The sequence below is a fragment of the Lithobates pipiens genome, unplaced genomic scaffold (genome assembly GCF_037356315.1).
Source record: "Lithobates pipiens isolate NorthernLeopardFrog02 unplaced genomic scaffold, aLitPip1_a1.2 Scaffold_22, whole genome shotgun sequence".
NCBI classification, from domain to species: Eukaryota; Metazoa; Chordata; class Amphibia; order Anura; family Ranidae; genus Lithobates; species Lithobates pipiens.
Genome location: NW_027507784.1, coordinates 274,715,927 through 274,788,015, shown reverse-complemented (window position 1 = coordinate 274,788,015; position 72,089 = coordinate 274,715,927).

Here is a 72,089-nt window from a genome sequence, read left to right as displayed (position 1 = left end):
GAGGGAAGGGCCCTGGATGGGGTTCAGGGGGGCCCTTCATGGTTTCTTGCATCGGGGCCTTGAAGGTTCTAGTTACGCCACTGTGTATGTGCTTAGTTCAAAGTTCATGATTGGGATTTACAATGACTTTAACACTGGTCCCCTAGTGCATTCTCTCCTAGTTGTGACTGTGGAAACACCCTAAGCCCTAAAGAAGGGAACAATATTTTCTCCCCAAAGATGTGTTGGCTGTATTTGAAGTCATTAAAAGCTTCAAAAAATAACTTTTGTACCAGCTGCTTCTCAGTACACATTCAACGGATTCCCCTACCTTCTTATTCTGGTAAAAACGCTAACATTTTGGATTTCCCATCACTTTCTATCTCAGTGACAACAATGATAAGCAGCACTACCAATTGGGGGGGAGTAAAACAACAATAAATTCTGATGGATTGAAAAGAATCCCAAATCTATAAAAAAAAGCCTTTACATACTGTATACTTTCATATACAATTCATATACACACCTCATCCTATGCAAGTTACAAGTCACAAGTGTGCTGTCATATATTCCTCTATACTGGAAGTTCTGAGAATTATCTCAAGCTCCAGGTGCTGAACAGAGAGGTGGAGGAGAAAATGTAAGGTAAGTATATGCTGGGGAAGGATGGAGAATTAAATAAAACGTGTTGCTTTGCCCTAAATTACATTTAAATTTATTGCAGTAATTCTAGTAACAAGAAGGATCACTAGTAAAGTTCCTAATGTCAGGTAGTGTGCCGTAATTTATGTGTGCTTCAGAATGAGCAGCAACAGACCGAAGGCTTGAAGGATAAGTTCACCTTTCTGAACATGTTACACCAATATTTAGGGTGTAACATGTAACATGTTCCCCTCTAACCCTAGCCCCCCCTTGTGACAGCGAGACGGGGATCTTCTCCCTGCACACACTGTCACAATTCAAAGAGAGCGCATCTATATGGGGCTCCGCCCACACAGACTCGCCATTGATTAACAGATTCCTGTGAATCAATGAACTACAAGTGCTGACAGCCTTTGCAGCTGTCAGCTTATAGTTCTCAATTAACTGCCAACGTGCTGCTGAGCACTCTAGGTAGTTAATTGAGCTTCCTGTCATTCAGTAACTGCCTGTCCATATTAGTATGGGCAGACAGCTACACAGACAGTCTTCAGGACCGTGGCATTACACCCACGATCTGCCGATCGTGGGTTCAATGCTTTACAATTTTCTAACAAAAAATAAAACATTTCCTGCTAAAAAAATTAGCATTTTCTTGTAAAGGTTATCCTTATCCTCTAACTTTATTGCTACCATAGGAGGCTTATTAGACTATTTATGATAGAATTGTGCAAATGACAGGTTCCCTTTAAGGAGACATCGGGGTCTATTAAACCCTAATGTTACTTTACACTCCATTGAAGCTGATTGAACACAGACTGTACTTAAAGTGATTATAAAGATTAATAAAAAAAAAAACTGTTATGCGTACCCGCTTTGTGTAATGGTTTTGCACAGAGCAACCCCGATCCGTCTTCTTTTTGGGTCCCCAGCTGGTAGTCCTGGCTCCTACCCCCTGCCGAGTGCCCCCAATAGCAAGCCTCTTGCTATCAGAGCACTTGAGCAGGCTTGCTCCCAAGCCGTGTTCCCGTGAATGGACATTGTCAATTCACACACAGAGTGTGGCTTGACCCTGCCCCCCACTCTCTCCTCGTTGGCTCACTGGCTGTGATTGACAGCAGTGGGAGTCATTGGCTTCTGCTGCTGTGTGAGCGATTGAGGAGAGAGAGAGAGTCCCTGGAGAGCTGGAGAGCCTCTGCTCTCATGAACATCACTGGATCGAGATGGGGCTTAGGTAAGTGTGGGCTGGGGGGGGGGGGGGGGCTGCACCCAGAAGAATGTATTAAAGTAAAAAACCTTCTGCCACTTTAATAATTTTTTTCACCACCATAGCTGCTTGTGTTTGGCATTTCTGAACCTGGAAGTTCTCAGAGCTGAAAGCTTCTGGATTCATACTACCCAGGGGAGAGCAGCAAATGGTAGGAGGATGTGGCACCTTCTTCAGCATATAGAAGTGATCAAATGGCTGTAAAACAAGAAAGCCAGCAGTAGAAAGAAAAAATGTAAATGGTTTACTGCGTGTAATAGCTAAGTTGGTGGCAGCAAAAGGTTTACTTTTTGACCCCAGATCTCATATTTAAGAGGCCTGTCAGGCTTTTTTCTATTACAAGGGGTGTTTACATTCCTTGTAAATAAATAAAAGTGAATTTTTTTTTTTTTTGAAACAGTGTAAATATAAAAAAATAAAAGGTAAAATAAATAAGAAAAACAAACATTATTTTTTAACGTGCCCCATTCCGACGAGCTTGTGTGCAGAAGTGAACGCATACGTGAGTAGCGCCGGCATATGAAAACGGTGAGGTTTTCACCACGGTTGGTAGAGCAAGAGCAATAATTCTAGCCATAGACCTCCTCTGTAACTCAAAATATGCAATCTGTAAAAAAAATTTAAACATCGCCTATGGTGATTTTTAAGGGTTAAAGTTTGTCGCCATTCCACGAGCGGTCACAATTTTGAAGCATCACATGTTAAGTATCAATTTACTCGGTGTAACATTATCTTTCACAATATAAAAAAAATTGGGCTAACTTTGCTGTTGTCTTATTTTTTATGTTTTCCCAAAAAAGTGCTCTTGTAACACCGCTGCTCAAATACGGTGTGACAGAAAGTATTGCAACAATTTTATTTATTCTCTAGGGTGTTTTTTTTTTTTTTTATAATGTTTGGGAGTTCTAAGTAATTTTCTAGCAAAAAAAAACTTGTAAACAACAAATCTCAGAAAGAGGATCGGTCCTTAAGTGGTTAAGTAATCTTCAGGACCAAAATGTGCACTTTTGCATGTGGGCAGAAAATGAAAAAATGTCCCAGGCAGTGAAAAGTTTAAAGCTCATTGTGCATTTTGTACAATCTCATTTAAATCTACCAACATCTATTAAGTTTAAGGGCCTGCCTAATGGGATACAAATCAATCCGACAGTTCAGGCAGGTTCCCACGTTGCATAGTTTTGGTAAGTCACAAGAAGATTGTACAAAGATTGTATAATTAAATTGTAGCATGTGTGATGAGCTGAAAAAATTGTATGCGGCTAAGACACCACTGATTATACAAAATTTGAATTGGATGAATGTTGCAGAAACCCTTTCCCAAATGAAAAAGAATAATCCTGCAACATGTCTGGGTCACACAAAGAAATTTAGATCGGAAGAAATTTAGACCCCCCCGCCCCAGAATAGCAACTGATCTCATTAAATCTCCACTAATAATACTAAAACCTCATAAAATGTTAATCCCATAATATGATTTCAATAAGGTAATAGGTAAACCAATTGGCATTTACAGAAATGAATATATCATCACATTCTCAAAAAACATATTTGATACTCATGGACATTATAAAATATCTTATCTTTAACTGCCCAGACTGTCCATGGTCAAAGGAAAAGAAACGAGAAATGCTTATCCTCCTTTTCACACCAAGAAAATTTCCAAACGGTCTCTTATCTGTAAATACATAAGTGAAATGCAGAACATCAACGACATATTTGTCATCTGGATTCAAAGGAGGAACATCTACTGTAAATGTGTCTTTTTTTTTTGTCACTTTCTTAAAGTGACATAGTCGTTTTTGGAAGTCTGAATGAATAAAGTTGTTACATGTCACAATATATATCCACAGTCCATTTCTGTCTATCTTAATGTCATCAGATTGCTGCAGGAATTTTTAAAGTCTTTTCTTCCCTAGAAATCAGGCTACAGCTGCAGCAGCAGACTGAATTGTGTCCGACATTTGTGAACACAGCTAATAACTGAACAGAAATCAGAGATTGAATGACCATGTCATCTCTGGGATAGTATCACAATTCAAGAGGTAGATGATTGATTACCAAGAATAATGCTTAACCTCTTTCTGCCAGTGCCAATGTAATGCATTTATGTGGTGGCAAAGATGGTAGGCTTTAACACCCACACATTGCACATATGCATCCATGGGCAGCCAAAGTTTCTGTGATGAGAACGTGCTCACTTAGTCTTCCAGCACAGTGACTGAGCTGCCATGGACAGCTAATGGGCTCTAGTAATGATCGGGAGCCAGTGGGACCAGCTCCCAATCATGTGACCACTGTGACAGTCACTTGATCAGGCAGTCATTCCCACACCCTGGGCATAAAGACCTTGTAAAAGGGAAGCTGGGGCTGGGTAGGAAGGTGTCTCTATCCTTATAAAAAGCAAAGCAAATGAAAGCCTTGTCATGGAGAGGTAATAAGTGTTACTCTTACATATGCGCTTAAAGTGGAACTAAACCCAGGGCTGTCTTAATGCATGGGCACCCCTGGGCACTTCCCAGGGGCTCAAGGTGCATGGGGGCCCCATGAAAATATTGCATTACATCATACTTGCAAACTGTCCCGGATTTGATGGGACAGTCACACTTTTTATTAAGCTGTCCTGGGGTGGCAATGTTCTGTACAGCTTCCTGGAACCTGTACTGTGTCCTCCTGATATCAGTATTGTGCCCTTCTGCCTTCCCCCTGTACCGTGCCCTTTGTGTTGATTAGTCTTTCACTGATGGCAAGTTTAATTGTCTAAAATCGATTTTATTGAACGTACTAATAAATATATGTTTAATTCTATCTACTATTTATACTTTTTCTTGAAAGTATGTGCATAAATTGGGGCAGGATGGTAAGGCCCTATCTGCATTACTTTACCCAGGAGCCCATGAAGCTATTAAGATGGCCCTGGCTAAACCCATCGATTTTATGGTTTTAAAAAACAGGTACATGCAAGGCATGCTGGGAATGTTTAACATTACAAAAATATTCAGATGCTAGGTTTCATTTTCCTAACATTTTTTCCTAAAATTGCACTCTTAATGGATATCTAGATCCTAAGAACAAAAATGGAATACATTGCAGCTTACCAGTCCTTAGGTAGCTACATTAGCTAATCCTCTCACCCTCCATGTAATGGAAATGAAAAAAGAAAGACATATTTGAACTCTAGCCCGAGTAACAACTAGAGATGAGCTTCGAGTTTGGACCAAAGGTAAATTCAGTGTAAATTGCCTATTTGGCTAACTAAATGTAGTGTCTGCTCTCCGAGCTGAACCTATGAAATTAGAGTGGAGTAAAACATTTATCAGTGGTAATACTAATGCTTCTAAATGTGGGGGATGGTTAATACTTCTGTAAGGTTTATTTTTTTTTGTCACATCTGGGAGAGTTACATTTACTTCCTGTCCCAGAAACATAATAGAAAGTAAGAGGAGATATCACCTAAGGAGAAGGCTATCCCCTCTTAAGACAGCTGTCTCCAGAATAAGTCCCCCCACTTGTAGATCCTGTGACTCCAAATTTTTGTATTTCTCTTCACATGTTGTATTGATACAATAATCACCAGGGCCAATAATGAGATTCTCCCCAGTGGGGACTCAGACAGCAGTTAAAAACAAACACACCTACCAATATAACCTTTCCCAATTCTATCCAAAATGAAAAAAAAAAAAAATGTTTTGGATTAACATATACTTTGCATCAAAATTTTGAAATTCTTCCTACTTACATATCAGAAAATAATTCAGTGGTAGACCTTTTTGAGCATTAAGCTTTAGTGCCTCCTGTCCCTTACACCCATTACTTAGTCCTATTATTCAGCTACAATATTATACCATATGGTTATGTTTCTTTATAGCTCACCATTGCATTCATCCCTGAAGAGTTGGTATACCCCAATAAAACGCATCAAACTTACATAGATGCATGATATCCATACAGATGATTTTATTTATTTATTTATTTTTGTTCACTAAATGTTTATTAAAATTGTCAGATATACATTAAATCACAGTTATCAGGTATACATTGAAACAGAAGCTGTGAATACAATCAATAAGTCGTACAATAAACATGTATAGCAGAGATATAATAACAAGTTCAGAACACGGCCAACTGAGCCTCTTACTAGGTCACTTCTGCAATGGTGGTGCAGGTGAAGTTCCAACCCAGTAAAGTCTGCCTCTGCTAAAGCGGGAATACAATAATTAACAATTAACAATTAATGATCCTATTAACTGAGGATCATTAAGCATCTCAGAGGGAGAAGGGGTGGGGGTAGGGGTCCAATCGGGGTAATGTTATGTACCGATCAAAGCCACCCTTGAATCCATTCACCCCTAAAGGGTTCTAACTGTGAATGGGTGGGGGCCATGTGTAGTAGTGAATGTGGTTTAACCTATTTGGTACCCATATGATTGAGAGGAAGCTCTGTAGTAGTAATATATGTTATCTATCAGTGGGGGGGGTAAGGAATCCAGAAATTGTTAGGGTGTGTGCTCCTGCCCTCAACACTGAAGTAGGTATGTTGGTATCATGTTGAGAGGGTGTGGAGACCGCCTAAGTAGGATCGGAGAGGATAAATTGGGTAAGAGGAAGGGTATGGACGGAGGGAGGGCACGATAAGCCAGACACTATGACGCTTCAGAGACAGATCAATATCTATCATGGCTGAGAGGTTGGGTAGAATGATCCGCATCGAGGAGACTCTAAAGTGCAACCACCAAGCCCATGTTGTACTAAATTTTGTCGGATTGCCTTTTACATCTCGGCCGCTCTATCGACTCTTTTGAACCATTCAGCCACTGTGGGTGGTGTAGAGCTCCTCCAGTGAACCGGAACACAGAGATTGGCTGCATTGATAAGGTGTAGGGTAAGGGATTTTTTGTAGGAAGAGAGGGGCATGGAGGTGTGATGGAGCATATATTGGGCCGGAGTGAAGTCTGGGGCATAAGAGGTAATTTGGGTGATAAGGCGGTGAATTTCCATCCAGTACGGTAGGATAAGAGGACACTCCCACCAGATATGACTGAGGGTGCCATGCGCCGCATTGCAACGCCAGCATGTCAGGGGGGCTGAGGGGTGCATTTTGTGGATCTTATCAGGTGTCCTATACCAGTTGGTGAATATTTTGTGAATATTTTGTATCTGTTTTCCTGGGTGGATACATTAATGGAGCCTTTATGGATATGGTTGTGTATATGTTCCCATTCAGTGGTGGTTAAATCTATGGACAAATCTGATTCCCAACGTCGGATAAGCTTATCGTCTTTAACTTTGCGAGTGGAAAGTATTGAATAGACAGTTGAGATCACGTGATGCTGGGGTTCTGTACTATCACATAGCAATTCAAAGAGTGTGCGCTCTCTGTACCATAGAGAGATAGATTTGGTGTCAGAGAAAAAGTGTCTTATTTGTAGGTACTTGAAAAGGAGGATGTTGTAATCAGTGAGTTTGGCTGCCATGGCTTGGTGGGGGAGGAGTTCACCATTTTGGAAGAAGTGGTGTGCCCTGATGGGGGCTATGCGTGATTCCCTGTGCAGGTCTCTTAAGGCAAGACCCGGCAGGAAATCAGGATTATGGACCAAATGGGTCAACGGTCCTGGGTGAGGTGTGAAATCAAGTGCTTTGCCGGCTAATTTAAGGTGGGACAAAGTGGCTCCAATAAAGGGATGTGTCACCAAATCTCTAGGAATGGAGTTGTGATTAATCCAGGGTAGACGTGACAACAGGGATTTAGTGAAAGAGCCCTCAAGTCTGATCCAGGCTTTATTGGAACGATGCAGATGGCAATCTACAATCCTAGTTAAATGACATGCCCAGTGGTACTTTTGAATGTCAGGGAGGCCACGGCCCCCTAGTAGTTTGGGGAGTACCAGTCTATCCCAGCTTAGTCTGGGGGTCTTGGATGCCCAGATAAAAGTCCTACACATTCGCTTGTATGATGTAAAAAAGGAGATGGGTAGCGTTATGGGAATTGCCTGGAAAAGGTAAAGAAGTCTGGGCAATACATTCATTTTTAGTATGGCTGTCCTACCCAACCAGGAGAATGTGCCGAAATGTAATTTATTTAAATCAGCTTGTATGTTTTGAAGCACAGGTTGGAAGTTTCTCATGTAGAGATCCTGTAATTTAGTGCATATTTTGATGCCCAGGTATGTAATATCCTGTGATTCCCATGCAAAGGGGAAGTTCTGCTTGCATTGGGTGACCAGTGTGGCTGGTAGGGTGATGTTCAGTGCTTTCGATCTTGTGAAGTTAATTTGAAGGTTTGACAAGGTTTTGAATAATGAGAAATCTTTAAGAAGATTGGGGATAGTGACGATAGGGTACGTGAGGAAGAGCAAAACGTTGTCCGCATAGGCTGCTAATTTATAGTGATTATCACCAATCCTTTGACGTCCGGGTTGTCTCTTAATCTGCGGAGCATTAGTTCCATAGTAAGGATTAATATGAGCGGGGATAGGGGGCATCCCTGACGGTTTCCATTTGAGACAGAAAAGGCGCTCGACAGGTGACCATTGATCCTAAGTTTAGCTGTAGGTGCAGAGTACAGCGCCAGGATCATTTGGAGCAGATGCGATGGGAAACCCATTCGTTTTAAAGTCGCTTCCATATAGTCCCAAGCAACCCTGTCAAACGCCTTCTCTGCATCCAAAGACAGGAAAAAACCTTGTGTGGATGTTTTGGAGAGCCAGTGATGGATATTTAGTGCCTTGGTAGTATTGTCCCTGGCCTCCCTGCCAGAGACAAAACCTACTTGATCAAGAGAGATCAATTTGGGTAACAGAGGGAGAATGTGGTTTGCCAACACTTTGGCTTAGAGCTTTAGGTCTACATTCAGGAGCAAAATCGGGCGGTAGTTAGAGACCAATAAGGGGTCTTTGCCTTGCTTGGGGATGATAGTGACATGTGCTTAAAGGATGTCCCTCATTGTATTAGAGGTTGGTGATAGATTATTGAAGGCCTTGGTGAGGTGGGGAATGAGGGTGTCTGGGAAGAACTTATAATAGCTAACTGTCAGGCCATCTGGGCCAGGGCTTTTGCCCGGTTTTATTTGTTTTAATGCAGTTAGAATTTCTTCTCCTGAGAGTGGGCGATCAAGTTCCGAGGATTCATCAGGAGAGAGGGGGGAGGGACAGTATTGTGCAAGGAAGTCTGTAATGGCTGTCATTCGGTCCAAGGTGGCTGCAGGGGGGAGAGTGGTGGGGAGGTTGTATAGTTTGGAGAATTACTGAACAAAATGGTCAGAGATGTCTTCAGTTGTGACAAGGGTGTCGCCGGATGGTGTTGTCATTTTGTGAATGGTATGGGCCGCTTTCTTATTTTGCTGCGCTCTGGCTAAAAGTTTACCCAACTTGTTGCCGAATTCATAGAATAGTTTTTGGGTCATGGCATAATTACGTTTCAGTGTGCGATTGAGTTCCTCTAGGAGTTCTTCTCTGGTCTGAGTGAGTTCCGTCAATGAGGAGGCTGCTAGCGATGCTTTGTGTGCTTGTTCAAGTGTTAGTATGCGATCGTCAGCTCATTAATGCGTGCTTTGTTTCGTTGGGCGGCAAGGGAGATAAATTTCCCCCTTATGACGCATTTGTGTGCTGCCCAAATGGAGATGGGAGAGGTGTCGTCTGTTGTATTTTCTGCAAAGTATTGGATAAGGCTCCTGGTAATTTGCTGTATATGGTCTAGGTCGGTCAGTAGAGAATTATCAAGTCGCCATATAGTGGATCTACCAAGGGTCTTCGGGAGGGTTACAGTTATAGTTATGGGGTTGTGGTCAGAAAGCACCATGGGTTCAATTGTAGCTTTTGAGAGGTGTGTGAGATCATTTTGAGATAAGAAAAAGTGGTCTATTCTGGAGTATTTGTTATGAGGTACAGAAAAGAAGGTAAAGTACTTAGTGTTGGGGTGCAATGTGCACCAGGCATCATGAAGTAACAGGTTGCTGAGTTGCAATTTAATAGCTCCTAGGGCTCTGTAGGCTAGGGATGATATACCGTTGGATGTGTCAAGGGAGGGATTCAGAGCGATGTTGAAATTGCCTCCTACTATCGGGGTACACGAGTCGTTGCAGCCATAGATGGGGTGGAAGAGGAGACCGTGTGAGACGCGGCTGTGAAGTCAGCATTGAGTGCGACGATCTGTGTGAGGCATTGTCCGGCGTTGTCCGGGTAACAGTCACAGCATTCGTTGGACGCTCTTGAGGCGCTTCCCTAGTGTCAGGGAGCTTGTATGCGGAAGTGACACAGTACAGATGTCCGGGTAACAGTCGCAGCATTCATCGTACGTTCTTGAGGAGTTTCCCTAGTGTCAGGGGGCTTGTAGGCAGAAGTGACACTGTACAGATGTCCGGGTAACAGTCGCAGCGTTCGTCGGACATTCTTGAGGCATTTCCTTAGTGTCAGGGAGCTTGTAGGCGGAAGTGACATTGTAAAGATGTCCAGGTAACAGTCGCATCGTTCGTCGGACATTCTTGAGGCGTTTCCTTAGTGTCAGAAAGCTTGTAGGCAGAAGTGACACTGTACAGATGTCTGGGTAACAGTTGCATCATTCATTGGACGTTCTTGAGGCGTTTCCTTAGTGTCAGGGAGTTTGTAGGCAGAAGTGACACTGTACAGATGTCCAGGTAAAGTCGCAGCGTTCGTCGCATATTCTTGAGGCGTTTCCCTAGTGTCAGGGGGCTTGTAGGCAGAAGTGACACTGTACAGAACTGCTGCTAGGCCGGGGATGGTTACAAACCGCAGGGTGTTGTGGGATATGTAGACACTCCACTAGACATATGGGCGGTGTTCCTTCTGTGGGCGAGTGCTACTGCTTTCTATCTAATCTTGCAATGTCCATGACAGGGACACAATCCGAACCCAGTACAGGAAGAAAAACAATGATTGTGCCAAATATCTCTTGAAGAAAGTCAGTCACATAAACATTGAAATTCAGGTTAACAGTGTGAAAGAATTGATTAAAGCAGAACAGGGCAAACTGAGATTGCATGGTAGTGGGTACCTGAGGCTGGCTATTGGTGTCGGTGAGCTCTCCTGAGCCTTGGAGAGTTTGTGGGGCTGCCCTCCTGATAGTGAGTGCGGGGACCGGTAAGGTGTCTGGGGGCAGATGGGGACCTTTGCCTATGGTACCTGGAATATTGCGCCTCCATAGGTTCTTCTTGATGTGCTTTGCTTGTCACTGAGCAGTAAAACTCTGCATACCAGTTAGAGATATCTACCAGAGATATGCCCAGGGTTCCGCAGAAGTGTGGGAGATCCTCTGGTACTCTCAGGAGAGCCGTGTGGCCCTGGGTGGAGGCAGAAAGTCAAAACGGGAATTTCCATTTATATTGAATACTTTTCATGCAAAGGGCACCCAGCAGGGGCTTCAAATCAAGTCAGTGTTGTAAGGTGATTCCTGAGAGGTCCTGATAGATTTGAAGTGCTCTCCCCTCATGGCGTATTTGAGGCCTGCTTCTAGCTTGTCTGAGAATTCCCTCCTTCAGCCTGAAGTCTATTATGCGGCAAATTATGTCCCTCGGGGGATCCGTCTCCTTTCCCTTGGGGCGTAAGGATCCTTTCCATGTCAATGGGTCTATTAAGCAGACCACTGAAGATTCCAGTCACAGTAAGGGTTATTTGTTCTCCCTCAATGGCCTCTGGCAGGCCTCTGACTCTGAGATTATGGTGTTGACCTCTATTGTCGAGGTCTTCCAGATGGCATTGCATATCTCTCATTTGTAACGTGTGGGAGTCAATGTTATTTGCAGCTTTGCGAATAGTCGCATCATGGCGTTCAGTCACTCAACTGTGAGGACTCTCAGCGAGCGCACGAATATCGAGCCTGAGCTCCGAAATGGCGGCAGATAAGGTGTCTTTGATAGTTCAATGACATTTCTATCTGTGTGAGGTCTTGGAGATCCCACGTGTGGTGGTTCTGTCAGTGCCGCCTCAGAAGCCTGAGAGAAAGAGTGCCTGTGGCGGGAAGGTGCCATGTTCCCTCTGCCGGTATAAAGTATTTCAGGAATATTATGACCCCCGTCCCCTATTTGTTCGCGGGAAGCAGTTCCCATGATTTGGAGGTGTTCAGGTGCAATTTTACCTCAGATTCCAGTCAGCTTTTCCCTGTGGCGGCAGGAGCTCAGGGATTAAGCATCCATCTTCCTGCTAGGTCAGGTCACGCCCCCCTACAGATGATTTTATGTCTCTTATATTGTTTTACTCTAGATTTTCCAACACCATCCAACCCTTCCAGTGGCCCATATTGTGCAGGACTTGTCTTTACCCCATGATATGCCAAGTACCATTGTATTAATATTTATATGTTTTTTTAGCATGCCCTGCGTTTATGCGATTCTGTGCATGCCTTTTTTGTGTCATTCAGTATGCTTTACATGATTTCACAAGGTATAATAAAATATTCTTTGCCAAGACTGCTCTTTGGTATACATCTCTCATTCAAAGTCCCCAAAAAACTCCCCCCTTTTTTGTTGGAACCCATAAAGCAATACTGTGTTTTATATCCCACGTGCTTACTCTCTATAGTGATTGGCCTCAGTCAAAGTCCTGCCGCCCAAACTTTCTCTCTTTTTTGTTCAAATTTGGGATGGAGGCCAATTACTTATGGTGCCTTGGACCGCATCATTCTCTCTAAGCTTTAGTGCCTCAGTCAATTACTCCTAAACATAGTGGGGGAGATTTAGTAAAACTGGTGCTCAAAGAATCTGGTTCAGCTGTGGATATTGACCAATCAGCTTCTAACTTCAGCTTGTTCAATTATGGTTTGATAATAAAACCTAAAAGCTGATTGGTTACCATGCACAGCTGCACCAGATTCTGTGTGCACCAGTTTTAGTAAATCACCCCCACTATATCAAGTATTGCAGGATACCTTTCACTGACAGCCGCAAGTAAGTGCTGCAAGTTCCAACAAAGTAGTAGCAGGCTACTACTGATGGGTTTACTTCCTCTTTCATTCCCTGCAAAGGTAAAGCATAATGGGCTACTATGCATCGCATAGTAGTCCATTATGTGTCACTTACCTGACACAGGAGCCAGCGAAGTCACCGCTGTCCCCTGTAGTCCGGAGCATCCATCTTCTCTGTGGGTCTCGCCGCTCCACCGCTGTCATTCGGCGAAGCCGCGATGACGTCACTCCCACGCATGCGCACGGGAGCTGCCACTCGCGGCATATTGCCGTTGACCACGGCGCGCTCAGTGAGCCTGCACGCCGCTGTCTACGGCACATGTGCCGTAGACAGAGGTGCCTGTCTTTCGGCAAATATCTCCTAAACCGTGTAGGTTTAGGAGATATTTCTTGGACCTACAGGTAAGCCTTAATCTAGGCTTACCTGTAGGTCAAAGTTGGTTTTAAGGGTTTACAACCACTTTAATTATCCGTCTTAAGCCTCCCATGCACGCTCCTCTGAATACAGTTTGTTGCTTCAGTCTTCATTAGTCTTTAATCATACTGCTGTTGTGAGTGAAATAAGTACAGGAGGTGGCACGCAAGACTTTCCTCCACATCTAATCAGGTTCTAGCTAATAAGGAAAAAGAGATGTTCCAAAAACTTCCAATGTTTAAGAATGTGTTTGTTTATCACACAGCATTTGTCACCACAAATTCAACTAATGCCTTGTATAATGCATCTGATTATGGTAATGGTGATGACAAAATGGTGTGTGAAATAATGTAACTTGGTACTCAGATTTGTCAATTTCAGCACTAATTACCTGAGACGCCCTTTCAAGCCTCTTCTAGGACTTAGTGACTCATTAAAACTAGATGTTTGACTCCCTCTCTTCTGTTACATATAGTAGTGCTGGGATTCCATTTGACACCATTTGGTCTAGCAATACAAAACCTTCTCTGCTCAGACAAGGTGGAGAGGCATGGAGGTGATGTCACTGCCCCCCCCCCTCATATAATTAGCAAATACTTTGGACAGAGAAAATTCAAAGTGTTTTCTGAATGCGGAGCCAAACCAAGTGAGAAACCTCTGGTGTTCAGTAACCAGAAGAGTAGTCGCTTGGCACAGGACCCGGAAGCTAGCAGCATTCATTGTAGTAGTGTTGCCTACTACAGCGAGTTCCATCTTCCATGGGGATCCCACAGGTATGGCATATACGTACATCCATGGGTCCAAGCTGGACAAATGCAACTACTGTATGTACAAATTGTAATACTTAAAATTCAGCTTCAAGAAAAGTCAATAAAAACATTATTGGCCTGGTACCCAAAAAATATCAAGCCCTGTACAAAAATCTAGATGTACTTACATTTAACCTTAAACATTAATATATGCGCTATTTCCTCACATGAAGACATTGAATATATTAAGTTGAAGATGGTGACCCCAACAGAGTTAAAAGAGACAGTTTTTTTGAGAAAACACACAGTGTCTGTTTGCATTGGGGCTATGCTTCAGAATAACCAGGGAAGAAGAAAAAGTGTCTTCATTAATGCAGAACTAACACACAAGTTTCCTTTGTACAAGCAATGAAATCATATATTTGATAGATCCTAGTTATATAAGCATTCAGTCTGGTGCTTTTTCTTATCTTTCTCATCTAACAAGATAGTGCAGGTAACTGAATGTGTTCTTCCTCTAATATTTTTTAAATGATGCCTCTGCAAGTTCAGAAGTCATCAGCGTAGAGCCAAGTCTATTTCTGCCTGATGAGTCTCTTGATATCAACCTCCAGAGCAGTGACTTTCCTTCCTTCCTGTAATTAAGCTGAATAAGCTCCTGGATGGGCTCTGTTGATAGCATCGTTTTCGGAGTCATACATCACCCGCAAGATATGACACTGATAGGTTCCCTGATGTTAAGCATTGACTTAACCATGTATCCTGTCAGATGGTGTGATAGCAAATATTAAAAATATGCCGACATCATAGGAAGGGAAAGTGAAATAGATGGGAGGTCACATTTAGAAAGTACTGCTAGACTAGGACAGGAAGCCCAGAGGTTAATTATAGTGCAGTGATGAAACCGGCCACCTTGCCCCTTGGAAAGTGAGGCTTGTCGTGGAGCCAAATTGCATAACAAATTATTCTAAAAGCATTAACGTCTTACTTAGTCAACTATTAATATTACAGGTGCAAGTTTAACCCCTTCTTATCCAAGCGTATTCATAGTCACTGGTAGAAATAAATTTTCTCTACTTTCTAATCTGTCCTTCATTACTCTATCCATTGCTGCCAAAAACTGGCTAATCCTACAATTTGCCTGGACTTCTGTCTTTCAAGAGGCAACGCTACTGACAAGACAGTCACACTGATCAAAAGTGAACTGAACTAGCTGAATTTCAATCCAATTATGACCAGCTTTAGATTTCCATATTGTAAATAAGCTAATACTGTATGAGGCAATAGGAACACCAGTGCCCAAGCACAGTCTCATGTCACATACGTTCTGGAGGTATTTAAGGAAAGTTGTAAATATTTCTGGATACTGCATAGTCACAAAACAAAAAGGTTGTTTAAATATTCCATATCAGATAGCAAATCTTCATTCTGAATTATGTTTTTGAGTTAACTTTTTAGAGTTAGAGGCAATCTCATGAGTTAATGGGAGGTTTTCTCACTGTTGAGACTCCCTTTGTTTCGTTACAATAGTTAATTGAAAATTCTAAGTAGGAAATCACGTTCAGAGTGTTAGTTAAATGGAGACCCAAATCATTCTACCACCAGCTTATTATGGTTTTACTAGCTACGTTATTTGGCACTTGAATAATTTAGCTAATGCCCTTCATTAAAGTTAATGGTATTAGAGTTTTAACTTCTCTGTTTTAATAAGAACGATTGCTTAGAGATGATCATCCTACAGGAGCTAGCGCAAGGCCACTGGCCCTTCAGACAAATGATAGATTTGCTCTTTTTGTTTTTAAGTTTTTAATTACAGCAAAAATCACACGCATCATGGACCAAATAGTTCAAACAGTACAGTAATTGCATTATCCTACTAAAACTAAGCTAGGAATAATTTCAACTATTTTAAGGTTAAAGTGAACTTGTGGCAGTGGTAAAATTTGGCAAACTGACAAAGCAGACAGCTTAAAGTGTATGTAAAGTCCAAACTTTTTTTGTTTGTTTTGGATAGTGTAGAAAAGTTATTTTTTTGCTGTCTGTATACCACTGGAGAGATTTGCTTTCACTTCCTAATGCAACTTGAAGTTAAAGGGAATCTACCAAAGTAGACAGTTTTCACCCATGGTGGGCATTTCCATTGGAAGATTTTCCCTCACTTCTTTTTCTGGAGACAGCGCTAAAATTTTGAATTTCCTCTCACTTTATTTTTCAGGTGACAATGGATGGTCACCAGTACTAATATAGGGGTGACAAATGCATATGCATGTTCCTTTATTTGTAACATCTGATAGAGTAACTGGGCCTGAAGACCTTATGACTAGGTATTAAATACTGACATTCTGGTAGTCACATTTTGCATAGCCAAATCTAATGTGTCAACGATAGACCCTGATTATAAAGGCATTTAGAGTATTGCCTTGTACACACGGTCGGACATTTTTTCCGACGGATTTCGTCCGAAACTGTTGTACTGGCATACACCCGATTGGATCGTGTTTTTTCAGTACTTCTATGTGGACTATCTTTTTGTGCACCATTCACTACCTCACTTTATATTGGACTTTATTTATTTATATATATTAGATTTTTGTGATTATTGATTATTTAATGTATTATTTGCATAGGTTATTAAGTATTGTTTGTTATTAGAGCAACGGATTTTTTACATTTATGAATTTTTTACACTTATGAATTTTGGCTGGTGTCTGCCTTAGTTTTAATCCTTCAGGGATTTTTTTTTTCACCATCACTTGGGTATTGTTTTTATTTATCTAAGTTTTTTTAATTTCTATTTTTTAATTTCTATTTATTTCACGTCACCTTGAAGGGTATTATATATATTTATTTTATGTCACTTTAGTTGGATTATTAATTTTTTAATAATTTTATTTATTTAATTTATTTATTCTTAAATTGACATTTGATTCAGTTTGGTATTATTAGCGCTGTTCTCCTTTTTCACTTTTGTTGCATACACATGGTCGGACAAAGTTGTCGGAAAATCCGATCGTCCGGAACGTGATGCCAATCGCTTTGGTCTCGTAATTTGATCTGAGCATGCGTGGCACTTTGTCCGATGGAAATTCTCTACAAACGATCAGAAAAAGTCAGATCGGATCCTGCTCTCAAATTTTTTCCGTCGGAATTTCCGATAGAAAAAGTCCACACACAATCGGATTTTCCAACAATATAATCCAATCGGACCTTTTCCGTCTGAATTTCCGACCGTGTGTACAAGGCATAACTCTGAAAGGGACCAGTATGTAGAGGGGGGACTGCAGGTAGTAATGCATTGTCAGATCTTGCAAGTAAAGGTAGGTGCGAACAGCATAGACTACAGTGAGGTGAAAAAAATATTTAATCCCCGGCTGATTTTCTACGTTTGCCCACTGACAAAGAAATGATCAGTCTATAATTTTAATGGTAGGTTTATTTTAACAATGAGAAACAGGATAACAACAAACAAATCCAGAAAAATACATTTAAAAAAAGTTATAAATTGATTTGCATTTTTATGTGTGAAATAAGTATTTGATCCCTTCGAAAAACTGGAGGTTCCAATAGGGTCCGCCTGAAAAAAATGACAGATGGAAATGATCGGAACGTCCGTGTGGAAGGGGCCTAATTGCTTTTTTTTTTTTAATCCCGAACTTCTCTTTTAAAGTGATATTAAAGGGAACATTTTATTTTCGTTGACTCACACAGGACTCCATAGGTTCCTCCATAAAAAACACTGAGGAATAAAAAAGTAAATAAATAATAAATAAAAAAAAACATGCATGTGAGTTTTGTTTATTTTTATTATTATTACTATTATTATTAATAATAATTTGTATCATTTTTATCTGTTTAAGGAAAAAAAAAATTTGTAGAATATTCATATGATGTTCTAGTGGTCAAATCATTGTTTGGTTTCGACCGTAGTGACAAGAAAATTTGAAGGGGCAAAATTGAATATTTTTCTTCAACAAACAAAATCTTAACTGTGATTATATTTTTCAGGAAAAATAGTTCATATTATAATGAAACCTCTTTACTATGTCTGGGATTACATTCAAGTAGCAGGTCTGGATGACATTTTACAGGATTTAGAATGAAATTATTTGACTCAGTGATGATAGGAAGAAATTAATGAAGGTTCAAACAAAAATCTAACCTTGTGTGGTCAGCTTTAGAGTTTGCTTTCTCTTTAAGGCTGTGTTCACATACAGTATACGTGGCCATGGTTTCAGCATGGGAGTCTGGTGGGGTTCTGTTCACTGGTTCAGATGCAATTTTTTACCTGAAATTGCAGCTGAAGTGGACTGAAAAATGCACAGAACTCTTAAAAACTGCACTGTGGCCGCCCCGCGCGTGTGAACCAGCTGCATTGAGAAGGTTGCTAATTCACATGTGTAATGCGAATCAGATGCGCTTCGAAAATGCATCCAGTTCGCAGGACAGTAAAGTTTGACAGCTTTGCAGTACAGTTTAAATAAGCAGAGAATACCATGACTGTAAAACAATAGCACCAGCAATTCTGCCATGTAGTTATTTTATGCTAAAATGGCATTTTGTTTGTTTTTTATATTACTTATTTTATTTTATCTTTTAAATTACAGATTGTTTTTTTTTTTTTTTTTTTTATTTATGATTCTCTACAACAAATGTAAACCCTTTATACTCACAGAGGAAAATTGTATAGCCATCAAGTGCTAAGGAAATTAAAGCCTTCCACCTATTTTTTCTTTATAGTACAATACCACCAAATGATCCAAAATTATTTTTAACTAATTTGCGCATAGAAATGCCTCAGGATACACTTTTCTTATAGTAGAAATGCAAAATGCATTTATTGTCCTCTCATTCCAGTCCCTTATGTTGTCATAGATGAGGGGGTATGTCTGACCAGGCCTGAGTTTTTTACAGAGTTCATTGGTCAGACTCTTCTGCTTTATTTAGATACACTTCACACCTGCTATAACAGGAGAATGTCGGGACTTATGATCACCTTGGCTAACAGCTAGTCCATCTCTGCAGTGTTGGTTGAAGAGTACAAAATAGGAGTTGTTAAAAGTTAGGAGTCTGCCTGATTGAATATTTCTCTCTCTGTGACTCTGGTTGGACTTTATTGAGCTGACAGCAGTCAGTGAGACCCCATAATAATTTGAGTAGTTTAGCATGTTTCTAGGAATCTCTTCATTTTAATGACAGCACATTCTTTAACTGCAGAGAGATGTAGCCCGAAAGGAGGGAGGTCCAACAAATAATATAAGTCGCCAAAGGGCACAGTCCTAATTAGTGATGGACGAACTTCCGACGGGACGTTTCGCGAACCCGAACCGCAAAGTTTGCGGCGGGCCCCATTGACTTTAATGGCAGGCGAACCTTAAAAACCTACAGGCCATATTTTCAGCCACAAAATACTTACTAGCTGTGCACACATAGTCCCACCACATGGACACTGACATAACAAAAGTATTAAGTGAATCTGGGATCGACGACGACAAGCATTCTTTTTTTATCTGGGCAATTTTGGCAATTCAGGAGCGCATGAAGGCCATGGAGGAGAGCCAAGGTCAGGGCAGGCTATGAAGGGGGTGCAGGAGATGATCAGTGCCACAGTCAGGGCAGCGCAGTCCTGTGCCAGTGTCCCAGTGTGCCAACCTGTGCTTGAGCCCCTCCCTCTGCCCAACCCTTACCCCCACCTATGCAGGGCTCCACTGCAGTGGTCCAGAGGTGCCAGTCCAGTGCTGATCCTCAACCATGGTGCTGGCACTGCCTGCTGATTGGCTTCTTCGCTGCTATCTCCCTCACTGACACCAGCACTGAGATAGAGACTGAACACTGACACCAGCATAGAGATAGAGAACACTGACACCAGCACCGATATAGAGAGCACTGACACCAGCACTGAGATAGAGAGCACTAACACCAGCACCATGATAGAGAGCACTGAGACCACACCAGCACCGAGATAGAGAGCACTGACACCACACCAGCACCGTTATAGAGAGCACTGACACCAGCACCGTGATAGAGAGCACTGACACCAGCACCGAGATAGAGAGCACTGACACCAGCACCATGATAGAGAGCACTGTTGGTGGTAGTGTCTTTGGGGGTGCACACAGCAGAGAGTGAAGAGGGTGCAGATCGAGAGGATGAGGAGGGTGCAGAAGAGTAAGGTTGAGTGAGCCACTCAACCAAGTCTGGTGTGTCCGTTGATGTAATCGCATGCACCTTCTGCAATTTGCCACTTTGGCTCAAGTCTGTTGCTCCTGACCTACCCCTACCACCCCTGCGGAAGGGCCTGCCTCTTCCTCTGCCTGTCATTTTTTAAATGACCCTGTGACAAAAGTCTCTAGAGAAGTGCAGTATGTATGTGGAAGAAGGTATATAACACCGCGCTTCAATCTGTCATTTTTGGAGGCCACTGGTCTATCACACCATAAATATAATACTTCTTTTTTAATTGCGTTTGTCACTCTTTGTAGTATCGCTGCTGAACCGCTCAGCAGTCACAATGCTGCACAGTGGAAATGCACTATACTATGCTTTCTATATGTGCAAGTATTTTATACGTGTATTACACCCCTATATACTGCACACCAAATAGTACACCTATACCAGTCCTTAAAAGGACCTTTGTGGACCTAGTAGCTAGTGATTTGCAGACTGTCCCTCAGTCCCTACACTGATAAAAGACAGCTGCAGAATCGGTCAGCAGTCAAGTATAATATTCTTTCTATATTTGAAAGAAAGTATATTATACGTGTACAACCCTATATACTGTACACCTATACCAGTCCTTAAAAGGACCTTTGTGGACCTAGTAGCTAGTGATTTGCAGACTGTCCCTCAGTCCCTACACTGATAAAAGACAGCTGCAGAATTGGTCAGCAGTGAACTCAGCACAGCAGTCAGCAGCAGTGCACCAGAACCCTATATACTGTACACCTATACCACTCCTTAAAAGGACCTTTGTGGACCTAGTAATTTGCAGACTGTCCCTCAAGTCAAGTATAATATTCTTTCTATATTTGAAAGAAAGTATATTATACGTGTACAACCCTATATACTGTACACCTATACCAGTCCTTTAAAGGACCTTTGTGGACCTAATAGAAATAGCTAGTGATTAAACTGACTGTCCCTGCTCCACACAGCGTCCTGTCCTTACACTGACAAAAGACAGCTGCAGAATCGGTCAGCAGTGCACTCAGCAATTACCAGCACAGCAGTCAGCAGCAATGCACCAGAGCCCTATATACTGTACACCTATACCAGTCCTTTAAAGGACCTTTGTGGACCTAATAGTAATAGCTAGTGATTAAACTGACTGTCCCTGCTCCACACAGCTTCCTGTCCCTACACTGACAAAAGACAGCTGCAGAATCGGTCAGCAGTGCACTCAGCAATCACCAGCACAGCAGTCAGCAGCAGTGCACCAGAACCCTATATACTGTACACCTATACCAGTCCTTAAAAGGACTTTTGTGGACCTAATAGCTGGTGATTTGTGTCACTACAGTCTGTCCCTGATCCACACAGCAACCTCTCCGTACACTGACATAAGACAGAATGTAAAATGGCCGCCAGATTTAGGTCTATTTATAAGGTAGGGGGAATGTCCAATTGTTCATGTGCTGAAATCTCTCAATTGGATGTCCTGTACCCCATGATGGATGTGTCATCATGGGTCAAAGTTCTTTGACAATGTAAACGCATATGTCTGCCGGTTTGGTGAATCGCGAACACGCAAAATTTTCCGCAAACCGACTGCCAGGCGAACCGCAAGGCCATCTCTAGTCCTAATCAGAGGCTTTTTGAAAACCTTAATTTGCCACTGTAAAAGATATATACAGGTCTGAGGTTCGGGTCTAAATATGGAAACAGATGTTCAAGGCACAAAGTAGCACAAGTGCTGGTGGACCAGGTAGCTGGCAGCTGCTTGTGGAGTTGATCATCAGGAGTGGCATCAGGGTTGTAGCCAGCAGTCTTAGCAACACTCCAGGAGGAACTGTGGTTGACAATCTATATGGCTGCAGTGGCGCAGGGTGGAATCCATGAGGCAGATCTTGGATGCAGCAGAATGGAGGCTGTACCTCCAGGGGAGAAGCTGAGCAGTAGTATGTAAGTTCAGCCAAAAGCAAGTGCAGATAAGCTGTCAGGACAAGAAACGTGGTCAGGAGATAATCTGGAATCATACACAGATTAGCAGCCAAGAAGAGAGATGTGGTCAGGAGATGAGCCGGTGTCATACAGGGGTAAGTAGCAGAAAAAAAGTCAGTAGCTAGGCCAAGGTCATACATGGATGAGCAGGTGGGAGCGCGGTCAACAAAAAGTCAAGGTCTAAACCAGGACTTCAGCAGAACAAGGTCAGGAGCAAGCTGGGGAATCAAGAACACAGGAGCACAGGTCACAGGGCAGCTACAGATCTTCCAGCAATTGTAAGTCAGCAATCCTTCCTTTAAATAGGGTGCTTGGTGCCAGTTCTCAGATTGGACCTTCTTGGGTGCGAGTGCTGGTGCACAAAGATGTTACATGCGTAGATGTGCTGACGTGTGAGCCAGTTGCTGGCAGGAATTTCTTATTTGCTCCCTGGCACACTTGCACTTCTGTTAGCATCCTGACACCCCTATTTACTCTGACAGCAAGTTATGTTCCTCAGCCATGTGCTCCAAACATTTAATTTATGTTTAGTAATCATGCAACTAAAAATGCAGGGCAGTAAGCAATGTGAACAGAACACAAAGTGTTAATGTGTATCAGGCAGGGAAAGGCTTCACATAATATTATTATGCTTTACAAAACAAGGATTTCCATTACGCCCTACATTGTGAACTGAAGAATATCTGGAATTTTTTGGGACTTTAGGCTTTGACACATCCAAGTGGTTGGCTAAATTGCTTTTGTAACCTCTGTCAAAGGCTTACAAAGGTGCATGTCTGTTTCTTTAAGTCCTGTTGGATCTTGGCACCAGGCACAAAAGCTAGTCCTTAACAGGTTTTTGTTTTATCTTCTTCCAGCCTTCCGGCCTCGAGCTAATTGCACCAGTTCAGTGGTACATATAATTTAATGGGGGCACGTAAGTCCAATCCTTGGCATGTATTTAATCTTTATGAGGGGGAGATTAGCATCTTATGTAAAGAAGAATTCAAACTAGTGACCTCTTAGATTCTTGTAGAAACTACAATCCATATCAAAGCATTTTAATTTCTCGGTTTTCATGAGATCATTCCCAAAGGGCCGGCAAAGTTGCGTTTAGCCAGTGCTCATGGTGTGAAACCCTGCCAACACTGTATCATCACCTTGCTTGTAAAGGGCATGACTTCATGCACACACTGTTGAGACCGAACAGTGTTGAAGGATACTTGTAGGCAGATTACAATGCACTTTGGATAAATTAATATTGTATAGATACCAGCTGTATAATGCAGCAGAATTTATCTGGTTTAAGGAATATCACGTTGCTGCAGGTGCTCTTCTGCTAAAATCAAATATATGTTGGACTTAAAGAGGTTCTAAAGGCAGAAGGTTTTTTATCTTAATGCATTGCATTATACAGATCTTTTTTTACACAGACTAGGCAGGATAGGTCCGGTAGGAGGCGGAGTGAGGGAATATTTTTAAAAATAGTTAAGGTTAGACTTTAACCGCTTAAGGACCGCCTCCTGCACATTTACGTCGGCAGAATGGCATGGCTGGGCACAATCACATACCTGTAGGTTGCTCTTTAAGTGCCCAGCCGCGGGTCGCGCGGGTGCTGCCGCCGGCGCGCTCGCGACCCGGTCCTGAGCTCTAGTGTGGCTGTCACTGATCGTCTGTTCCCTGTTATAGGGAAAGACGATCAGTGATGTCACATGCCAAGCCACGCCCCCAACAGTAAAAAAACACACACACATCACACTTAACCCTTCCCCGCCCCCTAGTGGTTAACTCCTTCACTGCCAGTGTCATTTACACAGGAATCAGTGCATTTAAATAGCACTGATTGCTGTATAAATGACAATGGTCCCAAAAATGTGTCAAAAATGTCTGATGTGTCCGCCGTAATGTAGCAGTCACAATAAAAAATCTCTGCCAGTACTAGTAAAAAAATATAAATTTTTAATAAAAATGCTATAAAACTATCCCCTATTTTCTAAACGCTATAACTTTTGCGCAAACCAATCAATAATCACTAATTGCGTTTTTTTTTTACCAAAAGTATGTAGAAGAATACGTATCAGCCTAAACTGAGAAAAAAAAATGTTTTTTTTTATATATTTTTGGGGGATATTTATTGTAGCAAAAAGTAAAACATATTGCATTTTTTCAAAATTGTCGCTCTATTTTTGTTTATAGCGCAAAAAATAAAAACCGCAGAGGTGATCAAATACCACCAAAAGAAAGCTCTATTTGTGAGAAAAAAAGGACGCCAATTTTGTTTGGGATCCACGTTGCACGACCGCACAATTGTCAATTAAAGCAACGCAGTGCCGAATTGCAAAAAGGGGCCCGGTCCTTTGGCTGCAAATTAGTCCGGGGCTTAAGTGGCTAATACTATTTCAACAAATATAGTCTAAATAAAAGGGGAGCATGTATTCTTACTTAAATATTGGCTGTTTATTTCTTGCAGATCTGTGATCTGTAATCTAGTATGGAAATACTCCTGTACTTCACCTCTGTGCAGGACTTTCCTATAAAAAGATCAGTCACTGCTGCTTCCTCTCCATGTTCAGGGTGACTGATCTTGTGTCCTCCCCACCCTGTAGTTTTCTGCAGGCAATCTGTACAGGTTGGAGCCTAATAATTTGATATGGTTTGTAAAAGTGTTTGTAACCCTAAAGAAAAAAGAAACCAGATCCTGTTCCAGCTCCGGGAGAGGACGGCACAGGGGGCGAAGACCGCTTGAAGCTGAAGATGGCTCGGAGCAATTTTTTTACAAAAGGACTTGTCAAAAACCTGCTCTTGTTTTTTTTTTTCCATTTCACTGCTTTTTTGGTGAATGGGTGGGGGGGTAGATCTGGGGGTCCCCATGTTAAAGAGGGCTTTCAGATTTTGATAAGCCCCCAGCCCGCAGACTCAGGCAACCACCAGCCAGAGTTGTTGGGAAGAGGCCCTTGTCCCAATCAACATGCACCACATGCTCCCCATGTTGAGGGTATGTGGCCTGGTATTGTTCATTGGGGGGGGTGGGGGAGGCACTTGCTCGTCCCCTCCCTTCACTGACCTACCAGGCTGCATGCTCGGACAAGGGTCTGGTATGGATTTGCATGGTGGTGTCTCCTCCAAATCCATTCTATACAATTTTTTTAGCTGGCTTTTTTTTTTTAACATTCAGTTGTCAGTGGGGAAGCCTGGCGATGCCTCATCGGTTGCTAAGGATGCTGCAGCCAGCATCTTTGCTCAACAAAAGTTATAAATATCTACGGGTCACATTGAAATTGTATTGCTTTCAGTCCATCAACAGATTTAAAGCTTAATTGAACAAGCTGAAGTTAGAAGCTGATTGGTTACTATGCAGAGCTGCACCAGATTATGTGTGCTCCAGTTTTAGTGAAGCTCCTCTATAGGATTTGAATGCAGACATTGGAACTGTTATGAAAAAAAATAATTTAGGCCTGGTTCACACCTATGCAGGTTGCAGTTTGCATGTTCCAGATGCATTTTGTGTTTTTCAATACATGTTTTTGATCCATTGAAGCCTATGGAACCAAAAATAACTGAAAAAAGTCCCTGGCCCTTTCCATAAAATGCACAGATGTGAATTACATCCATAGTAAACCATGTTAAATGGACTGTGTTTTTGTGTGTGTTTCTGCAAAACTGAAAATGCACTAAAAAATGCATAGGTGTGAACCGGGCCTAAAAATGTGCTGCACGTGCAATTTTCAGAAAGGCAATCTAAAATCGGCTGCGATTAATTGTGCAAGAGTAGAGATCAATCACTAACAGACTGAACAAATGCTTCCTATGGTGTTAGCTACACAGTAGCATGTATACAGATATTAATGGCACGCAACCTCATAATGATGTAATTATGTTAATTAATCTCCATTACAAACTACTATGTAACTTATACCATAGAGAACAATTTGTTCCATCTGCTACCAGACTCTATGAACTTGAATAATCACATAAGAATTAAATACTGTGAATTAAGTGATATTCAGGCTGGGTTCACACTATAAAATGCAGCGGCTCACAGCAAGGGATCAGGTGTGTTTCCATTCACAGTTTCAGGTCCGATTGCAGCCTGAATTTTCAGCTGAATTCGGACCTGAAACGGACCAAAAGATGCACAGGACTCCCGTGCAAACCGCACCGAGGCTGCTGCTGAGATGTGTAAAATGGCTCCATAGAGAGCCAGTCACAATCTCCTGCTATGTGGGATGCAAATTGGATACACATCTCCACAGCGGCTCCAATTCCCATAGGTGTGAACCCAGCCTAAAGTCTTTTATTTGTTTGTTTAAAAATAACAAACACGTTAACCTGCCCAGAAAAGTGGTTTTCAACCTTTATAACCAAAGTACATGGGTCATTACCACTGAATAATTTCCAAGCTCTATATCTATTCTAAAGTTGAAATCCATTATAAAGCTTCCTACCTTCATCTTGCGTTTTTAACATGCAAAAGATGTGCACTGATCCTGTAGTTTTATGGTGTTATGGGTTGGCCTATATGCACAGCCTATAGAGTAAATCTTCTTATTCCTCAGTCAGCAATTTCTGTTTGCGTTCAAGCAAGAGGCATAGCACTGCACATGTTAATGTATGACCTCTGTCTGCAGTGTGAGAACTGATACTTCCTGTAAAGAAACGATATATCCCACAATACCTGGGTCTCTCAGTCTAGTGTTCTGAAGATAAAAGATGCATAGTAATTTGATCTCAAATAGACATAAGAAGGTGAGACAATGATGGGAAGAAGTGCGTTTCATCAAATTAGCATTTCCACATTTGTGATGTGACACTAAGAAAATAGTGAGGCCCAAATCGGACACTGTGTGATCGAGAAAAGAAAGTTGCCCATCCCTTTAGCAAATAGGGACAAGCTAGGTGATTGAATACATTGACAGGGGATCGATTGGTCATGAGACTACAAACTACAGTCACAACATGTGAGTCCATCATTACAAGGTAAGACAAACAACACAGGGATAATAACTACACTAATACCTAGTAAAAACAACAACAACATTTAAAAGTGTACAATGCATTTAAATAAAAATTTTACATATCTGTTTACTCCATGTTGCTACATGTTTTCTGCATTATTACTGTCATTTTTTCTCAAAGGTGACATTTGACCGCAAATGTCTGCAGACGCATAAAATCTGGTTCTCCTTTTAGTTTCTGTATCACAATATTTGGCATATTCACATTCCCCCATGTACGTTGCCACTAATTTTAGAAGCTTATGTACATTATCTGTTAGAGTTGGGAAAGATTTAAATGGACTAGCCTAAAATGAAGAGAGAGTGACCAGGGTCATGTTGCCCATGAGGCCAACTGCGGTGGCCACCTTGGGCCCCTTTCACTTGGGTCAGATACGTTTTTTCTCAACAGGGGATTCTTCCGCTAATTGGCCCATTTACACCCAACTGCCCTCCAATCCAGCCAGATGGAAGGGAATGGTTGCCTTTCCATTTTTTTTGCCGGCTCGGATCAAATCGGAGGTAGCCAGGTTAAACGAACACCAGTCGGATTGCAACCACTGCTCCACAGAAAAGAATGGAGGGTACAATCGGGAACGCCTGAAAAACAGACTGGCAGACCCGATTGGACCTCTGATGTGGAAGGGGCCCTAGGCAGCACTCATGGAAGCAAAGGAGGGGACAACACTGACCGGAAACTCCATCCAAAATGCATGTTCAGCCCCTGAGTCACACAGCGTCATTGGTTGTTATGGTGCCTCTGGTGGCATCCTCCCCGGCATGGGCCTGAGAGCATTAGTATGGAAATGTTCCTGAGGTGACATGCCACATGAATAATTAGTAAGTTCTTCTTCTTTCATTGTTATCCACCTATCATTTTCAATCCCTATAATAGGTGGCAAATATATCTTACAAATTATAGGCAGCTGTGTGAGGTGCTTCATTTGTTCTTACCCAGTGGCGGCTGGTGAAATTTGAGGATGGGGGGGTGCCAAACCCCGACCTTTCTTGTTGACCCTTCCCACTTCTCATAAGCCACACCCCTTATAGCATCCACCCACTCTGTCCCCTGTATTCCACTTGCTTCTACCCATAGTGTCAAGAGTATACAGCTCAGCATCACAGGACAGAGTATACAGCCCCAGAATCACAGGACATAGTATAAAGCTCAGTATTACAGGACAGAGTATATAGCTCAGCCTCACAGATCAGGGTATATAGGTCTACATTACAGATATTGTATATAGATCAGCATTACAGATACGGTATATAGATCAGCATCAAAGATCAGGTTATATAGATCAGCATCAAAGATCAGGGTATATAGATCAGCATCACAAGATAGAGTATATAGATCAGCCTCACAGGACAGAGTATATAGATCAGTCTCAGAGATCAGCGTATATAGGACAGAGGACAGAGTATACAGATCAGGGTATATAGAGCAGCATCACAGGACAGAGTATACAGATCAGCCTCACAGGACAGAGTATATAGCTCAAGATGTATAGAGCAGCATCACAGGACAGAGTATATAGATCAGCCTCATGGGACAGAGTATATAGATCAGTCTCACAGATCAGGGTATATAGAGCAGCATCACAGGACAGAGTATATAAATCAGGGTATATAGAGCAGCATCACAGGACAGAGTATATAGATCAGTCCCACAGATTGGGGTATATAGAACAGCATCTTAGATAGGACTGACAGCACTGCATAGTGCTATGTCCCTCTGAGACCTATGCAGATCTCCGAACATCTGGGCTAAGCTATAGTCACAAAAGTCACTAGAGCAGGTAAAAATAATACGACTACAAGCAGGAGACAGGCATAAAACAGTAGACAGCATGGAGACTTTGGCCACAAAACATTCAATGTCCATTTCCATTTCTTTGCCAACAGCACCATACCCCCCTGGCACGCACACCGAAAGAGTGGGGCACAAACACCAGCAGTACTAACCCTCCCCGGGCAGCAAGGGGCACGCACACTGGCAGTACTAACCCCCTTGGAAGCGCGGGGCATGCACACCAGCAGTACCACCCCCCTCGCAGGAGAAGGTCCGGCACTTATCGGGCTGTTGGGTCCTCTCCTCATGTGTCTCAGTGTGCGCAGCAGTGGCGGTGGAGTCGTCGTCTGATCCTCCAGCTTCCTCCCCTGTGTGTCTCTTCCGCCAAAGTGCTGGCCATCCAATAGGATGCTCAGCGCTTTGGCCAAGTGGGAAACAGGTCTCACTGACCTGCCTCCTGATTGGCAGGGAGGCACTGTGGTGTAAAAATAGCGAAAATTAACCTCCCTGGCGGTAGGATTATTTAAGATTTTTAATGCTCAACGCGATACAATTCTTTTGCATGGAAATTTTGCGTTTTATTTTGTAGGCCTGTAATTCTTAGGAATAACACACTAAAATCTGTCCAAACAAGAGTCTAGTAGGTATGATAAAGTTTTAAACACGAAATCTTAAATTATAATATAATAAATAACTATAAATAATTATAACAAATAATAATATAATAATAAAAATTATTCAATAATGTAATCAAATCAAAAACACAGAAATTTGCTCAGTTGCAGGATTGTCGCTGTCATTACTTTCAGTGTTTGATGACGAATTTCCCCACAAATCACTATCGCTCAATTCTGCAAGTGATTCAGAAGAAGAAGCAGAAGGGAGCAGCGACAGCGACAAGACCGGGCCAACGCTAGTAAAAGACCTGGAAGAAGAAGGTGGAGGCCCGGCAAGAAGAACCGAAGAGCGGGACAAGACCCCTGAAGTCGGAAGAAGACCCCCGGATGGTGGCAGCGATGAAGGAGAAAGCTCCTCCGCTATTAAAAGAGCTAGCAAAAGAGCAGAAGATAGCAGAGGAGTCTGGCGAGAAGAACCCCCGAAGACGGAAGAAGACTGCCAGAGCTGTCTAATAAAGAACTTTAAAAACCTGTGTTGTGTTTTTTTATGTACACTTTTTTCCCCAGGTGAATGGGTAGGGGTGCATCGTACCCCATACTCATTCACATAGGGTAGGGGGATGGAATCTGGGGGCCCCCTTATTAAAGGGGGCTCCCGGATTGTGATAAGCCCCCCACCCGCAGACCCTTACAACCAACGGCCAGGGTTTTTCCCTGGGGGGCCGCAGGGACCCCCTTCCCCAAAGCACCCCACCATTTTGAGGGCATGCGGCCTGGTACAGCTCAGGAGGGGGGCACTCGCTTGTCCCCACCCCTTTCCTGACCGGCCAGGCTGCGTGCTTGGATAAGGGTCTGCTATGGACTTTGGGGGATCCCCCACGCCGTTTTTTTCAGCATATGGGTTCCCCTTTAAATCCATACCAGGTGACGGGGTTCGCGAGGTGTCAATCTCGCCGATGGAGGAGGCGACTTTGACTTCCTGTGCTAGTCCCGTCTACCTGGAGCCACGTTCAAAATGAACGGACTTTACTCCGTGTGTGGGCAAGTCCGTTAATTTCAAAATTCGGCAGACTAGCACACAGACAGGTAGATTGTGCAGTGCGGGGGACAATTTTGAGTCAAGACTTCTTTCTATGTCCGCCGGACTTTTGGGAACAAAAAGTCCACCGGAGCCCACACACGGGCGGATTGACCAAGTCCGCCGGTTAATCCGATTGTGTGTACTTAGATCGTGTTTTTTTATGTACACTTTTTTCCCCAGGTGAATGGGTAGGGGTACATCGTACCCCATACTCATTCACATAGGGTAGGGGGATGGAATCTGGGGCCCCCTTATTAAAGGGGGCTCCCGGATTGTGATAAGCCCCCCACCCGCAGACCCTTACAACCAACGGCCAGGGTTTTTACCTGGGGGGCCGCAGGGACCCCCTTCCCCAAAGCACCCCCCCATTTTGAGGGCATGCGGCCTGGTACAGCTCAGGAGGGGGGGCACTCGCTCGTCCACACCCCCTTTCAATTTTGAGTCAAGACTTCTTTCTATGTCCGCCGGACTTTTGGGAACAAAAAGTCCGCCGGAGCCCACACACGGGCGGATTGACCAAGTCCGCCGGTTAATCCGATCGCATGTACATGGCATTAGATTTTCTGCATATGTTTGTCTTCAGATTTACTAAAACCATATAATCTGAGGTCAAACCTTAAGAGTTTCAATTTGTATGCAATCAGGCAGGCCCTTGCACTACATGGTCTTGGTAAATCTGAAGACAAAAATCTGCAGAAAATCGAAAAGTGTGTATGGGGCTAAAGCCAACAGGAGAGGGGCACACAAAAGTGCAATACATGATAAAAATCAGACAGGCTGTTGTGTCAGCACAATCACATTCTTGCATATACAATTGTTTTTCTTCTTGATGATAAAGCAGACAATTGTTCCTAAAATCATACAGACACTGTCATACATAATAATACATTGGGGGAAATAGCAGGTTTTAAGGTAATCAACAGATTTATGTTTTTTGTAAAGATCTATTTTCAAAGAAACCTGTTCTTAGAGGTACTGCTGACCTCCCACTCAAAAGTTACAAACCCTTTTTTTGTAATTCTGAACCTTTGAATTTAAGTGAACCTGCATTGTACATTTGAAACATTTAAATATAAAAATGTTGCTGGAAAAGAGATACCATGATATGCCTGCCATTTGCCTTTATTTGGCTCCCTAATGACAGATTGCCTAGTAAATAGTAGGGTAATTAATCAAGAAGCAGCAGAAGATATACAAGGAAGCACAGAGCTACAGAATGAATGGAGCAGAAGCACAGAGATTCTTGCAGTGCGAGTCCTAAAGTACAATTATCTACTTTTGAAAGGAGAACGGTGAGCAGCACAGTATTGAGACCACCAAATCACTCTCCAAATCTTATGAAACTAGCAGTCAGAGGTACAGTGCCTTAGATTTCACACTGCAGATATACAGCTATGATTGCCTAGACTCAAGAAGTGCCATGCTATTTAGGGCAAAAAGTACTCTTTTCAGAGTACTGCTTGGTAGACACGTGCATTCGTTTTCATCCAAATGCATTTTTGTCCGAATTTCAGGTATTTTCGTTATCGTTTTGATAAACGATAACGAAAGCACAGAATCCGAAAAACGAAAGATCCAACATAAATAAATGCTTTATTTTAGTTTTTGTTTTCATTTTGACACAGTTCAATACAGATAGGAGATTCAACGTGACTCTGACAATAACAATCTGTGTCTATTGAACTTGTATCATAACAGTCCATTCACACGGGGACAACACGACTTCCATCGCGACTTTGGGAGGCAACTTGGACACGACTTGAGTGTGAATCACAGCGAGACTTACAACACGACTTTAATGTAAAAAAAAATGGCATGGTTCCCCTTCAAGAGCATACCAGGCCCTCCAGGTCTGGTATGGATATTAAGGGGAACCCCGCACCAAAAAAAGAAAAAATTACGTGGGAGCCCCCCTCAAAATCCATACCAGACCCTTCAGGTCTGGCATGGATTTTAAGGGGAACCCGGTGACAAAAAAAAATGGCGTGGGGGTCCCCCTCAAAATCCTTACCAGACCCTTATCTGAGTAAGCAACTTGGCAGGCCGCAGGAAAAGAGAGGGGGGCGAGAGAGCACCCACCCCCTGAACCGTACCAGGCCACATGCCCTCAACATTGGCAGGGTGCTTTGGGGTCCCCCCAAAGCACCTTGTCCTCATGTTGATGAGGACAAGGGCCTCATCCCCACAACCCTGGCCAGTGGTTGTGGGGGTCTGCGGGTGGGGGGCTTATCGGAATCTGGAAGCCCCCTTTAACAAGGGTACCCCCAGATCCTGGCCTCCCACCCTGTGTGAAATGGTAAGGGAATACAAAAGTACCCCTACCATTTCATCAAAAAGTGACAAAAGTGTTGAAAATGACAGGAGATGGTCTTTGACAATTCCTTTATTAAAGTCTTCTTTCATCTTCTTTCTTCTGGTCTTCTTCATCATGGTATCACTGTGTTTGATTGCCCAGCAAACTTGCCTGACCTAAACCCTATAAAAAATCTGTGAGGTGGTATTGTCAAGAAGAAGATGGGAGACACCAGACCCAACAATGCAGACGAGCTGAAGGCCGCTATTAAAGCAATGTGGGCTTCCATAACACCTCAGCAGTGCCACAGGCTGATCGCCTCCATGCTACACTACGTTGATGCAGCAATTCATGCAAAAGGAGCCTCAACCAAGTATTGAATGCATACTATAATGTACATGCACATACTTTTCAGTAAGCCAACATTTCTGTATTAAAAAATCTTTTTTTTTATTGATCTTATATAATATTTTAATTTCCTGAGATACGAAATGTTGTGTTTTCACTAGCTGTAAGCAATGATCATCAAAATTAAAAGAAAGAAATGCTTGAAATATATCACTCTGTGGGTAACACATCTATATAAAATATATATTTCACTTTTTGAATTAAATTACTGAAATAAATTAACTTTTTGATATATTCTAATTTTATGAGATGCACCTGTATATGCCTTAGGCCTCTTTCACACTGAGGCGTTTTTCAGGCACTACAGCGCTAAAAATAGCACCTGTAAAGCCACCTGAAAAAAGTGTCTCCTTTCACTCCAGTGTAAAAGCTGGAGGGCTTTCACACTGGAGCGGTGCGCTAGCAGAACGGTAAAAAAAAGTCCTGCTAGCAGCATCTTTGGAGCAGATAAGGAGCAGTGAAATCAATGGGGCAGTGCGGCTATACCGCTGCAGCTGCGCTTTGCGGGCAGTTTTAATCCCTTTTCAGCCGCTAGCGGGGGTTAAAACAGCCCTGCTAGTGACCGAATACCGCCGCTTAAACGGCTGTAAAGCGGTGCTAAAAATACCGGCGCTTTACCGCAGATGCCCCGCACCGCCCCAGTGTGAAAGGGGCCTTACCGACTAATCGGCTTATTTGTGCATGTAAAACCTTAATCCTAAAAGGAAAACAAAACAGTTGCTGTAACTACATTTAAAGTATTACATGGAATTTGATTTTCGATTTGTTGATCTATCTAAATCTGCTAATATATTTAATGCTCCCCTCCCCAGACTGACAATGTTGCTGTCCAAAGGTTTCTCTGTTGCCCCTTCATCCAGAGCGGGGGCACCCCTCATACAAGAGGTATGGTACTGGCCAGATCCAGGGCCGTCTTTAATATTGATTGGACCCTGGGCAAAACTTTTCTTGGGGGCCCCCCCGTGCACTTTCGCTCCTCACCTACTCTGAGACATACAATAAATAGCAGCTAGACTCAAAATCTGTTTACTGAATCAGATCAGGCAGCTATTGCGATTGGTTGCCAGAAGTTACAGTGTATCATTACCGCTCACTGACTGGTTGCTAGAGGTTACAGCACACATTATGGCTCACTGATTAGTTGCTAAAGGTTACAGCCCATGATTTCTGCTTGTTGATTGGCAGCTAGAGATTACTGAGGATATGACCTCAGGGGGGCATGATATGCATATCAATGCCGCTGGCTGCTGCTATTTACATATGAATGCCGGTAATTTACATGTAAACACAGCGTCTGAAGGTGAGTCATCTGTACACAACAATAGGGCAGAGCTGGGCAGCATTAGTAGCAGCACTTCACACTGAGATATTGGGACACAGCACAGGACAAAAACCTCAAGGGACAAGGGAATTTAAACCAGGATAGTTGGCAAGTATGAAGCAGCTGCTTTGGGCCCCACAACAATGACAGGGCCCAGGGCAGCTGCCCCTTTTGCCCTGCCATAAAAAGGCCCACGCCAGATCACCAGGTGAAAACAGAGAGAAAAAGCCCACAAAATGAAAACGAACACAGCCACCACATCTAATGACTGGTAAACTGTAATGTATAAAATTTTTGGTTATGGGATTAACGCTGCTTTAATCCCAGAGCATGTGAGCAGCCACCAACTTATAACCAGGTGTGTGAGTGGGGCCCGAGCAGGTTAAAGAGTCATGGTAGAACAAACCCATCATATATATCATTGGCTCCTGCTGTGGTTCCTATATATATATATATATATATATATATATATATATATATATATATATATATATATATATATATATATATATATATACACAGTATATATATATTTTTTGCTATACTGTATAGAAATAAATCAAAATTTTCTATGCATTAAAAATGGTCCATTATTTTGTTTTTTCTACAATTATGTTTTACCATGTTTTTTGACGATATTTCTGGAAGCAGTGTTAGCAGGCTAATGTAGACAACCCAGGTGCTATTCAAACACACACCCCTGCAATCAGGATTGTTTTTATTTTATTGACCCTGACAATGAGAAAATGACTTTATGGAAACATATTCAGCGGGATCCATGATGCTTTGCAGGAGGTTGATTTTTTTTTAAAGGTAAGATTGTTTATTTAGTAAGAGGAAACTCTACTGCTTCAGCGATTGCTTCGACTGATTACCCGTCCTTCAATTCTCCTACCTTCAACAAAAATCACACACCTAATAAAATATTTGTGGGGATTAAAGAAATGTTTCCTGTAATAAGTACAACAAGGAGACAAGACGTTTCTTTGTGTGCAGGATGAAATACATTTAGATGTGACCTGTGAAATGATAAGCTGCAAAATGAATGGCTGGATTTTCCCCTTGGTGTTGAAGAACATTTTGCAGATTTATTTGGGAACCTGCCTGTTTTAGCCTGCCCACCATATATTTTGTTTGATACCACAAAAATTATTATAACTCATATAGCCTTTTTGTGTCAGTCAAGATCTCTTGGGTAGATTGGCCTGGTTTTATATATGCTCTCATGCTAGCTCAATTTAGTGTGTGCTGCTGAGATTAAATGAAAGAGTCTTAGCGCTTAACTCCAGGCAGATATACAGAACATACGGTTATAAGGCAATTAAAAGATTATCAAATGCATCTCCGAATTTTACTAGTGTTGATCTGATACTGACCTCTACTAATCCAATGCATTGTAGTGCTCGGTCCAGGAGAGGGGGAGGGGGATGTACTGCTGACAAATCAGATATGCTGCATTACCCAAGAGCTGGCAAGGAACTGCATTACACATGAATTGGCAAGCAAATCAGTTCATGTGTTGACAAGAAGCATGCTGATAGGAAGAGAGAGCAGAGTAACAGAGAGGTGAGCTAATCACTGTGCTGCTTCTCAATTTAATGTCCAGTAAAACCTGGGCTCAGAGAATTTGGGTTGAATCATGTTGGCCATTAGTTTTAGGGCATCACAAGTTCAGAATAAAAGTATTGGTGGGCAAATGATCTCGCCTACAGGTGAATATTGCACAAAAGGCTGGTTTCCTTATTTTATTTTTAACCTTTAGCCACCATTTAACGTATATGTACAGAAGCAAAGAGAGTGGGCTTTAACATACTACACATATGCCTCCATGGGCGGCAGCGCTTACTTTGCTGAGAGCGCACTCCCTGTGCAAACCCAGTACAGTGGCTGAGCTGTCAAAGATACTCAGTCTCTACTAAGAAAATACCACTCACTGCCACATCCGACAATCACATAGATCAGGGGACGGTAACCCACGGGTCGCACCCGGTCTGCCACCTGTCAGTGCCCATGATTAATTCATGGGCATCCGGACCGCAGACATTTTCACTGCTGTCCTCTTCATTGGACAGCGGGCGAGTGGCAGTATCACAGGGCTGGGTGGAGTTGGGAACCACTGGAGTTAACTTTTTACATTACACAGCAGGTGATTTATTTGCCAGGCGATCCTAGCAACCTATCACCAGACTGTTAATGTGAAAAGTTAACCATCAGTTCCCGCCCCCATCCAGCCCTGTGATATTGATCTCTGCTCTGCTCGCTGTACACCTGTATAAGATAGGAGAGTTATAAGAGGCCACTATGGTGCACACAGAGGACACTATGGGGGGTACAGAGGACACTATGGTGGGGACAGAGGACACTATGGGGGGGTACAGAGGACACCTTGGTGCGGACAATGGACACTCTGTGGGGTACAGAGGACACTATGGTGGGGACAGAGGGCACTATGGAGGGTACAGAGGACACTATGGTGGGGACAGAGGACACTATGGGGGGTACAGAGGACACTGTTTTAGGGGCACAGGAAACTTGCTATGGGGGGAGGAGGCAGAAGACACTATGGGAGTGATGTGAAGGGGGACAGAGGACAATGCTATGGGGTACAGAAAACACTGCACTAGGGGGAGACCCTATTAGGGACCCCATCACCTCGAGAACAGCGACCCTGTCACACCTGGGGACAGGGATCCTTTCTCACCTGGGGACAGGGATCCCTTCTCCCTTGGGGACAGGGACCTCTTCTCCCTTGGGAACAGGGACTTCTTTTCACCTTGGGACATGAACCCCTTCACACCTGGGGACAGGAACACCTTCTCACCTGGGGACACAAACCCCATCACCCCTAGGGACAGGAACCCCAATCTCCAGACTATGCTGGCTGGCAGGGCTGGTGTCAGCCACCCTTGGATGCCAGGATGGGTCCCCAGCCACATGCTCCCTTAGGGTGAACTGAATTTATATTAGCGAAACACCTTAAAGTGACATAAACCTGTGTCATTATTACTATGTTATGATTATTTTTATCTCCATTTATTAGCAGGTGAATGCGGATCTCCATGCATTCACATACATTGAATCTGGCCCTTAAGTGGAAAAAGGTTACCCCTGATATAGACAAAAGAAAACAGGTATGTTGGACTTTACCGGCATTACAAGGGGTATACAGAATTGTATTACCAAAAGTATTGGGATGCCTGCCTATACACACACATGAACTTTAATGGCATCCCAGTCTTAGTCCGTAGGGTTCAATATTGAGTTGGTCAACCCTTTGCAGCTATGACAACTTCAATTCTTCTGGGAAGGCTGCCCACAAGGTTTAGGAGTGTGTCTATGGGAATGTTTGACCATTCTTCCTGAAGTGTGAGGTCAGACACTAATGTTAGATGACAAGGTCTGGCTCACAGTCCCCGCTCAAATTCACCCCAAAGGTGTTGTATCGGGTTGAGGTCAGGACTCTGTGCAGGCTGGTCAAGTTCGTCCACTCCAAACTCGCTCATCCATGTCTTTAGGGACCTTGTTGTGCACTGATGCACAGTCATACTGAAACAGAAAGGGGCCATCTCAAAATTGTTCTAAAATGGGAGCATGAAATTGTCCAAAATGTCTTAATATGCTGATGCCTTAAGAGTTCCCTTCTGGAAATAAGGGGCCAAGCCCAACCCCTAAAAACAACCCCACACCATAATGTAATGAGGAGTGATATTACCCCGTGACCCATAGCACTATACCACCCTCACCTTGCTTACACACAGAAGTAGTAAATATTCATATGTGACATAATAATAGCAAAACTGTATCAGTGCTCAGCAGATCAGGTGACTCTGAGCACTGTGGTCACTTTGGAATCGTTGCCACTTTTTACAGCACTTTTTAATTACTTTGAACCCACAAACATTATATATTTTTTTAAAGCAAAGGCCCTACAGATTAAAATGGTGGGTGTAGCAATTTTTTCCCACGCAGTATTTGCGCAGCGATTTTTCAAACGCAAAATGTGAATGCACTAAAACACATTATATTGCTCAAATGTTGGATGAAATAAAAAAGATGATTTTATGGCAAGTACATGGATAACAAACACGACATGCTTTAAAAGTGCTCACAAACGTGCAGCGGCAACAAATTACATACATTTTTAAAAGAATTTAAAATATTTTACAGGTTACCACTTTAGATCTACAGAAGAGGTCTACTGCTAAATTACTGCCCTTGATCTGATCTTTGCGGTGATACTTCACATGCATGATGCAATTGCTGTTTACACATGACACCAGACCGATGCTTGTGTTAGCCTTTGCATATAAGCACGGGTGTACAGGGGTGCTTTTTTTCTTTTTTTTTTCTTTTTCTTTTAGTTTTAAACTTTTCTTTTAATTTTATTTAATTGTTTTATAATTTTTATTGTTATCTCAGGGAAAGTAAATATCCCCTATGATAGCAATAGGTAGTGGCAGGTACTCTTTTTTGAAAAAATAGGGGTCTATTAGACCCTAGATCTCTCCTCTGCCCTCAAAGCATCTGACCACACCAAGATCGGAAATGCTTTCCCAATTTCCCAATGGCGCTGTTTATATCCGTTGAAACCTAAGTCATGAAATGCTCGAACCTTCAGATTTCTTAGACCATAGAGATGATTGGAGCCATTCTGGTCTCCAATCAGCTCTATGGTCAGCTGACGGAACCACCGGCTACATTCTCAGGTTCCCTGTTGGGACAGGAGAGCCCAAGAAAACCATGGAAGATGGTGGGAGGGGGGGCATTTCCTCCCACTGCTTGTGAAAGCAGTCTAGAGGCTAATTAGCCCCTAGGATTGCTTTTACATAAAAGCTGACCGCTGTCTGAAAATAATATTAGCAAGATGACACCTAAACCTGCAGGCATCATTCTGTTATAACCACTCAAAGTCCAGCAACATACCAGTACGTTGCTGATCCTTGTTGGGCATATATTGTAATGTTCTTTTTTTTATGCTGCCTGTGGGCTGAACAAAAAAAGAGATTGTTCAGTGGGTATGCCCACCATTAGAATACCACCCTTCATCCACCCACTTGTAATGACGCTGATTTACTTATTGTGAGAGTAAACACTATTGCTGTCAAGATAAATAAATCAGTGCTGCACCTGAATGGCATACCTGAAAAGCAAACAATGGAAACAATAAAACATTAACTCAATAAAACAACTTGATTTTTTAATGCAATCAGTGCATAAAAAATATATGCTAAAGCATGGGGGCAAGCCATCTCCAATGTTAGGAGCAATAGAGAGCAGACAATAGAGCAGGCAATAGATAGCGAACATAAGAGAGAGAAGAAGAGAGAGAGAAGAAAACTAAAACCATTATTTTTGGCTTTTTTTTGTTTTTTTGTGTTTTTGTGTGTTTTTATTTATTTTTATTTTTTTTTGCACCTTTATATAAACTGTAAACGTTCCAGATTTCGAGACCCTGTGTTCGTGTGCCCTAAGACTATGCAATGCTGTACCGTATGCTAATGCTCCATTAGTGTGTGGTAGCGTTTGAAACAGTCACAGATGCACAGACCAGGTTGGTCAGGACAGGAGGGACAATAAAAGCGGGTGTCATGCCTAAATCCAAATTTTCTGCAGACACAACTTCTTTTTTGGGGCTTTCTTTGGGTGGGGGTACCAGGGAGCACATAGAGAAAATGCCTCTCATGCAGCTGGCTCACTGCATTTGCATTGGGAAGGGTCACAGCACAGTCTGGAAAAAGAAGGGCTGTGATGATCTGTTCCTGGAATTTAAGGAAGGGTCCAGTTTGTCCTGAAGCTTTGTATAGCACGTAAGCATTCAGCAGAGTGAATTGGAATAAATATACAGATAGTTTTTTGTACCAGCGTCTGGCCTTATAGGCAAATAGGTACGGCACCAACAACTGGTCATTGAGGTCCACCCCTCCCATGTTCAGGTTGTATTCGTGGACAGAGAGGGGTTTCTCCACAACACCAGTCTCTGTAGGAATTTGGACAGTCGTATCTGCGTGAAGGGAGGACAGAGCGAAAACATTATGTGTATTCCTCCACTTCACTGCTAACAAATTATTACATTTCTAGCAAGCTCTCTCCCCCATTGTGTCAGGATTCTACAAGCTGTTGGGGGAAGCTCCAGTGATTAGATTGCATGGTGCCACATGCGCCAATTCCACAATCAAAAAGATGACTAAAAAGTGGCACGCTTGTGTAATAATTGCCCACGTACAAGTGGTACCCCTTTCCAAATAAGGGTGACATATAGTCCCAATGTTACTAGCGCTCCCTATGTAGTCTGGGCAGTTCTTGGGCTCCACGTGACTATCCCTTTCCTCGTAAACCCCAAAACTATATGTATAGCCTGTTGTCCTGTCACAGAGCTTATACATCTTGACCCCATATCTGGCACGTTTGCTGGGAAGATAATGTTTGATAGACAAGTGGCCAGGAAACTTAATCAGGGACTCATCAATGCAGACAACTTGATCAGAAATAAACAAGGCTGCAAACTGTTGGTTGAAGTGATTTACGAGGGGTTAAATTTTGTGGAGATGATCGTATCCAGGGTCACCCCGAGGACGACAGAGTTCATTGTCATTGAAATGCATGAACCATAAGATCTGCTCGCATTGTGTCCTGGTCATGAAGGCAGAGAACACAGGCATATGGTGAATTGGGTCAGTGGACCAATATGACCATAACTCACTTTTTTTAGTTAGGCCCATGAGGATGGATAGGCGCAGTAAGGTCATAAAGTCGGAGACCATAATAGGTCTCCAATCTCTGGCAAGGGTCAACTGGGGATTAGTGGCGATGAATTGACCAACATAAAAATTGCTTTGGTTCTCAATAGATCTTTATAGATCTTCAAGTGAAAAACAGCGAATAAAAATCAAGTGAAGTAAAATCAACTGTTTTCACTTGAATTCCGGGTTGGCCAGTGAATAGGGGAAGTACGGGTGCTGCAGAAGTGGTGGGCTCCCAATTCGGTTTGGAAAATGCAGCAGGAAGGGCACTATGGGTTTGACGGTCCTGTCTGTCTTCTTGGTGGCTGCAGGACACTAGTTGTGCTAGCCACCTCACCAGCTTGAACTGCACTTACGGGACTCGCCACGTCACCAAGTGTTACTGCAGTGCTGGATATATGACCAGGATGTACTAGGCCACTGGTGCTTGCCAATTCACCAGAAGGATGAGCTGCACTAGTACTTCCTCTCTGCTCCATACGAGAGCCCTGGGGTTCTTGCACCTCAACAACAGCAGAACAACAGGGTCGCGTGCGATTGACCTTGGCAGGGACCACTACTCTGTTGTCAGAGCTATCTGTCAGGGTGCCGCTGCTGTCTTTTGGTTTGTATTATGAGCCTGAATCGGACAGATGAGTGACTTCCTCTTCACTCTCATCTGTCAGACTCAGAAACATGTAGGCCTCTTCACTAGTGTACCTTCGATTGGACATGTTGGCCTCTAAATTTTCTGTAAAACTAGTGCGGCTCACAGGAAAAAAGAGCACCTGACTGTCAGCAACTGTTTCAAATGCTACCAAAAAACTGTTAGCATTCGCAGGGATCAGGTCGGACTCTGCCAATCCTGCAGTTATGTGTTTAGTGTTTTGTTAATGACAGTGATTAATTGATACTGCACTTGGATGCACTGGGTGACACTGTGACAGGGAGTGAAGGGGTTAACTGGGGGGGGGGGGGGGATCAAGAGGTGACAAGTGTACCTATGTGTACTGTGTCAGTGTAGTATTGGTGAAACTACAGCGGATGGTTCAGAACGGGTTAAACTGGATTTAAACCCAATCACTAAAATCTCAGAAAAAGTTTTAATATGTTAATGGAAGAGTAGATATTGCAGAGGAATGATATAGCATATTCAAATAGCTTTCTGAAACCATTCAGATGTTTTAGAGGGCTGTCTGAGATTAAGTTGTTTTCAAGCTTTCATTTTAAACCTGCAGCTTTAATGAAAACGGATACCTGGTCATCCTGCAATGAAGGTCTCTGTTCAGGCACTTTCTGGTATGGGATGGCAAAAGTCTCCCAATGGTGTTCCTGCATTGTCACCCTGGCACATATAAACTTGGCTGAGACTACAAGCAGCCATACCAACACACATCCTGCAGGCATGGTCCAACATTGTCACCATCAGGAAGCTGGAGTATGTTAATAGAGTGCAGCTGATGCTGGAGCAAGTACATGCTGAGTTGCTGAAAGTGGCTACAGGAAATCAACAGCACTAAGATTTAAAAAAAGGGTAAAAAAAGATGGAAACCAAATTCTGCGAAAAAAAGGCAACTGGTTATGTCACACAGTGCATTAACTATTGAATGTCAGTTAGGTGTAGATCTCTAAATGTCAGTTAGAGTGTAGTAATGAGCTTGTGCCTAGGCTTTCCCCACAGATTTAACTCACCTTCCCTATCATTTTCTTCAGCCACTGGGAAAAAAAATAAATAAACCCAAATGTAAGATATAACCTAAAATGCGGAGCCATATATATCAAGCTTGAAGCATTTCAGGCTTGAAGGTTGCCATCAGTGCAAGAGCTGGACACCATACCTTGTATAGCCTAGATATTGAGGAGTAATGAAATAGCATACCCAACCACTTAAGTCATAGATAAATCTGAAGCGAATCATATATCATATTTAATGAAATAGGGCTTGTCTGCTTCAGGTTCCTCTCAATGAGTTAATGTATGTGAATGCCTCAATCTAGATCTGCCTTCTTTTTCAGTAGAGTACATCCCTAGCCCGAGGTGAGACTATTCATTTGTTCATAGATGGTATATTCAGACATACATAGGCTTTTTAATCAACCAGAGACAAGCTGAGCTATGTGGGATTAATGAGTCAAACTAATGCAGATGGCTGTTTGAGAAAAAAATCTTAATAATTTAGTCAATGAAAAAAAGGCAGACTTTCTTCTTTCATATCTATGTTGTGTCTTATGCCAAGTGTAATGTTGGTATGTATCCATACTCCTTTCACCCTTGACAGGAACTGCTCATATTTTTGGCAGAGATAAGTAAGAAAAAAATGAGAAATTAAAATGCTCTCAACATTAGTCCATTGTGCTACATGCCAAATTAAACTTGTACTGTCCTTCCCCTGGAAAGGAGGTTAAGTAACACTTTCAAACTCCTCGATAAATGTATTATATTTTCAGAAGTGTTGCTATGGTATTTATTAATTTACAAGAACAGTAAAAAAGATTTGGTTAAAGGGAAGGCAACATTTTGGAAATGCATTGTTATTTACTGGACCTTGAAAGCTGTAACTGCAGTTCAATTTGTATGAAGCTCTGGCAAGCACTACTTGTAATATAATATAACCCCAATTTATAACCCTTTTTGTGAAACATACAAACAAATGCTTGCTGTACATATAGGGGGTGATTTACAAAAGTCGTGCGCGACCAGTAGAGGCGCATGGCGAGTTGCAACGGACATCTTCATATTTACTAAATGGTGCGCCGGTACCAGAGCTTGAATCCCTCATTTACTATAGCGATCTCAGATCACGGGAGAATGCAATCTGTGCACCACTATGGACATGGTGCATGGCATCTCCAATTCAATATTGACAGAAGATGGAGGTGCTAGTATTATGGGGTGATGTGAGGAAGTTTAATAACAACTGCCCAAGTAACAAATATGGCCAAAATAGAATGAGAAAGTAACTTTTTCAGAGAAAGCCTGATGTACGAAAGCAAGTACGTTTAGAACTGCGTGAGATCAATGTAAGCAGTGTGCATGAACAAGCGGCTCTTGAACTTGTTCACATGAGTTTGTTCACTGCGTGGCTAAAATCTTAAGCCACATACACACGTAGCCGTCTGTCCGACGAACTTAGTCTGGCGGACTTCCCGCCAGACTGTCCGTCGGACTTTCCGAACGGGCTACTTGCCCACACACGGCACTTTTTCAGCGGACTAATACGGCGTACTAAGTCCGCCGTACTATCCGCCCTACTTTTGAAATGAACGGACTCGCCCACACACGCGGAGGAAAGTCCGCTCATTTCGAGCGCATCTCCAGGTAGACGGGGCCCGCGAAGGATACGTCGCTGGCCCGGCCGCCTGGTTTGGACTTAAAGGGGAACCCCAACGCCGAAAAAAAATCGGCGTGAGGGTCCCCCCCAAGTCCACAACAGACCCTTGTCCGAGCACGCTACCCGGCCGGCCAGGAAAGGAGGGGCGAGCGAGCGCCCCCCCCTCCTGAGCCGTACCAAGCCACTGCCCTCAACACAGGGGTGCCTTGGGGAAGGGGGGGCCGCACGGCCCCCCCACCCCAAAGCACCTTGTCCCCATGTTGATGAGGACAAGGGCCTCTTCCCGACAACCCTGGCCGTTGGTTGTCGGGGTCTGCGGGCGGGGGGCTTAACGGAATCCGGGAGCCCCCTTTAATAAGGGGGCCCCCGGATACCGGCCCCCCACCCTATGTGAATGAGTATGGGGTACAATGTACCCCTACCAATTCACCTGTAAAATATAGTACAAAAAAAAACACAACACACAAGATAAAATAGTTTATTGCACAGCTCCGGGGGTCTTCCGTCTTCGGGAGTCTTCTCGCCGGACTCCTCCGCTATCTTCTTGTAGCTCTTTTACTAGCGGAGGAGCCTGGCATTCTTCTTCGTCGCCGCGGCCTCTTCTTCCGACTTCGGTACTTCTGCCGGGCCACCGCGCCTTCTTATAGCTCTTTTACAGGCGGTGGCCCGGTCTTCTGTCGCTGCCGCCGCCGCCTTCCGTTCTTCTTCTTCTTCTTCTCCTGGAGATGTTGACTCAACGCTCTCTCTGGCCGCAATGACAGGGACGCGCTGCGCTGCGACTTATATAGGGACAAGGGGCGGTGTCACATGGGTTGATGTCACATGGGTTGGTCACATGGGTTGATGTCACATGTCGACAGTCCCAGCATCCTCCGGGACTGTGACATCGTAAGGGGGCGGGGTCACCATGTGACATCAACCCATGTGACACCGCCCCTTGTCCCTATATAAGTCGCAGCGCAGCGCGTCCCTGGCATTGCGGCCGGAGAGAACGTCGAGTCAACATCTCCAGGAGAAGAAGAAGAAGAAGAAGAAGAACGGAAGGCGGCGACGGCGGCGGAGACAGATGCAACAGAAGACCGGGCCACCGCCTGTAAAAGAGCTATAAGAAGGCGCGGTGGCCCGGCAGAAGAACCGAAGAGGGGGACAAGACCCCCGAAGTCGGAAGAAGAGGCCGCGGCGACGAAGAAGAATGCCGGGCTCCTCCGCTAATAAAAGAGCTACAAGAAGATAGCGGAGGAGTCCGGCGAGAAGACCCCCGGAGCTGTGCAATAAATTATTTTATCTTGTGTGTTGTGTTTTTTTTGTACTTTATTTTACAGGTGAATGGGTAGGGGTATATTGTACCCCATACTCATTCACATAGGGTGGGGGGCCGGTATCCGGGGGCCCCCTTATTAACTTTAACTTTTATAGGGGAACTCCACACTCCACTCCATTCTCAAAAGGCTGTGAGCTGCTTTCACCAATCCAAACCACATCCTTTTTCAGAGCATACAACAGGGCCAGCTAGGAAAGGGGCAAGAAGAGTGATCACCCAACCCCCTCCTGAACCATACAAGGCCACATGCACTTAACATAGCTGGCTGCCTTTGGGGCATGTTGGGCTCAGCCCAATACCAACCAAAAAGCACGTTGTACCCACTAGTTTAAAGGGGCTTTCCACATCCTGTAAAGCCCCCTGTCTGCAGCCCTCACAACCCCAGCCTAGGGTTGTGTGCAAGAGGCCCTTGTCCCCCTGAATATGGGAACAAGGTGGTTGACTTTTGGGATGCCTGAGCCCCTAGTGCCCCCAAGCATCCACCCCCATTTCATGGGCTGGCTTTCTGTGTGTTTGGCTAGGGGTTTGTTAGTGTGTGGGAGGGCCACATCATTTTTTTAGTTTGGGGTGGTATTTTTCACATGGGGGTTCTCGTGTGTGTGTGTGTTGTTTGTATGTTGTTAGTTTCCCTTTGATTTAATGGTCTGTGCTGTATTATTTTGCAAAATCTTCCTCAAGATGCTGTGACTAATAAATATTTAAATCCTTAAGAGACTGTCCGTTTGTGGGCGTAGTCCTTTTAACTGTTGTTCATTTCCTCTGCAAAATGGTCAGTGTAAGGGTAGGGAGAGTCCCCCTTTAAGTTCAAGCAGAGTCTAAATGTAATAAAGAAGAATCCCCACAGTCAGACCTCAAAACCATATTCTGTTAGTGTCTCAAATTAACATGCATGTGTTTTTTGCTTTGATTGCTCTTTTCCAAGTGCTTTTTCATTGACCAATAAAATTTGTAGGAAACTTTTATGTTTTATGTGTTTTGTTAATAATTTGTTTTGCATATGCATGCTCAATCCAAGTAATGCATCTTACACTCCCCCCAAACAATTTTCATGCAACAAATTTCCCAGCTGCAGCTTAACTTGGCTGATTAGCATGGCAAAACCAAAAAAGGTGAGCTTTGTCTAAAAGCTACTTTCCTGGTGCCTTCATGGTAGCATATGTATGGATTATGCGTATGCTGCCATGGATAGGCACCAGAAAAGGAAAATTACAGAGAGGTAGGTATTCAATTTTTCATTTTAGCGCAGTGGTTCTCAGCCTCAGTCTTCAAGTACCCCCGACAGGACATGTTTTGAGAATTTATCTTAGCTAAGAACTGCCCAAAATACCAAGCCATTGTCTCTGAAAGCACCTGTGCAACATGAATGAAAACCTGCAAACATGGCCTGTTGGGGGTTTTTGAGGACAGGGTTGAGAACCACTGATTTAGAGCACTGACCTAAAATCTAGCTCAAGGTAATCCTATCCTAATTGTGGGAATTTGAGGGAAACCAAGTGAGTGTTAGAATCCTTGCTTGTCTTTTTCAGGTTGGGCTTTCTGTCCCTTTTCTGAAAATTGGCTTCACTTCCTGTCACATAGCCAAACAGGAAGTGAGAGTAAAACCCTACCAATGTCTTTCCTGTGAATAAATTTGAAGGAGAAACTTTGGCAAAATTTGGGAGGTGTCTTCACCCTATCAGAGGTGTAGACATCCCCAAAAACTGACAGGACTTCTAATCCCTCTGCACTCTATCCCCAAGCAAAAATAAGAAAGGATTTCATTTAGTTTAACTTTGCAAAGACACATTCCTAAGTTCAACTGTGATGCATGTCAATGGCCCATTTAGACCTTGTTTAATAGAAAACACCAGTTGCCTTTCACTATAAACATTTGTTAGTCCGGTCCTGGAAATCTGCATCTGCTTTACTATTAATTTCCATAAAATTGGGCATTTCTGAGGCTAGAATGCACGACCGCTGTGTATGCGAGATGTGCGACCACTGTGTGCATGGAGGTATGTACCCATGGCACATATCTGTTTCCCGGAAGCGGTGGCCAGCACATAGGAATGACATCATGCCCCTCCAGGAAGTTGCTTATACTGCCGCTAATTTCTTCTGTCCACCATGCCCACTGCCCATGCCCCTGTCCACCACTGTTCTCTGAGGAATAAATTATCTTTATTTGTAAATTAAGATTTTTTACATTTTTTTTTACATGGGGTGGTGTTTGTGTGGGTCATTTGTGTGGGTCATTTGGCCTCAAAACCTACACCTACTTCCTGTGTACAGATTCACTGTCAATGTATATTCCTGCTTTAGTGTGTGTGTATATATAGATATATCTATATATATATACATAGATATATCTATAGATGTAGGTTATTGTGTCCACCAGCAGGGAGAAGTTGGGTAGATGCCACACTCCCAATTCTGGAGGCATAATAATGGTCTAACACAGGGGTCTTCAAACTACGGCCCTCCAGTTGTTCAGGGACTACAAATCCCATCATACCTAGTCATGTCCTTGAATGTCAGAGTTTTACATAGGCTCATTGGATGTGTAGTTCCGCAACAGCTGGAGAGCCGTAGTTTGAAGACTCCTGATCGCTCTAGCATGTCTTGAAAAAAGGTGTTTTTTCATGTGCCTTGTATAATGCCCAAAAAATATTGTTTGAAAAATACAAGTGGGTCATGGCACATCTACATTCCAAATTTGGCACTTAAGATAGTCATGCACTATACAATCTGATTGGCCAATCCCTGTAACTCGATATTTAGGCAAAATAGGTCATTTTTCATTTTTAAATAGGTAATAGGACTTGAACAATTAATTCAAATGATAGGAGATCAAACAGGCTCTAAATCAAATTTATTTAAGATCTAACTGATTGCAGTGCATGGTCACCTTTAAAGATCAAGATCTGAAAATATAAATTTATTGGGCTTAGAAACACTTCTCTGTTCTTTGTAATGTATTGAAAGATTTGGGTAAAAAAAGAAAAAAACACATTTCAAAGATATATTAGAAGTGATGGGAATGAGATTAGCATCAAAAGGGTTAATTAACTGAGAACACCAACTGATTGCCTAACAAGACACATCCAATGAGATGAAATTAACCATTTGTATTGGGCGTGCGCTATTATCAATGAGAAAACCTCAGTTATCCTAGCGGCAGTTGCAGTTTACATGTGTCAACTGTGTCTCATATGCTCCTAACAATCATATGCATGTGCTAGAATTAAAAAAAGGTAGAATGCATTAAGATAAAAAACCTTCTGACTTAACAATCCCTTTAAAGTAGAACTATGACCAAAACTTTTTTTCTCATTTTGGATAGAGTATGGGAGGGTTATAACCCCTATTTGATTTGTTTTCACCATCTGTGTCCCATTGTGAAGATTTCCATTCACTCTCTGTCGCATAGCCAAACAGGAAGTGGGAGGAAATCCCTGCAAATTAAGGTAATTTCTTGGGGGCTCCCAGGCCACCATAACTAGTGTCCCCATTGGAAGATTTTCCCTCTATTACTTTTCTGGGGACAACCCAAAATGTGAGATTTTCTTTTAGTTTCACTTTCAATGATAATGGTGAATAGGACAAATAGAGAGGACAAATCTCCCTAATGGTGGAACAGGCAGAAATAAAAACCTTACAGGTGTTCTAATCCCTCTCCACTCTACTCAAAACTAAAAAAAAAAGTTTTGCCTTTCGTTATACTTTAAAGATTAAATGCTTTTTATCCCTGTCCTGAATTGGAATCCCTGTTCTTGTCGAGGATCTATACCTAGTTGTGCCCGTTTGCCACATTCGGTATTACTTGTTACCATTATTGACTCCCATTTCCTGCTAATGGTTGTGACATTGACCTAGATCATAAGGTCTTATTAAAACAATGACCCATCTAATCAATGTTGGGGCATTATTTATCCTTCTTTAAAACACTGGCATGATTTTTTAAAGCATCAGATAATTTATGCATGACCATGAATACCCACATACATGAACTTTTTTAACGACACTTGCTTCCCATTATTAAGCATTTGTTCAAGCTTGATTTTTTTTTTTAATGCACAAGGTCATCTGTGCCCTTTCTGTTTAATTCTTTTGATATTCCCAAAGAATGAAAAGCATTCTCTAATTTGACAAGGTGGAGACTGTCACATCTTTTTACTGCATCCAATCAGTGAACTCTTTGCATTAATTTCAAAAAAGCAAAGTAATCTCTGAATGACACCCATGATGAGCGGGCAACCGTGTGTGTGCAGAATGCAACAGGACAGTTGCTTAACACTGGACTTGAAAACGAATGGAGATCACTGGAATAATAGCGCCTACTTCAGTGATTTCTGGCTTCTAGAGGAATCCTACAGGTATGGCCTATTTATAGTTACATTGGTCCAAACTGGACCAATGTAACTATGTAAAAAATATCCATACCTGGAGTTCTTCTTTAAAAGTTTGAGTTGTTGGTAGGGGAACAGCAAAAGAAACAGTGGTTTTTAGAAACAGTGGCAACATGGACCACTTTTTGCTTGAGGTCTGTTTACAGTTGCCAATCCTTAGACCCTTGTGTCTCTGGAAGCAATTTCGTTTTTGTATCTCAAAATATTTCTTTATTTTTTAACTTTAGGAGCTAGATGAGATAGACATTTTTTTCCTTATTGAACTATCACATCGGAATACATTATTTAGAGCTTATACAAACGAAGCTAAGAAGCTCTGGCTGAGCCTTAAGGTTTGACAACACTCTGCAAGGCTTAGCTTCAATCCCTCCTAGGAACAAGCTAGATTTAAACATTTAGTCTGATGTTGAGCCGTTAAAAGCTTATCAATTAATTCTTAAAGCACTGCAGAATCCAGAGCTAAAGCTTCAATGACTTAAGACAAACAATTCAGCTCAGGGAATAGTCCTGTTCTAGCAAAAAATGCTTAAATCTGCAGCTCAGGATATCTTCATATTTTAATAGCTGTTTGACTTAGGTTTAATGCATATTTTGCTCTTAATGCATTTCCACCTTTATAGAAAACATGATTTTGTCATTTTATAACATTGTGATATATTAAAGATCTTCACATAGCATTCAACTGTTCGTAGTGTGTCAGATGATTCCCACTTTTCCTTGCTATAAGACAGTGGCTGTGAAATTCAGGTTATAGCTATTCATCTCTGAGCTTATGATAAGCTATATCATAATACAGTACAATTTTTGACTGCATGTGGATACCTTAAAGGGATTTTCCATTTTCAGCTATGATGTACAAAATTTCTATGAGGTAGAAAATTATCATGAACACTGTCATTGCTCTAGAGCAGTGATATGCAATTAGCGGACCTCCAGCTGTTGCAGAACTACAAGTCCCATGAGGCATAGCAAGACTCTAAGCCCTTGTACACACGGTCGGAGATTCCGACGGAATGTGTCCTATCGGACCGTTTTGTCGGATAATCCGACTGTGTGTGGTCTCCATCGGACTGTTTCCGTCGGAGTATCCGACGGACCAAGTTTTCCAACTTGTCCGTAAAATTTTCCGACAAAATGCTCCGATCGGACATATTCCGATCATGTGTAGCCTACTCCGACAGACAAAGTGCCACACATGCTCAGATCAAATTCCTAGACCAAAGCTATTGGCTACTAGCCTGAACCTAGTCCCGTCGTAACAAAATAACGTCATCACGTTATGTACAATCGGATTTTCCGACAACTTTGTCTGACCGTGTGTATGCAACAGTTTCGGACAAAATCCGTCGGACAAAATCCGTCGGACAAAACCCAACGGATTTGGTTGTCAGTATGTCCGACCATGTGTACAAGGGCTAACAGCCACAAGCATGACACCCAGAGGCAGAGGCATGATGGAACTTGTAGTTTTGCAACAGCTGGAGGTCCGCTAATTGCATATCCCTGCTCTAGTGCATTCTCTAAGCCCTTGTACACACGGTCAGACATTCCGACCACAAAATCCGTCAGATTTTTAACGACGGATTTTGTCCGAAACTGGTGTTGCATACACACAGTCAGACAAAGTTGTGGGACAATCTGATTGTTCAGAACATGATGTTCGTTCGTTGCGACGGGATTACGTGCAGCTAGTAGCCAATAGCTTTGGTCTCGTAATTTGATCTGAGCATGCGTGGCACTTTGTCCGATCGGAATTCTCTACAAACAATCAGACAAAGTCCAATCAGATCATTTTGTCAGAAAATTTTATATCCAGCTCTCAAACTTTGTTGGTCGGACATTCCGACGGACGAAGTCCAATGGAGCCCACACACATGTGTACAAGGGCTAAGACTGCTTTCACACTGAGGCGCTTTACAGGCACTATAGTGCTAAGAATAGCACCTGCATAGCGCCTGTAAAGAGCCTCTCCTCTCACTCCAGTTTGAAAGCCCGAGTGCTTTCACACTGGAGCGATGCACTTGCAATTAAAACAATGGTAAAGTGCCGCTAAACATAGCAGCACTTTACTGCCACGCCCCCAATGCCCCCGTGTGAAAGCAGCCTAATTCCGTGTACACACGATCGAGTTCTTGTCAGAAAAAGATATGATGGGTTTTCCAATTGGATTACTCTCAAGTTTGCCTTGCATACACACAGTCACGCAAAAGTTTGCTGAAATTGCGACTGCCAAGAACGCGGTGACGTACAACACTATGAGCCGAGAAAATGAAGTTCAATGCTTCTGAGCATGCGTCAGATTGTTTCCAAGCATGTGTAGGAAATTTGCACGTCGGAATTGCCACAGACGATCGCATTTTTGGATAGGAACTTTTCCCGACCAAAAAATTTAAAGCATGCTCTCAATCTTTTGCTGGCTGGAATTCCGCCAGCAAAAGACCAATGGAGCATACATACTGTCACATTTTCCAACAAAAAAACTCTCATCTGTGTTTTGCGGGCCGAAAATTCCGATCGTGTGTACACGGCATTAGACTTCTGTTGACTCTTTAAAGTTTTTTACCGTCCTACAGGTTCATGTTTAAACTGAGCATGTGGACAGGCTGAGGGCAATCAAATTCTTAAGCCGCGTACACACGGGCGGACTGTCTGTCCAACTTAGTCCGCCGAAACACATTTCAGCGGACAGTCCGCTCGTGTGTGGGCTTCAGCGGACTTTTTCAGCGTGCAGTCTGGCGGACTAAGTATTTCGGAATTTCCGTAATATTGTCCGTCCAACTTTGGTTTCAGCGGACAGTCCGCTCGTGAGTAGGCTAGTTGGACGGACTAAGTATGGCGCATGCTCAGAAAGGATTTACACGGCGGAAGGTTGCATTGCTGTGTATTGGACGTCCTATTTCTAGTCCCGTAGTACGTGCTGTACACGTCATCGCGCAAGCTTTCAACGGACTGTTTGTTCATCGTGTGTGGTCAAGTCCGTTCATTCGAAAGTAGGACGGACTGTCCGTCGGATTGTCTGACGGACTAAGTTGGCCATACAGTCCGCCCGTGTGTACGCGGCTTTACATATAAATGAGAACTAACACAAACCCTTACTGACCTCTGTAGCTGCAGGCACTGTGCAACAGTTAATATTAAACGTTTACAGCAGATGCACTGAAGTCATCCCATTTCCCAAATTTTTATTCCATTTTTTTTTTCTCTTGGTCCAGGTAGCAACAATTGTAACTTTCTATATTTGTAAAATGATCATTTTGAGCTCTTATACGCTTCATATACTAGATAGATCTCCCGATAATTTTTTTATGTTTATGCTATGTGTGATTTTCGATGATCGATAACCTCTTCTTTAATACTAATTTGTCTTCTTTATTATATTGGATTTCAATCTTTCCAAAAAAACACTTTTAGGCTGGGTTCACACCCCTGCGGGGGGAGAACCGGATGTGATTCGCACAGCAAATCACATCCGATCTCCGTAGCGCTGCGAGTTCAGCCATACAGATAGTATGGCTGAACTCGCAGCGGTCCCGCAGCAAACTCGCACGGGACCCTTTTTTGGGTCCGCAACGGAATCGGATCGCATGGGGGTTCACACCATGCGATCCGATTCCTGTGCGAGTCGGCAGATCGCACTGCGATATGCCGACGGATCTGGGGGTGTCATTAACATAACATTGACACCCCCAGCCGTCCGCATAGGGCAGTGTGAACTGCCGGCGGGAGGTATGCGATGCGGGAAAACGCCGCGGATTCGCGGCGTTCCCGCATCGCAGCAATGTGAACCTAGCCTTAAGAACAAATTATTTTAATTACTATAGTTATTTTTGAATTATAGAGTATATATCATCTTACAATTGTACTTTGTGATGTTACTTCTTTATTGTTGCACCTGTACTTGATTGTATAAATTGTTAAAATCGAATAAAACAAATTTGACAAGAAAAAAAGTTACCAAAAATAAAAGACTAGAATTCTTTTTTCCTGCTGACCTATACCTAAATGTTACCAATTTAGATTGGAGGAATTATTAAATACCGTGTTTCCCCAAAAATAAGTCCCTGTCTTATATTCATTTTGGCAAGAAAAGACACAGTAGGGCTTATTTTCGGGGTCGGTCTTATCATGCCATGTGTTGTCTCTCTCCCTCCCTGCCTGTCAGGAATCCCCTGTGTAAAAGTGCTTGTAGAATACTGGAATCCACTCCATTACAGTCACACAGCGCAAATAGTGTAGTGCCACATACCTTCTTATAGCACCGCTGGGTGCTTCTGTGACCCGCCGGAGCTCTGCAAAGAGAGGGGGGCCCGAGATTCCCCGCTGTCCACTTGGAGAAGGGGAGATCAGCTGAGTGCTGCTTGCTGCATCCATGACTCGTTGGAACTCTGCAGAGGGAGGGGGGCCCAAGATCCCCCGCTGACTGCTTGGAGAGGGGGAGATCAGCTGAGCGCAGCTCACCACTTCCTTAGCCCACCGGAGCTCTGCACAAGGAGGGTGGTCCTAGATCCCTTGCTGACAGCTTGGATAGGGGGATTAGCTGAGCGCAGCTCGCCACTTCCTTAGCCGGCTGGACCTCTCCTCCCTGCTCCGAGCACTGCGGGGGGGGGGGGAAAAATCCCCTGCTGACAGCTGGGAGGAAAGGAGCAGGAGATCAGCTGATCGTTGAGTGGCACTATTCCAAAGGTACTGTACTTGGCAAAATTGGATCTCACAGTCTATACTATACACTACCACAATGGAGTGCATTGCAGCACTCTACCAGCACTTTAAACTAGTGCTTATTTTTGGAGTAGGGCTTTTATTGGAGCCCTTCATGAAAATCACAATAGGTCGTATTTTCAGGGTAGTTATTATTTTCAGGGAAACACAGTAGTATGGGCAAAATCTTTTTTTTTTTATCTTACAAATTTTTTTTATTCGTTTATATAATAATTTAACACCAAGAACATAGCAATAACAGAAATTACAGTATAAAAAAATAGCAATTATGAAAAATACTTTCTTCACAACATAAATATTACAATTTTTCTAAATTATATCAGATAACAATACTATTTCCTCAGCCACCCAAACCCTCCCACCCTCTTCCCCCCCTCTTCCTAACTTCCCCCTATCCCTGTATAAGTGCACTAATTATACGAAAAAAGAGAAATTTACAAAAGAAGGGAGAAAAAGAAAAAAAAAAAAAAAGAAAGAAGAAAAGAAAAAAGAAAGAAAGAAAAAAGAAAGAAAAACGGGGAAAAATATAAATATGTCCCAATCCCCCGTTAAGGGGGATACCCCCCCTCATCTAGCCAGGATTTCCACATTCTAATAAATTTCCCATAATTACCCTGTCAAGTATACATCACTCTCTCATTTCCCACTACTAAATTGACCGTATCAGTATGGCCAAAATGTTTAACTTTCCTCCAGACAGTTTACCTTCAGTGCTTGCCTGGGCACTTGATTTCTACTGAATGAAGCATCACCACATCTGAACTCCCCAACTACATTAAGGATGACATTATTATTATTATACAGAAATTCCATGTTGCTAACAGTTTGTGCAGCATTTTACAAAAATAAATGGAGAGAGTAAAGTTATAATACAATGCAATACAAAGGGAATCAGAGTGCCATGCTTGGGAGAGCTTACAATCTAAAACAGATGGATGCAGAAGGTTATAACTGTGAGAGATGAGCTGGGGGGGGGAGTAAAAGTACAGTTTTGGTGGGGGGATAGGCCTCCCTGAAGAGATGAGCTTTCAGGGATCCCCTATAGGTGGGCAGGGTAGGAGATTGTTGGACAGGTTGGGGTAAGGAGTTCCAGAGGGGAGGCTTGGGGAAAATCCTGAAGGCAAGCATATGAGGGGGAAACAAGAGAACTAGATGTCAGGAGGTCTTGAAAGGAGCAAAGATTTGGTTAAAAATTTGAGATGAGGTTGGTGATGTAGCTGGGAGCAGATTTGTAGATGGCTTTGTATGTCATGGGTATTTTGAATTTCATTTGTTAAGTGAGCAGAAGCCACGGGAGGGATTGGCTGAGAGGGGTAGCAGACACTAGGTGGTTGGTAAGCTGAGTGAGTCTGGCAGCAGCAATAATAATGGACCGAAGGGGCAGAGTCTATGTAAAAGTAGGCAAACGAGAAGGGAGTTACAATAATTGAGGCAGTAAAAAACAGTTAGGCTTTCAGACAGGTAGCCAACACTGTGGTGAACCTGGAGCAACAAGTTCTCTAAAAAAATTTAATGTTTCAGCTTTTCTGTTACTCTTTCTTTACCTATACAACATAAACATAACTTTATATTAAAGTCCAACTCTATATTAAAAAAAAAACAGAAAAACTATATTTAAACTATATTTAAAAAATAGAAATTGCAACTCTCGTCACAATACTTACCTTATTTCTAATGGAAGGGCTTTGGACCAAAAGGGGAGTGAGAAGCTTTAGTTGGTTGCTAACATTTTACAACAGTTAATAATCTTTTCAACACATTCATTAAAAAGCAAGGCTGAGAAACTTTAACTGATTCAATAAGTTTGTTATAGAACATTTTAATTTGAGATTGATTTATCAGCGCTAAATCTGACATTTTGTTGATGGAGTATGCCAAACACATGTAGAAGAGATGACATTGAATTAATATAACATTAGACCTGGATGGCAGATCGGCAGTGCAGCCACCTGTGTACAGCTGATTAGGTTCCCAGATGTACAGCTCCTTCCTGCCTTGCCAAACTCTCCATTCTCACTTTTCATCTCAAAGGTGCATTATTCTGTAGGTGGGTGTGCAATGACAGCCCCGATTCCTCTGCGGTATTAAATGCCTCCACCTGAATGATTGCACATGTACTTGGAAATAACATGGCTTTGCTGGGTTTAAGATTTACATGAAAATACGACAAGGTCCTGGGAGTAATTAAATATCCCTATTAACAGAACAACAGCTTATCGGCACAGAACAGACTACAGGTTGGTCTCAGTGCACTATGTGAAAACTATTTTAGAGAAATAATAAACTTCAGGGGAGCATTACTGCTTACGAAGGACTGCAGTTTAAAAAGAGGATGTTTCAAAAAGAGGAGGCTCTGAAATAACTAGACACATAATTACATAGTTAGGCTGGAAAAAGATGTGTCCAGCCAGTTCAACCAAAAGACAAAAATATATTAATTAAAGTTTATGCAAAGGCAAAACTTTTATATTTTAGTTTTGGATAGAGAGACAAAAATCATTAGGAAACCAAGCTGCTGAAACAATTGGTTACAAGAACAGACGTTTGGTATCTTAATGGTGTTTTTTATTTTATTTATTTCAGTAGCCAGCTAGTCTTTCAGCTCTTAGCCCTTGTACACACGGTCGGACATTCCGACAACCAAATCCGTCGTATTTTGTCCGACGGATTTTGTCCGATAAACCCCTTCTTGTTTTTAAAGTACTTGTTTCAGTAGTTAAATTGCCTTATTTTAGCAGCTTAAGCTGGCCACAGATGGGTAGAATTTAAAGAAAAAATTCTTAGGAAAACAACATAAAGTGTATTAGCTTTTCTAATCATTGGTGGGTCAATTTGATGTTTGTTTTTGATTACAGAAATAAAAAATTTGAAGGAGCAGGATGGAAATTTTTTCTCAAGCAGACACAAAATTTTTCCAAAATAAAATGTTAAAAGCAAACAAAATCTTATGAATGACATTTGAGTGTTCAGAGAATTTTGTACTGATGTTTCTAAAAAAACTTTTTTTTTCATTTTCTAAAAAATTTTGTTGGTCATTCTATCCATATATTGCCAGCTTTAGTCTCTTTTATTTTAGTGCCTTGGTTTTTTGAGCAGCCTATACATTTGTTTTTTATTTTTTATTATTTAACTAGGAGGTTGAATGAAAAAAAAAAAAACCGATTTCCCCATCCACACACTTGATATGGATAGGGAAATCCTTCACACTGAGCTGATTGCGTTGTGATGGCAGGAAGGCTCTCAGGAGTCCACATGAGCTTCTATGCATGGTGATAAGGGACACCCTTCCTTATGGCTGCACACTGGATTTTGCAAAAGCATTTGACACAGTTCCCCATAAACGTGTAGGGTACAAAATAAAGTTCATTGGCATGGACCATAGGGTGAGTACATCGATTGAAAACTGGCTACAAGGGTGAGTTCAGAGGGTGGTGATAAATGGGGAGTACTCGAAATGGTCAGGGGTGGGAAGTGGGGTCCCCCAGGGTTCTGTGCTGGGACCAATCCTATTTAATTTGTTCATAAACGACCTGGAGGATGGGGTAAACAGTTCAATCTCTGTAGCATGGGATCCCCCCAGTCCATTAGCAGGCCCTTTGGGTCTGGTATGAATGTTAAGGGGAACCCTAAACCCCCCAAAAAATTGCGTGGGGGTCCCCCTAAAATCCATACCAGGCCCTTCGGGTCTGATCTGGAAATTAAGGGGAACCCTGCACCAAATAAAAAAAATGGCATAGGAGTCCCTGTTAAAATCCTTACCAGACCCTTCAGGTCTGGTAGGGATTTTAAGGGGAACCCTGCTCCAAAATGTACAAAAAAATGGCGTAAGGTCCCCCCAAAATCCATACCAAACCCAAATCCAAGCATGCAACCTGGCAGGCCGCAGGTAGTTGTGAGGGTCTGTGGGCGGGGGGCTTATCAGAATCTGGAATCCCCCTTTAACAAGGGGACCCCCAGATCCCAGGCTCCCCCCTGTGTGAAATGGTAACGGGGTACAAATGTACCCTTACCATTTCACAAAAAAAGTCTCAAAATGGTACAAAAGACAAGACACAGCTCGGGGACAAGTCCTTTATTAAAAAAAAAAATAACAATGTCCCACAAAGTAAGTTCACGCCGCTGGATGGACCAAAAAAGAAAAGAAAAAAATCCACCACCGATCCACTCCCATGGGAGGCTCCTGCTGTCTGACGCTTCTTGGCTTGTGACAGGTCTTATATAACTGAACGGCCCCTCTGACGCCACGGTACTACCCCATGGCTTCCTTGTGGCGTCAGAGGGGGGCGGGGTCACCCGTTTACGTAACTGGGTTGCCACACCCCCTCTGATGCCACGGGAAAGCCATGGGGATGTCCCTGTGAGTCAGAGAGGGGCGGTGTCACCTGGTTACGTCACAAGGGTCTGGTATGGATTTTGAGGGGGACCTTCAAGCCATTTTTTTCTTTATTTTGGCGTGGGGTTCCCCTTAATATCCATACCAGACCTGAAGGGCCTGGTATGGAATTTGGGGGACCCTTAATATTCATACAAGACCCAAAGGGTCTGGTAATGGACTGTGGGGGAATCCCATGCTGTTTTTTTCAATTACTATTATGTATAGTGCCGGGACCGACAATTCATTACAGCCGCGAGTAGTTTTAAATTACTTTTTTTTCCTTTAGAAATGTAATTTTGTGTTGTAAACACGGGAAACATGCACCATTTTACAGGCATACTATAGACACCACCCAGATATGAAATTTAAAGGAATATTTCACTTTTATTGTTTCGCTTTAAGCTTTATTAAAATCACTGCACCCAAAAAATGTCAGTTTTTAAAACTTTTTTTGCATTGACACATGTCCCCTGGGGCAGGACCCAGGTCCCCAAACACTTTTTATGACAATAACTTGCATATAAGCCTTTAAAATTAGCACTTTTGATTATTCATGTTTGTGTCCCATAAACTTTAACGATGTTCGCGCGTTCGAACAAATTTTTTGCCTGTTCACATGTTCTGCTGCAAACCGAACCGGGGGTGTTCAGCTCATCCCTAGTGGAAACTAGTGTCTTTTTTGGTCTCACCCTCTGTATTGGTATCACCATCTTAACTATTTTTATTATCTTGTGTCACTAGTCACCATTGATGGAAGGATCTCTTTTGTAGACTATACAGTATCTTACTGATTTGAGCAGACCCCTCAAATTTTTGTAAATATTTTATGCTATCTTTTCATGTGACAACACTGAAGAAATTACACTTTGCTACAATGTAAAGTAGTGAGTTTACAGCTTGTATAACAGTGTAAATTTGCTGTCCCCTCAAAATAACTCAACACACAGCCATTAATGTCTAAACCCCTGGCAACAAAAGTGAATACACCCCTAAGTGAAAATGTCCAAATTGTCCCCAATTAGCCATTTTTCCTCCGAGGTGTCATGTGATTTGTTAGAGCCGGTTCACACAGGGGCGACTCAGATCCGACTTCAGGACGCCCCTAGTCGCTTTAAGTCGCTCTACATGTAAAAATCAATGTAAGTGAATGAGAGCCGTCTTAATGCACACTACTGAAGTTGCTCCGACTTCAGAAAAGGTCCCTGTACTACTTCAATCCGACTTGTAGGCGACTGGTACCCATTGATTTCAATGGAGGTCGCCTCCAAGTCGGATCTCCGTCTATATGTAGGCGACTCTCACAGAATTATCAGCTCTCAAGTGGGAACTCCACGCCAAATTTCTTAAAAAAATTTGGCGTGGGTTTCCCCTCCGAGAGCATACCAGGCCCTTAGGTCTGGTATGGATTTTAAGGGGAACCCCCTATGCCGAAAAAATGGCGTGGGGGTCCCCCCCAGATCCATGCCAGACCCATATCCGAGCACGCTACCCGGCCGTCCAGGAAAGGGGGTGGGGACGAGCGGCGCCCCCCCCCCCGAGCCATACCAGGCCGCGTGCCCTCAATATGGGGGGTGCCCAGCATCCTCTGGGACTGTGACACCCTATTTAAGTCGCCGCACGCCGCATGTTCTGTCATAGTGAGCAGAGACAGCGACGAGGCAACATCTCCAGAAGAGAAGAACAGAAGACGGCGACGGTGACGGCGGCGACAGAAGACCGGGCCACCACTTGTAAAAGAGCTAGAAGAAGGCGCGGTGGCCCGGCAAGAAGAACCGAAGAGGGGGACAAGACCCCCGAAGTCGGAAGAAGAGTGCGGCGGCGGCGAAGAAGAATGCAGCTGTCTTCCGCTAGTAAAAGAGCTAGCAGAAGATAGCGGAGGAGTCCGGCGAGAAGACCCCCGAAGATGGAAGAAGAACCCCGGAGATGTGCAATAAACTATTTTTACCCTTGTGTGTTGTGTTTTTTTTTTTTTACATTTTTTTTCACAGGTGAATGGGTAAGGGTACATTGTTCCCTATACTCATTCACATAGGGTGGGGGGCCGGGATCCGGGGGCCCCCTTATTAAAGGGGGCTCACGGATTCCAATAAGCCCCCTGCCCGCAGATCCCAACAACCAACGGCCAGGGTTGTTGGGAAGAGGCCCTTGTCCTCATCAACATGGGGACAAGGTGCTTTGGGGTGGGGGAGCCCCCTTCCCCAAGGCACCCCCCATGTTGAGGGCACGCAGCCTGGTACGGCTCAGGAGGGGGCGCTCGCTCGTCCCCACCCACTTTCCTGGCTGGCCGGTTGGTGTGCTCGGATAAGGGTCTGGTATGGATCTAGGGGGGACCCCCTCACCATTTTTTCGGCGTAGGGGGTTCCCCTTAAAATCCATACCAGACCTAAGGGCCTGGTATGCTCTCAGAGGGGGAACCCATGCCGTTTTTTTTTTATTTGGTGTGGAGTTCCCCCTTGAGATTCTCTGATTGGCCATGGCAAAAGCCGTCTGGCCTGGGGCGACTTAAAGTCGTGTTGTAAGTCGTCCCAAGTCATGTCCAAGTTGCCTCCAAAAGTCGTGTTGCCCTTGTGTGAACCGACCCGTAGTGTTACAAATTCTCAGGTGTAAATGGGGAGCAGGTGTGTTCAATTTGGTGTTATCCCTCTCATTCTCTTATACTGTCACTGGAAGTTCAACACGCACCGCATGGCAAATAAATTGCTGAGGATCTGAACAAAAGAATTATTGCTCTACATAAACATGGCCTAGGCTATAAGAAGATTGGCAAGACCCTGAAACTGAGCTGCAGCACTGTGGTCAAGACCATACAGCGGTTTAACAGGACAAGTTCCACTCAGAACAGGCCTCGCCATGGTTGACCAAAGAAGTTGAGTGCACATGCTCAGCATCATATCCAGAGGTTGTCTTTTGGAAATAGACGTATGAGTGCTGCCAGCATTGCTGCAGAGGTTGAAGGGGTGGGTGGTCAGCCTGTCAGTGCTCAGACCATATGCCTCACACTGCATCAAATTGGTATGCATGGCTGTCGTCCCAGAAGGAAGCCTCTTGTAAAGATGATGCACAAGATAGCCCGCAAACAGTTTGCTGAAGACAAGCAGACTAAGGATAGCGATTACTGGAACCGTGTCCTGTGGTCTGATGAGACCAAGATAAACTTATTTCGTTCAGATGGTGTCAAGCGTGAGTGGCGGCAACCACGTGAGGAGTGTGTCTTGCCTATAATCAAGCATGGTGGTGGGAGTGTTATGGTCTGGGGCTGCTTGAGTGCTGCAGGCACTGGAGAGCTACAGTTCATTGAGGGAACCATGAATGCCAACATGTACTATGACATACCGAAGCTGAGCATGATCCCCTCCCTTTGGAGACTGGGCTACAGGGCAGTGTTCCAACATAACAACCCCAAACACACCTCCAAGATGACCACTGCCTTCCCAATGAAGCTGAGGGTAAAGGTGATGGACTGGCCAGTGGCCAAGCATGTCTGCAGACCTAAACCCTATTGAGCATCTGTGGGGCATCCTCAAATGAAATGTGGAGGAGCACAAGGTCTCTAACATCCACCAGCTCCGTGATGTCATCATGGAGGGGAAGAGGACTCCAGTGGCAACCTGTGAAGCTCTAATGAACTCCATGCCCAAGGGGGTTAAGGCAGTGCTGGAAAATAATGGTGGCCACACAAAATATTGACACTTTGTGCCCAATTTAGACATTTTCCCTTATGGGTGTACTAACTTTTGTTGTCAACGGTTTAGACATTAATGGCTGTGTCTGAGTTATTTTGAGGGGACAGCACATTTACACTGTTATATAAGCTGTACACTCACTACTTTACATTGTAACAAGGTGTAATTTCTTCAGTGTTGTCACATGAAAATATATAATAGAATATTTATAAATGTGAGGGGTCTACTCACTTTTGCGAGATACTGTATGTTGTGATGGTTAATACACCCTTATATGGACAGTTGGACACTAAACTCTGGTTTAAAAAAATAGTTTACCTGGTTATTAAGTAATGGATGTGTATGGAATATTTTGGAAAAACAGGATATTGTTTAGTGTCACTTTAAATCATAGCTAGTCTTATGCAAGAATCTGAATATTAAATCTTAGGGTTTTTTTTAAATCATTTTTTATCTGTTGGCTTTTTTAGCTTTACTTACCTTGCCTAATGCCGCGTACACACAATCGCACATTCCGACAACAAAATCCATGGTATTTTTTCCGACGGATATTGGCTCAAACTTGTCTTGCATACACATGGTCGTATAAAGTTGTCCAAATTTACAAATGTCAAGAGAGCGGTGACATACAACACGTACTAGTGCACTAGAAAGAGGAAGTTCAATACCAAGTGCGCCACCCTTTGGGCTCCTTCTGCTAATCTCGTGTTAGTAGAAGTTTGTTGACAGCCGATTTGCGCTTTTCAGCCTCCTGCTTTTACAATCGTTACTGCTCTTCAGTTTGTGCTTGTGGGCTCGTATTTCTATTATGTATTTGATTTTCAGTGCGTTCTTGTCTGCTCGTATCTGATTTTTACCTCCAGCCTTTGTTTTTCAGTGCTTTCTGTTAGTTCATTCTGACCAGCTGACCGTTTTGAAGCCATGATGACCCTCACCCTCACAGGGTTAATAACTACCGTCTGGTCAGAGCCAGAATAGTGGCGGAGAACGCTTTTGGGATAATGACCAGCCGGTTCGGCCCTTTCCTTACACCAATCAACATGGCGGAATATAAACCTAACCATATAATCCTTGCATGCTGCATTCTACACAACTATTTAAGGAGAAATTCAATGAACTATGTGGCCTCAGTTGGGCCTGAGGCTGGACTTCGAGAAGAAACCCTGATGCTAGCCATTCTGGCTTATCCCCAAACCGCCCACGAACTAAGACAGAAGTATGTTGAGTACTTTGCGGGTGGGGGGGCCACTGATATGCCAGAAACTGTTTAAGAAACATTTTATCCTACATTTTTGAACTTAAACTGAAAGAAGATTTCCTTTGATTTACTGCCTGGGTTTCTTTTAGCTGTCTCATAGGTTCTCCAGTGGGCTTTTCTTTTTGGACATTTTCTTCAAAAGTACAAATGTAATTTATTTGATACATGAGGTGACAATTTCTTCTTCAGCAAACTATTATTATGTTGTGGGTCTGCTACAAACACACCTTGTATTTGTTGTTAATGTATGTAATGCTTTACTGCCAAAAATATTCATAATTTTCAGCACCATGAATGAATTTTGTGGAGTCATGAAAATGGCGTGATTGTGGCAAATTAGAAGCACTGTGGGAGTTATTTACTAAAGGAAAACCCACTTTGCACTCCAAGTGCACTTAAAAGTACACGTGAAACTGCACTTGTAGTACAAAGTGAATTTGCCTTTAGTAACTAACTCCCATTGTCACTGTAAACACCAACTTACTTCAAAAATTGCTATTGAGCTTTCAAAGAAGAAGCCCCACATTGTTTAGTTGAAAACATTTTACTCAACATCTTTGGTGTATATATTTTTTTTATTTTACATTGTAAATATCCTTTTTTTGGTTAAACAGGCATGTTTCAAACTCAGGAACTTACAAATTTCAACTTTGACAAAGTGAAGGCAATATCAGACATTAGTATGTCCAAACTGTGTTGATCTTGCCTTCATCAGATGGGGTGATTTCACTCCTGTAAAAGCCAAATTGTGAAGATGCACACAAATTGGGATTCAAACTGGGGATTTCCCTCCTGATCCCATGCCTGAGTCAACATGTGCTAGCTCCCATCATGTGGGATCAATGGACGTGTTTTGGGGTGCAACCCCTTCCTCTCACCTAATTGAGTTGGGAAGAAGGGGTTGCACCCACAAAACGTGTACATTGATATCCCGTGATGGCAGATAGCACATGTTGTATGTATCTTCAAAATGTGGCTTTTAAAATACTTTTAAAGTTTTTTTTAATTAAAAAATACACAAGAAAACTGTACAATTGTTGTGTGTTTTTGATTCTGCCTAAAACATCAATGATGTTCTTCACTTTATTTTGAACATCATTGATGTTTTCCTTTATATTTCCAAAATCACAATTGCACCCCATTCTCTCCCTGATAAGGATCTGGGCACTTTCACTGGTGAAATTAGATTTTTCTTTCACAACATCCACATCACCTAAAAGAAAAACACACACCATGTATTATAAATATGCAGGAACAGATAGATATCTTACCTGAAACTGTGGTCTCAGACACTCACCTGTTGTGGTAACAATTTCGTCCACTTCTTAAACCTCTCCCTCCTCCTCCTCTGCTTGTGGTGTGGGGATATCCTCTTCTTTAGGAGGTGGGGGGGTCCCTGGTGTCCTCAGATGTCCAGAGTCTTTTCTCCCCTATGTGAATAAAAAATAGGTATACTTAGCACACAGATATTGGAGGGTAGAAATAGGTATATGAAACATTGCTTGGAAGTGTCGGAATTGTCTGGTTTGGCAGAGTTCCAAGCTGAAGAACATTTTATTTCCTTTCTAAAGCTGGAATACTTACCCTTTTTGTTAAAGTATCAAACATGTAGACACTCCTATAGTAACCACTGGAGCACCTGTGTGGGACACCCCAAAAAGTTTGATTTTGGTGTCCCACACTAGTCCAGATGTGTAAACAGCTGCTGAGTGTCCTCTCCTTACAATGAATCAATTTTATATTTCATTCTAGTTACAAACCCATCTAGACAACAAACTTATTTTAATACAAATATGCATGAACAAATGTAGTTAACCTGTATCTGCCTAAAACATCTTATAAGTGGGCGAACAAACAATGTTTCCTACGACCAATTACTATGCCCATGAACATGAAAGTTGCCATTTTAAATTGTACAACAGTAAAGAAAAGCACATGTAGCAGTAAAAACGTTAAGAAGAAGAATATGAACGCACGACAAAATACTTACTTTTTTCTAGCACACTCTTGATTCTTCTGTACTGATTGTGCTCTCTCAATTTGAGGTCTGACCATCGTTTCCTCAGTTGATCCTTGGATCGTCATACCCCAAAATTCCTATGCAGACTCTTCACAACTTTAGGCATGATCTTGGCCTTTCTCACATTTAGGTTTGGGTATGGTCCATACTTCCCATCATAGTCGGCCCTTTTTAAGATGTCCACCGTCTCCACAATCTCTATAAAGGCCATAATTGAGGCTTTCAATCTCCCCTGGGTTCGGGAGGTTCGAGGCTCCGGCCTTTTGTCTTTGCACCTGTTGTCTCTCTCCGGCATGTGCTCTCCTACTGCGCCGAAAGGCAAGGGGTACGAAATAGACTAGAAAGAACTTTAAAGGCGGGCAGAGTTTCATGCCTGTGCAGTTTATATGAAGCGGAACACACACGTGTTGTACGTACGATCTGTGAGCGGAGGATGAAGTAACGGAAGCGACGATCTTTATAACGAAGGTACAATTTTAAATTGGTGCCTCAGTGGCCTATACTGCTTATAGATTAAGGCCTATATTCAGTATATTCAATGATGAGGACTTTATCCCCATATTTATTGATATATACAGGGAGCTGCCCTGTCTGTGGCAGGTAAAACATCCCTTTTATAACAATAAACCAAAGAGGAAGGCAGCACTGGATCAATTGCTGGAATTTCTGAAGCTGGTGATCCCAGTGGCAGACATCCCCTATTTGAAGGCCCTAATTGATGGCATGCGGAGCACTTATAATAGGGAGTGCAAGAAGGTCCAGGATTCCCTGAGATTAGGAGCAGCAGATGACATTTATGTACCCAGGCTGTGATACTATGACAGATTGCATTTTCTGCCAGGCCAGACTGAACCCAGGCCAGCACTCTCCAATCTTCCTTCAAGGCTTCCTTCCCCCGCAGCTGAGGCTTCTGACAACCAACCTGGGCATTCCAGGCAACAACATGTGGAGGAGCACAGCTTGAGTCAGGTATAGCATTCTTCAAAATATTTCTATTTGTCAAATTAATGATGTTAAATATATGTTAGTTTTGATAACTAATTTCTGATTTCACAAAGTGTTTTACATATCAATAGACAGTAGTGGCCACAAATGATTGGGACAAGAATGAAAAATGCTGAGGTCAGAATGATAGTCTTTTCTATTTATTAACATTCAATTTGCAATAGTCATGATCTGAAAATTGTGTGCGATTGATGAACCAAAAACGAAAACTATGTCCTTTTTTCATACACAGGAAAGCCTCTGCCAGGAGGAGGCCATGGAAAAGTGGCAGCCAGGAGGTGGCAGGGGTAAGTGGCCCAGTAGCCTGCCCGAATCGCAGGTTCCTCCCCTTGGCCTTCCACAAAAAAGTGCCAGGAAGAGGAGTAACTTGAAAGAGTCAGCAATCTGCAATCTGCCTATTTCTGAAGTCTACTGCAGCCCTCAGACCCCCCCCCCCCCCCCCCCCCGGTGTTCAAGAGGATTATGCCTACATGAGAGCCTGAAAAATGCTGGAAATGGAGGAGGGCCAATGCCTCTTCTGTGAGGAAGTGATCTTGCAAACCCTAAATAAGGGGTTGAGGGGCCAACTCACAAGCCAAAGCCATGTTTGTGAGTTCAACCATGGTCCTCCTCCTTCTCTTCCACCTCCTGTCACAACTCAAACACCAGTGCTACAGCCTGGAAGGAAACATGTAAGGAAGACCAGAGTGTGATGGCCTGGGTTCAGTCTGGTATAACAAAAGATGCAGGCTGTTGTATGGCCACAGCCTGGAAAACAGATATGTCTGCTGTTCCTGATCTCTTGTAGTCCTGGAGTGAATTGTGCTCACTATTATATGGACTCCTCATGCTACCAATTTTGACTGTAAAATAGTTCATGTGTGCCCTGGGATAAACAGGCTTTGCCAATTTCAGCAGTTTCTCCAGCGTTGCCTTTCTATTTATTTTGTAGGACCCAGAATAAATGCCTATTTCTTTTTTACAAATACTTGCCTATGTTTTTACTTAAAAAAGGCCAGTTTGTTTGTGAGTAGGCAGGTACATTTCAAAAATACAAGGTCAAATTAACAAGGGACCCCAACATAAACCAACCTCCATTAGGTTAAAAAATACAAGATAATAATGATGTTGTGGTAACTTGACACACAAAACGAGAAACAATATTATGGAGAACACTAGAAAAATAAAAAAATGCAGATCTTGATAAAAAAAAAAAAAAAAACATTATTATAGATCTATATTATTCATGAGATCACGAGAAATAATAAAGAAATCAGTTTGTGAGAACTCTGTGTGAATATGAGAAGCAAAACATCTTCATTCTTGTAGCATTATAAAGAAAAAGAGAATGTGCTGCATTAACATTGCAGCGTGACGAATGTGCTATATCAATTACGAGCGGTAGTTTCACTAGACCGAGCGCTTCCGTCTCATAATTTATTCTGAGCATGCGTGGCACTTTGTGTGTTGGAATTGTGTACACATGATCAGAAGTTATTGTTTGTTACATTATTAGTTGTCCCTCATATGAAAGCACCGCCATGAACCCTTAAATCCCAAAAACTCTAGCTGTAACCCCCCAAATCTAATCTTAACCTTTGAACTTAAACCTCCTAATACCAGACTCTAGCAGTAACATAACAAAACCCTTAGTCCTTTTATAGCTACCTTATCCTGTGCAGTCTCACCAAAATTCTCACGTTCTCACATTTGTGCTGTAAACTCTCCCAAAAGAATGTCAAGCCTATGGTCAGTAGGAGGAGGAATAGTGCCCCATCATTGGTAAAAATGAGAGGAACAGTGCCTCATCTTTGGTGTCAGTGGAAGAGTGGAAGCAATGGTCCCCTGTCATTGGTGTTAGCGGGAGGAATAGTGCCCGATTGTTGTTGTCAGTGGGAGGAAAAACTGTATGCACAACTGTTGGTGTCAGTGAAAGGAATGATGCCTCATTGTTGGTGTCAGTGGGAGGAATTGTGCCTCACATCAGTGTGAAGAATAGTCCCCCAAGGGTCAGATAAAGGTAAGCAAAGGGCCACATTTGGCTCATGGCCCACAGTTTGGAGACCACTGCTCTAGATTCTAACTATTGTCCATGAAGGTCCGCACTTGTCCTGGGGTTCCTGCAGAGGTCTTAAGCAGCCCATACATGAATCAATTTTTTTGTTCAACCAGACTTAATTCCCCCGTCCACACATTCAATGTGGTCCTCTCAATGAGTATTGTATTTGGACAGCAGGGCAACTTACACTGTCTATATATATATATATATATATATATATATATATATATATATATATATATATATATATATATACTATATTGTCAAAAGTATTGGAACGCCTGCCTTTACACGCCCATGGACTTTAATGGCATCCCAGTCTGTAGGGTTCAATGTTGAGTTGGCCCACCCTTGGCACCTTTAACAGTTTCAACTCTTTTGGGAAGGCTGTCCACAAGATTTAGGAGTTTTGACCATTCTACCAGAAGCACATTTGTGAGGTCAGGCACTGATATTGGATGAGAAGGCCTGGCTCGCAGTCTCCGCTCTAATTCATCCCAAACGTGTTTTATCGGGTTGAGGTCAGGACTCTGCAGGCCAGTCAAGTTCCTCCATCCCAAAAGATGTCCGCTGCTTTCCGGTGCCCACCACCGCTTACCGGAGCTGTCGGTAGCGGTGGACATGATTGGGTCCTCTCCCTGGGGGGGGGCATGGAGAAGAGTGAGGTGAAGATGGCCCCATCCGTCTCCATACCATTACACGGCAGAAGCAATGTCAAAACATCACTTCTGCCCATAGCTGTTAAAGAAACATTTATTTTTATTTACATTTTTTTTAAATGACATAAAAAAAAATGTTGTTGCATTTTAGTGCAAATATGAGATCTGATGTCTTTTTGAACCCGATCTCATATTTAAGAGGTCATGCTTTTTTTCTATTACAAGGGATGTTTACATTCCTTGTATTAGGAATAAAAATGACAGATTTTTTTTAAAAGAACTGTGTAAAAATAAAAAATAATAGTTAAAATAAATAAGAATAATAAAAAAAATATATATATATATATATATATATATATATATATATATATATATATATATATATATATATTTATATTTATTTTTAAACGCGCCCCGTCCCGCCAAGCTTGCGCACAGAAGCGAATGTATACGTAAGCAGCGCACGCATATGAAAATGGTGTTCAAACCACACATGTGAGGTATCGCCGCGACCGCTAGAGCAAGAGCAACAATTCTAGCTCTAGACCTCCACTGTAACTCAAAACATGTAACCTGTAGAATTTTTTAAATGTCACCTATGGAGATTTTTAAGGGTAAATGTTTGCCGCCATTCCACGAGTGGGCGCAATTTTGAAGCGTGACTTATTGGGTATCAATTTACATGGTGTAACATTATCTTTTACAATATAAAAAAAAATTGGACTAACTTTAATATTGTCTAATTTTTTAATTCAAAAAAGTGTATTTTTTCCCAAAAAAGTGCGCAAATACGGCATGACAGAAAGTATTGCAACAACCATTTTATTCTCTAGGGTGTTAGAAAAAATATATATATAATGTTTGGGGGTTCTAAGTAATTTTCTAGCAAATAAAAAAACGGTTTAACTTGTAAACACCAAATCTCAGAAAGAGGCCTTAAGTGGTTAAAATATGGTAGTTGTGGTTTGGCTATGGTTTTACCTTCATTGCCCAGGTTGTTTGAAGACGACATATCATATATAATTTTTCATTTTTCATCATATGGTGCGCTATATATATATATATATATATATATATATATATATAGCGCACCATATGATGAACATCTGCCATACAGGACAGGAGTTGGACATCTTACCTTTCAGCCCAATGCACAGACAGCATGTGTCTGCACTGCTCTCTGAGCTCAGCTCTGATATGTTTTTAGTCACTGAATATTCCAGCTTGTCTTAATTATGACTATTTTTGTAGTATCACATATGCATCTCCGTGAATGTGATGCTGCTCTTGTGCCAGCTGTGAGAATGCAAATGCTATGCCAACTATTACTTTCCAATTGAAATTTTATTCTGAAGATGTTTAAAACATCTGTCTTGTTTTACACATCAGATTTCAGGGACTCGCATAGCATAGCGTCTGACACACAATTTATTCTTTAAAGATCACATTTTAAAGCAAATCTTAACCCAAGAACTAAAATTTAATTAATCAATAAATTAAATACAATATAGCAGATTACTAGTTCTTAGACGTCCTTTATTTTCACCTATCAATCCTGCTAATAATATACTTGCTGTCTTGGAATAACAATGCTTACTCACTGTACTGTATCCTTGAAGAAGCAGCTTTGTCACCTTTGGGCACGAGCAACCCCCCCCCCCCCTTTTCTCATTTCCATAACATGGAGGGTGGTGTTCTGTAGTCCACCAAGGTAAACTGGGCAGGACTGATAACGCTGAGAGAACATTGTGGAATAAATGTGTACAATAAAACATTTTCAATGGTTTATTTAAAAGAACAAAATGAAGTAAATAGAAGAAGCTTATGGTCAGAGTTTACAGTTATGTTTATATTGGATATGTGCCTTTGAATGAATTGGATGCGAAAAGCACATGTTCTGTCCCCTCCTCTCTGATTTAGGTACATTTTTTACTGGGTCCTAATTTTTCCTGGCTCTGTGACTAAGATTCA